The 65,593-nt window shown below is 40.0% G+C and overlaps 1 protein-coding gene across 2 annotated transcripts; it reads right to left on the bottom strand.

Annotated features, from left to right (window-relative positions):
- Window positions 1-17,613: 17,613 nt before the first annotated feature.
- LOC126198483 (myogenesis-regulating glycosidase-like) lies at window positions 17,614-64,910 on the bottom strand. Of its 2 annotated transcripts, none has more exons than XM_049934850.1 (5): window positions 64,878-64,910; window positions 30,099-30,251; window positions 22,157-23,613; window positions 19,391-19,547; window positions 17,614-18,376 (listed from the first exon to the last, which is right to left on the bottom strand). In XM_049934850.1, the coding sequence occupies exons 1-5, from the start codon at window positions 64,888-64,890 to the stop codon at window positions 18,180-18,182; spliced, it is 1,977 nt and encodes a 658-aa protein (XP_049790807.1). In that variant the 5' UTR covers window positions 64,891-64,910; the 3' UTR covers window positions 17,614-18,179. The 2 variants fall into 2 exon arrangements, with proteins under 2 accessions (XP_049790807.1, XP_049790806.1); XM_049934849.1 differs by lacking the exon at window positions 64,878-64,910 and adding an exon at window positions 37,082-37,276.
- Between the last annotated feature and the right edge of the window lie 683 nt (window positions 64,911-65,593).

The raw sequence follows: 65,593 nt of genomic DNA, 5'->3' as shown, positions 1-65,593 counted from the left end.
AGAAATGAGGGCACCACGATCTAGATAGACCCTCCTGAAGTTGGGTCCTGGGCCAGCAACTCCCCCCCCCCCCCCCCAATCTTTTCAAAGAGGGCCATCTGTACCAATTCCTCCTGCTGCGAGGTGATGGCCACCAGTGGATAGCCTTCCTGGATAACTGTCATCCTAAAAGCTGAGACTGCAGTACTATAGGTCTGTTTCCCTACTTCTTGCCTCAGTTTTTTCTGGACTTATCCAGGAAGGGGGGAGTCTTTGATTCCTCCATTATCCGCTTGCTACCTGTCTTTGATGTTGTGGGGGTCTGCGTATCCCCTCCAACCCTAGACAGTTTCTCCCTGGGGGTCTTAGGTTCAAGTCCCTTTAATTCTCTCTACTTGTCTTTAGAAAGTCATTCTTTCCCTTTCTTTTACCTCTGTTCCCTGAGTTGTTTCCTCCTCTGGGCCCCAGAAAAGCCTTTGATCTTAATCTGGTCTAGCTTCTTGGTTACAGTTCCCACTTCTGACTCAGGTCTAGACCCTGATTCAGTAGTGGGAATGCCTTCCATCAGTTCTGACCCCGATGTTTGGGTATCTGAGGTCTCAATTTGCCCATCAGTTTGTTTTCTTTAGTCTTGTCCATATTGGTCCCACGAGGTTTGGGGATCTGTGGTCAACACCACGAGTACCCTGTGCGGTGTAAGGCTACTTACTCAGGGAGGTCACCCGGTATCCCTGAGGCTCAATTTGACACACATCTTCCCATGTGCCACACACTCCTCAGCACAGATTGCATCAAACCTTGAGTTGTGCACAATGGTAAGGCAACCACTCATGATAAGTGGTAAATCTGGGTTTGAATCCTAGTCTGGCACAAATTTTCATTGTTGTCATTCCATCCTACAGCTGATAGTAGTCCTTATTCACAATTGTGAATTAATTTAATGTATTTCATAACTGCTGCTGTTGTCACAATGCCTGTTCCTTTGGACATGCATGCAGGAACTGCAATATCGTATATATTCTAGGTTGGGTGGGCAAAATGTTGGACAGAATGGACCTCTTTTTAGGGCATGATTAAAGAAAAAAATCATTCAGTCTCAGCATTTCTTCTCAGTAACTATTCCTTTCTACACTCCCTTTTACTTTTCTACAGGGCGGTTCTTTCCCTCATGTACAAACTAAGAGTGACTGATGAGAGGATATAGAACAAAAACCATCTAATGAACTTATATCTGGAAATGCATGGTTTCTTTGCTAGAGATCACTTATTCAGTCATACGTTGTTACAGGGACTGCAGTCTAATACTTGCTGCATCATGCAGCCAGAGTTAAGAGTATGTGTTGAAAATGGTTTCCATGTCCCTCAACATATGCATGTACTTGCTGTAGCATGTTCTGTCTCATATGTTCACATCAGCCAGGCTGCATCCGAACAGTGTCAAAGGCGGCATGAATATGCTGCTCTAATGTCTCCGCATCTGGAATGGGCCCAGCATACATGATACTTTTGAGATAGCCCCATAAATCACACGCGTTAGGATCCAGTGAATAAGCAGGTCATGCTACTGGACCCTCTCATCCTGTCAGTTGACCAGGGTTTGGCACTTTTTCCAGCAGAGGACGCAAAGTTACCCACTAGAAACCTCTATACCTGTACGAGATGAGTGGGCAGGACCCCACAGCACACACCTCCCCACCCAATCCCAAAACACAAAATGATGAACAAAAAGGAAAAAAAACAAAATTACAACATTCTGCTAAATAATAATAATAATAATAATGATAATCTGCAGGAATCAGACACTTCCCCTTAACCTATATAGGTCAACCACTGGTGATGATACCGAAACACCAACACCTACAACTAAAACTATGAAAATTGAAATTGGACATTTCCCTGGACTTATATAGCTCAACCACAGATGACAGTACCAAAACACCAACACCTACACCTATGAAAAATAAAACCGAAGCCACAACCTCAAAAATTGACAAATCAAACACCCCTACATAAATTAAAACACATTCAGTACACCATAAATACACAAAATATCACAACTCGAGAAGAATAGATTACTTACCACCAACAAATACCGGCACTGCAAACTAGGTCAGCCAGCCACGGCCCCCCCACCCCCCTCCCACACACATGCACAAATTAAATGTCTTACCACACTACAAACAAGAAACCAATAACATGTAACCAAAATGCACCAAACACATAAACAAAAAAATTGATAATTGGAAAATCTTTCGAACCTTAAGTTTTGAATTACAAACTCTTCACACATCCAACACCAAGGCTCAAATGAACCCAATACAACACATTATACTCAGCACATACACACACACACACACACACACACACACACACACACACACACACACACACACACACACACACACACACACTACCAGAGGGTACCATGAAGCACAAGATGACATCTACAAACACAACCAACTCATAAACACCATGCCATAATGACGTCACACACCACAACACCCTTATGTCACAGGTCAAAGCAGACAGGTGGGATCAGACGCTTCCATTGGGCAGTGTATCTGATATTGAAAAACAATGGTCATTGAGTCAGCAAGCAGAATGTACATTGGTACTTGATAGCGATTCATCATTTTTGCCAATTTTCATCAAAGGGGCACTGTGCCTTCACTTGTTTTAGGTGGCATCAGTGTGAATTTCTGGGGTGTGTGTTGTTAGTCTTCTGAGGTGTACAAAAGTGCTGCCATTCATGGTATGAATCAGATTCTGCAAGCATTCTCACCTAAAGATGGTCGGCAGATGGACCATAGAAACATTGTAGCTAGATATCTGCATGATCTGGCTGTAGACCTAACAAGAACATAATTGGTCTACTAATAGTAGGTTTTTACAGCTATTCAGTGTTACTAGCAACCTCATTTTGACAGCAGTGAGAGGCATGTTAAAATGGGACTTGAGATGACGATTATAACTGCCAACAAGGCACAGATTTCAGTGGTACCAGTCAGGAATATAGGTGGCAAACCACTGGGCTACCACCTAGACATCGGACACACACCAATGTCTTCAACATTGCAGGAATGGCACCTATGACATGACAGTCACACTGCATCCACTACTGCAAAGTGTGACCACCAGGGGGAGAGGCCACAGCTGGGCAACCATGCACAGCAACTGCACAGTCACCTTCGAGGACCACCTGTGACACATCGTATACCTCCGTGATCACTGCTTGGATATCACCCTTAGTCTTCTCTCACTCATCATACTATTTACCACACCAGTTAGAACTGTAGTGTACCTAATTTGCTACATGGCTATGCCATTCACTGTATCTCTTGTGAACCATTGTCTTGTGAGATCTTTAAATATACTTGTTCTGTGTGTGTCATGTAATGTTTTTTATGTTATTTATGACATAACTGGTGATGATAGTGGGCATGTTTCATGTTCGTTATGTGACCATGGACTCTGTGCACTAGGCTTCCTTACTGGATGTGTTGATGGAAATCATGCTACATCAATCCCTGCAACAGCAGTTACAGGGACAGAAATATAAGCAAGTCTTGCTGTCCATGTTGCTCTCCCACCTGTCAGCTACAAATTCACCACCATTGCTGCCTTACGATGAGATGACAGAAGAGTGAGCAGCATATGAGAAGCACCTATGGCAGCACTTTCCCACATTCCAGATAATGGATCCAGTCATGATAAAATCTTTTTTCCTGTCTTGGGTGTCACCCAGTACATACCGGCTTTTGTGCAACTGGCCCCTCTGAATGAATCACAAACCTGACTTTTGACAAAATGTGTGCTGTATATGTTCATTATTTCACTGATACTGCCATCATGTCATTGCATCCTGGGTGAAATTTTATCAGTGTTGTAAACAGCCTAATCAGTCTTATCGCATGTGGGTGGCTGAACTGTAGAGAATCAGAAGGAAATGGCATTTTGTGACTCCAGTAACTAAGGAATTGCTGCAGAGGTAATGATTAGGGATGCAATCATCCGGGTGGCTCCATATAAGGAGGTGCATCAGAAAGCTCTACAATCTGAGGATCTTGTTTTGGAGGAGGATGTTTCAAAAATGGCTCAATCCTTCAGAGTTCCCCAGGCTGTGGGCCATTGATTAGAATTCTATAGCAAGGTGGTGCTGGCACATAAAACCTGGGAGAGGAGTACAACTTTGGCAACAAAGCAAATGCAGCAACAGTAGAGCTCAAACATGGTTACACTCCAACTCCATCTCATAAACAACGAAAGAAGTCTTGTCCCTCCGACTGGCACTCATTTCAGTCATGCCATAACTATTTTCAAACACATACCAGAGGAATCAGCCCTGACATGTGGGCACAGTGCAAGGAATGCTGCAAGCAAGGACATCTTGCATCTATCTGCTATGCTCTGGATAAAAAACAGCTGTCTCATCAGGAAGTAATGGACATTAATGTGATTTCATTGGAGTCTCACGCCACAGCAGTATCACATAAGAAACTGTTCATCATGCTCACTTAACATAATAAACAAGTTCAACTAAAGTTTGACAGCTGTGCTTTTGAATCCCTGTTAAACTTTCAAACATATCTCCAGCTGAGAACCCCGACCCTTTAATCCACAGCTCACTGCTTGGTGGCATACAACAAACAACACTTTCCACTCAAATGACAACACATAATTGTGGTGACATACAAAAATGTCATGTGACATCTCACCTGCATTATGGTTCACAGATTGAATACAGAGAATCTATTCAGTATTCCTGCTTATTCCACTTTCAGATTTGCCATCCATGACTTGGTCCAACTGGTCTCAGAACAAGTGCAGTTTGGAAACTGGAAAGACCCAGTAAGGAGTACCCAGACTTTTTCTCTTGGGGTCTAGAGAAAGTGAAGAACCTTACAGTGTACACTACATTACAAAAATCAGTGCATCCTTGCTTCTTCCATGTACAACCTGTGCCCCTTGCAGTGGAGGATGGCATCAAGAATGAGTTAAATAGACTAACAGCCTTGGACGTCATTGAATTTGTGTTTGCAAGTGAAAAGTCAATGCCTTCAGTTATTGTGAAAAAAAGGTTAAGGAAACTGCACCTGTGTGTATACTTTAAGGTTATACTCAGTTCCCAGTCAGAGATCGATATGTATCCCATTCCAAAACCAGACAAGATTTTTTCTGCGCTCAAGGGAGGCCACTATTTTTTGAAGGTCAATCTCTCTAAGCTTACTTACATCTACCCCTGGATGAGGAATTGCAGAAAGTCTTGGTAATAAACATGCGGCATGAATTATATCATTTCAAATGTTTAGTTTTCAGGATGGCCAGAATCCCAGCAATCTTTCACAGGTTCATCGAGCAACTACTGCAGGATATACCAGTCTGCATAAATGATCTAGATGACATTGTTGGGACAGGGATCACAATGGAAGGAACACTTAGCAAACTGGTGGTGGCTGTTCCACACTTTCCACTCCACAGGCCTCAATTTCAATCTTGAGAAATCTCTCTTTTTTTTCTTAACTGTTGGTGGAATACCTAGGACATATCATCTCTCACATAGGTATTAGGTCCACATAGAAGTTGGTCAAAGCTGCCACTGCAGCTCCTCATCTAGTGGAGCTCCAGTCCTTCGGAAAAATAACATATTACTGAAAATTTATCCTGGGTGTGGTGTCAATTGTGCAGCCACTCAGCTACCTGCAGAAGGAGGACAAGTCTTTTGTATGGTCGGAGGCACATGGACAAGCATTCAAGATCTTGAAGCAGGGCCTCCTATTGGCACTGCATCTCACCACATTTCAACTGAGCAAACAGCTAGTGGTGGTGGTAGATGCCTCTGAACAGGGCCAGGAGGCCATTGTGCACATAGTGGTGTGAACAGCTCTGAACACGCGACTGCATTTGCATCAAAGATGCTCAGTGCTGCACAGAAGAGATATTTGCAAATTGAAAAAGAGGCACTTGCGATTATCTTTGCAGTGGAGATACTGTGCTTCTGGACGGATGAATAGCTAGTGGACATTTTTCCTGTCATGGAGGGGGTGGGGGGGGGGGGGAGTTCATGTGGCTGTGGCCATGCCTGACAACACTATCTTCCAACAGATTCAGCTCAATGTGGCATTACTTCCGCCTCCACCACCAGCTGATCCTGATGGGCAGAGTTATCTAATAAACATGGATAAGTGCTTTCCCCAGGTCGCCCACCGGAACCTCTGCACCGGACGGTCTTACAGCTCTTGCACTAAGGTCACTGGGGCACTTCGCAGACTAAACTGCTCACCTGGCACCATGTGTACTGCCTGGGCATAGACCCACCCATTGAACATCTTGTCCACAACTGTCATCAGTGCGAGCAACAGCAACTGGATCCCCACCAAATGTTCTCATCATACCTTTCCACTCTCTTCTGTCGGACCCTCTGCTATCTCCTGTCCTGCTTCTAAGCTGTTCCTGCCCTCTGGTTATCAGCACTGTTCACCAACCATGGCCACACCCTCATTTCCCTCCGTTTATAGGCCACCTGACATCGTCTGGGTGTTGGAGGAAGATCTGGCTGCAGTACCAGCACCTCTGGCACAGCAGCACCCTTTTATGTCAGGAACCAACATGGACATGGAGTGGCCTCTGCTACCAGCATTGGAACCATCAAGACTCCGAATTCACCACCAGGCAGGACCTTTTGGTCTCATATGCCGGCTGGGAGCTGGTAAAACTAGAGGAGCCATCCAACTCTTCCACGAACATTGGCGTGGTTCAGAGTGCTGTCCAGGTGCCCACCTGAGTGGAGGTAACTCACCAAGATGCAGCTCACTGGTTCGCCTTGGAGGATGGGGTTGGTAACCCACTGAGGTACCACCTGGATGTCGGGCACCAGCCAATGTCTTTGATGTTTGCTGTAATCACATGACTGACACATACTGCATGACAGTCACTCTGCATCCATTATTGTGAAACGTGACCACCAGGCAAAGAGACCATACGCAATGGCAGCCCAGATGCATCACAGTACTACCTGCAACGTGAAATATATATATGCGATTGCTGCCCAGTGACTGCCCTCAGTCTGCTCTCTCTTATTGTGCTATTTACTATGCTAGATAGAACTGTACTGTACTTCTCTTGCCACATAGCTATGCCATCAGTTATATCCATTGTGATGTATTGTCCTGTGACATCATTAAATATATGTGTTCCGCAAGTGTCATCTCATGTTTTTATGTTGTGAGTTACAACAGTATTCACAAGATGGTTATACTATACACAGCCTACACCAGATTAGGATAGTGAAAGGTTAGTTGGTGAAACTTATAAGCGACAGTATAGTAGGTGGTTCTGTTCTTGCTCAAGGCCAAGTTTCGGTGATAACATGTAGAAGGGCTAGACCTTTCTTAGTATGAAGTCAGATAATAGTATCACTTCTTTAGCAAGGGTTCCTTTAGCTCTCAACTGGGCACGCCTATGTATAAAGTGCACCAACCACAAATAACACGGTGTTGTAACATTCCATTGTTGTTTTACAGTTGTGAGCCTGTACTTGTTCCTTCATCATTGCTTCAACCAACACAGTGAAAAGTTGCGTTGTTATTTGTCCAAGTGAGCAGGAGTTATGTAAAATAAAGCTATGTGAGAAAAAATTTAAGGTCCGTGCAAGAAAATGACCCAGACTCTGAGCTAGCAGCACAATCCCACAATGAGGCAGTTGTCTGTGAGATAATTAGTAGTCAAGTAAGTATTTGGCAGGGATATGATGCAACTATGCTGGTTAATGCTCCAAGACGGTCATTACAGTGGGGTAACACTTGTATGTGGCGACAGAGTGATACAATGAAAGTTTGTTTTACCAAACGGTGATTTATCTCATGTAATATAACTTTATTTTAACATGATTTAATTAAGCTAAGATTAAACTGTGATTTTGCTCATACATGTTTTTATATATGTTAGACAGCTATTTTTTACATATGCGCTCACTCATGTTACGGAAATTGCCATGCACACTTGAGGGTTGATGCTGAAAGTTGCTTCAATAAGTTGGAAAAGCATGTCAGAAGTCATAGTACACTTAAAACTAAACTCTGCCTGAACAGGCCATGAAGGCCCCATGGTACCGACCGGCTGCCGTGTCATCCTCAGCCCGAAGGTGTCATTGGATGCGGATATGGAGGGGCATGTGGTCACCACACCACTCTCCCAGCCATATGCCAGTTTACAAGACAGGAGCCACTACTTCTCAATCAAGTAGCTCTTCAGTTTGCCTCACAAGAGCTGAGCGCACCTGCTTGCCAACAGTGCTCGGCAGACCAGATGGTCACCCATCCAAGTGGTAGCCCAGCCTGAAAGCACTTAACTTCAGTGATCTGATGGGAACCAGTGTTACCACTGCGGCAAGGCCGTTGGCCATAGTACACTTATTAAAATATTAGGAGAATTAAAATAGCTGAATTGCTAAGGAGCTTGACACTGTCATTAGTTGTATCTCACAGGAACATCTACGTAGTGAAGAAATACTAATGCTTCCTTTGAAGAGGTACAGTTATTTCATTTCTATTCAAGAAGTTCTTAGCAGAAGGGAGGATTTATGACAAGAATGATGTTACATTATAAAGAGTTGAGATACCAAAACTTTCTAAAGATCAAATGTTTTGAGGTTGTGCAGGAATTTGGATTACCAAGAAAAAACTTTTCATTATAGGCCTCTACAGTTCAGACTACCGGCTGTTCCTCTCCAGACTTGTGCGTTAAGCTCACTTCTTAAGAAAGACATGAAGCTGATTTTGTTTGGGGATTTTAAAACAAACTTTCTAATTAATTCTCCAAAGAAAAGAATGTTAATGGATTTACTTATATCTTTCAATTTGGTACAGACACAATACTTTCCAACTATAGTTCAGGGAAGCAGCGGCATGATCATAGACAATATCTACATAGATTGTTCTCCATTTGAAAGACATAGTGTGGGAAGAAATAATAATGGACTGATCATGATGGACAGATAGTAATATTGAAGGTAATTAGGTAGCGTTATATCGGAAAGTAGTGAACAAAAGATTTAGAGATACAACAACACTTGCAATTCACAAGTTTAAAATCAACCTCAAAAGGGAAACAGTCTCTACTGACCTTACTGCCAATGAGACATTAAACTCTAATCTCCTTTCTTTTCAAGGGGAAACTTGGCATGAAGGTCTACAATACAGAACAATATACAGGGCAGTCCACTGATAGTGACTGGGCCAAATATCTCACAAAATAAGCGTCAAACGAAAAAACTACAAAGAGCGAAACTTGTCTAGCTTGAAGGGGGAAACCAGATGGCACTATGGTTCGTCCGCTAGATGGCGCTGCCATAGGTCAAACGCATATCAACTGCATTTTTAAAAAAAAATAGAAATCCCCATTTTTATTACATATTCGTGTAGTATGTAAAGAAATATGAATGTTTTAGTTGGACCACTTTTCATTTTGTGATAGATGGCGCTGTAATAGTCACAAACATATAGCTCACAATTTTTTGGCAAACAGTTGGTAACAGGTAGGGTTTTTAAATTAAAATACAGAACGTAGATACATTTGAACATTTTATTTCGGTTGTTCCAATGTGATACATGTACCTTTGTGAACTTACCAATTCTGAGAATGCATGCTGTTACAGCATGGTTATCTGTAAATACAACATTAATGCAATAAATGCTCAAAATGATGTCCGTCAACCTCAATGCATTTGGCAATACGTGTCACGACATTCCTCTCAACAGCGAGTAGTTCACATGCATTGACAATGTGCTGACGCATGTTGTCAGGTGTTGTCGGTGGATCACGATAGCAAATATCCTTCAACTTTCGCCACAGAAAGAAATCTGGGGACGTCAGATCCGGTGAACGTGCCGCCCATGGTATGGTGCTTTGACCACCAATCCACCTGTCATGAAATATGCTATTCAATACTGCTTCAACCGCATGCGAGCTATGTGCCGGGCATCCATCATGTTGGAAGTACATCGCCATTCTATCATGCAGTGAAACATCTTGTAGTAACATCAGCAGAACATTACGTAGGAAATCAGCACAAATTGCACCATTTAGATTGCCATCGATAAAATGGGGGCCAATTACTCTTCCTCCCATAATGCCGCACCATACATTAACCCACCAAGGTCACTGATGTTCCACTTGTCGCAGCCATTGTGGATTTTCCGTTGCCCAGTAGTGCATATTGTGTCGGTTTACGTTACCGCTGTTGGTGAATGACGCTTCGTCGATATATAGAACGTGTGCACAAAATCTGTCATCGTCCCGTAATTTCTCTTGTGCCCAGTGGCAGAATTGTACACGACGTTCAAAGTCGTTGCCATGCAATTCCTGGTGCATAGAAATATGGTACGGGTGCAGTCGATGTTGATGTAGCATTCTCAACACCGACATTTTTGAGATTCCCGATTCTCATGCAATTTGTCTGCTACTGATGTGCGGATTAGCCGCTACAGCAACTAAAACACCCACTTGGGCATCATCATTTGTTGCAGGTCGTGGTTGACGTTTCACATGTTGCTGAACACTTTCTGTTTCCTTAAATAACGTAACTATCCGGCGAACGGTCCGAACACTTGAGTGATGTCGTCCAGGATATCGAGCAGCGTACATAGCACACGCCCAATGGGCATTTTGATCACAATAGCCATACATCAACACGATATCGACCTTTTCCGCAATTGGTAAACACTCCATTTTAACACGGGTAATGCATCATGAAGTAAATACCGTCCTCACTGGCAGATGTTACGTGATACCACATACTTATACATTTGTGACTATTACAGCGCCATCTATCACAAAGCGAAAAAAGTGGTCCAACTAAAACATTCATATTTTTTTACGTACTACAGGCATATGTAATAAAAAATGGGGGTTCCTATTTAAAAAAAAAAACACGGTTGATATCCGTTGGACCTATGGCAGCGCCATCTAGCGGGCCAACCATAGCGCCATCTGGTTTCCCCCTTCAAGCTATACAATTTCTGTTCTTTGTAGTTTTTTCATTTGATGCTTATTTCGTGAGATATTTGGACCGGTCACTATCAATGGACCACCCTGTATATATATAAAATAACAATAAATATATGATAAATCTTTATCAAATTCTTTTATACCACTTTCCCATTAAAAAAAATGCAGGCAGACTTGCAGTTCTAATAAGCAACTGATGTGGATAACTTGGAGTGTGTAGGTGTCTGGTTGTATGTGTGTACATCAACTTTTTTTAAAAAAAAAAAAAAAAGAAAAAAAATAGTAGTGAATAGTGTTCTCTGTTATGTGTGTCTATACTCTTCACATCAGTCTGCTACCAGTGAGCAAGTGCCTTTGTCTTACTTTACGTATTGTTCCATCCAGGAATTTTCATTACTGTTATAATAGCATTAGAATATCATGAAGGTGGGAATGGGAGCTATATCATTATCTGAAGGACAGTCAGAGAGCCTGGTAACGGATTTTCAATTACTGCAAAGTGCTGAGAAATGTCATCAAACAGGTTAATACAATGCATTGGACCAAGAGAATTAATAGCTTTCAGAACAGAATTAAAACTATGCAGTGAATTAAGAAAGAGGTATCAAAGCATAATGAGGGTGCTCAACATATTACATTTCTTGTATGAGAATGAAACTGTTAGTGATCTACCAGAGCTGTACAAAAATTTAATAATCTCTTCTTGTTAATAATCAACAAGTTAAATCAAAATTTTGTTGTTACAGATAAATAAGAACTACTTTTGAAAGCTGTTGTTCCTGGACAGCTGTATCACATGGAGCTACAGGAAACAACCGCAGAAGAAACTAAATCAATTACTACATCACTAAAGAGTACAGACTCCCACTGGTATAATAAAATTTCAGATGGAATTATGATCAGTGTACAATACAGTAGTTCTGTATTCAGTTACCTGTGTTATTTATTTGTATATTCTCTTGCAAATTTTCAGGCTTTAGCAATTATTTTGTTTGTAAATTTTAAATAGATTCTGAAAATTCTGTATTGATCCATTTCTTGGCCAAGTAGCTGTGGCTCACATGGTTCTACAGAAACTGATGGATAAATAAATAAACAAACAGCTGCAGTCCAGCTATGCTGTTTTGTAGCTGCCCTCATTGCAGGTTTAGTCTGCTGTTCCAGCCAAAGTGGTGAAAGGAGGACATCACCACACTGTTCCAAGTCAGCACTCCAGTGTCTGCATGATGTTTGGATCACACCAGGACTGATCCATCGTCTCTTGTTGTGACTGTCACTTTGTGATGGTTTGCAACACTCCTGGGACAATCACAGGCACACTAAAATCAGATGTGACAACTAGACCATGCACTACCAAGTCGTTTCATTCCATCCTTAAGACCACCAGTCTCCAAAGCCATAAGACAACCAGCATCTGCCCTTTCATCACAGCCACTTCTGATTCACTCTCCCTATGTTCCAATCACAGACAACATCACTGGAAGTGGATGTACCAACATGTTCACTGTCTTCCCCTTCAAGGGGTGCCCTGAAGCAAAGGACAGTCAAACAACCATTACTGGCACACTACTTACACCAAATAGAAACATCAGCACTACACGATCACATGTCAGGCATCCTGTCCCTCATTTGGCTATGCCATTTTGGGCCCTTTGGGATGGTACAAGAGGAGAGGTATTTCGCAGCCCACAACCAAACTGGAAAACACATAACTGGTGTGTAACAGCTACAGCATCTCTTGGAGACTCTGTTAGCCACCTGGTGTATGGTCCCTTGCAGTATGCCTCATTACTAGCCGCCAATACAATAAAAGCTGCTTCAGCACTTTGCTATCACAGCATTCCACAGAGATCTCTGTGAACTTTGCTATTCCTTGTATCGTATTTGGTTTGCTATTTGGACTTCAATATTTTTGTCTGTGGCAGGTTTTCTTATCATCTCTTGTCTGTCTTACACTACTGGCCATTAAAATTGCTGCACCATGAAGATGACGAGCTACAGACGCAAAATTTAACCGACAGTAAGAAGATGCTGTGATACGCAAATGATTAGCTTTTCAGAGCATTCACACAAGGTTGGCGCCGGTGGCGACACCTAAAACGTGTTAACATGTGGAAAGTTTCCATCCGATTTCTCATACACAAACAGCAGTTGACTGGCATTGCCTGGTGAAATGTTGTTGTGATGCCTCGTGTAAGGAGGAGAAATGTGTACCATCATGTTTCCGACTTTGATAAAGGTCCGATTGTACCCTATCGCGATTGCGGTTTATCATATCGCGACATTGCTGCTCACATTGGTCAAGAGCCAATGACTGTTAGCAGAATATGGAATTGGTGGGTTCAGGAGGGTAATACGGAATGCCGTGCTGGATCCCGACAGCCTCGTATCACTAGCAGTCGAGATGACAGGCATCTTATCCGCATTGCTGTAATGGATCGTGCAGCCACGTCTCGATCCCTGAGTCAACAGATCAGGACGTTTGCAAGACAACAACCATCTGCACGAACAGTTCGACAATGTTTGCAGCAGCAGGGACTATCAGCTCAGAGACCATGGCTGCGGTTACCCTTGACGCTGCCTCACAGACAGGAGCGCCTGCGATGGTGTTCTCAATGACACACCTGGGTGCACAAATGGCAAAACGTCATTTTTTCGCATGAATCCAGGTTCTGTTCACAGCATCATGATGGTCGCATCCGTGTTTGGCGACATTGCGGTGAACGCACATTGGAAGTGTGTATTCGTCATCACCAAACTGGTGTATCACCTGGCGTGATGGTATGGGGTGCCATTGGTTACATGTCTCGGTCACCTCTTGTTCGCATTGACGGCACTTTGAACAGTGGACATTACATTTCAGATGTGTTACGACCTGTGGCTCTACCCTTCATTCGATCCCTGGGAAACCCTACATTTCAGCGGGATAATGCACGACCGCATGTTGCAGGTCCTGTGCGGACCTTTCTTGATACATAAAATGTTCGACTGCTGCCCTGGCCAGCACTTTCTCCTGATCCCTCACCAATTGAAAACGTCTGATCAATGGTGGCTGAGCAACTGGCTTGTCACAGTACGCCAGTCACTACCCTTGATGAAGTGTGGTTTCGTGTTGAAGCTGCATGGGCAGCTGTACCTGTACATGCCATCCAAGCTCTGTTTGACTCAATGGCCACGCGTATCAAGGCCGTTATTACGGCCAGAGGTGGTTGTTCTGGGTACTGATTTCTCAGGATCTATGCACCCAAATTGCGTGAAAATGTAATCACATGTCAGTTCTAGTATAATATATTTGTCCAATAAATACCTGTTTATCATCTGGATTTCTTCTTGGTGTAGCAATTTTAATGGCCAGTAGTGTAGTTTATTATGCACATACCAATTTTCTGGTTTATAAAGCCACAATTGTTAGATGTTTTGTGCTGAAGTTATTATCAAAATAAATGTAGAGTGTTTTCTACAAAATTTGGCACCTATGCTGTTTCACTGCCTGTGCATTTCACTTTGTTCCTTTTTCTGAGAAAATCATCTTAAGTTGTAATATCACTATGTAGGCCCTATGTAATTCACATTACTTCATACACATTTGTTAAGTGTATGCATAAAATCTGACACTATTTTTCCCTACTTTACTTAGCAGTTGGGTTCATTGAAATGACGAATGTGAACATTCTCTATCTGCTGCAGCAACACAAATCTAATATGATGATGTACTATGCAACTTTTATCACAATATCTACAATACACAGCCATTTTTCTGATTAGATGTTTACAGAATTTCTTGTTTGCATTTATAGTTATATTTACTATTCAACAAACAAGTCACAGCTCTTATCACAAGCCAAAAGGAGACTTTGATACACAACAGAAAGGGGAAATCGAAAATAATATATTACACAGTATTTAAGTAACATTTATTTCTTCGTTTGAATAACTTATATGTAAAAATATATGTATTCTTTATTTATATTCAAGAGAATATTTCTCCTTAAACATATTGTAAATAGCTTACTCAAATCCAGTACATGCAAACACTGCCAATGCATGGCAGAAATGATCTTAAAAATGGATTTACAAGTTACACAGCTGACAGTTCCCACACATTTTTACTCTTCTGGAATGACATACCAATGTAATTATAAAGAGAAAGGAGTGGCAGGAAAGCAATCAATCATCAGTTGCTGCAATGCAATACAATTACATAAAAAAGTACACATTTAACGGCAACATTTTATGACAATTCTCTTTATTAGTTGTTAATATTTAGCGTTAGTGGTTTTGATGATGGCCAGTGAAAGACTGGGTTTAGTGCAAAAATAACAATATCGAGTTATGTTTCATACACCACAATCCATGGGAATGTAAAATAAAATACAACACGTCTGCAGATATATGGTCACTGTAAGCACTTTCCACTCATTCTTGTCAGGTTAATAGTTACTGTTAATCTACACTGTTTGGCAACTATCTGTTTGTATTAATTACAGTCATTTTCTATCGTCATATCCTCTGGAAATCATCACAGAATTGATTCTTTGTTTTTAATCTGTATCACATTTTCTCTCATCATCTACGCCAGTAACAAATTGTGTTTATGTCACAATGTTATAGAACAATAGTGAAAGTATCTGTTACCTTTCTACTAACCAATATTCATAAATATACCTTCCATTTTATACTAACAAAATTGTTTCAGAGTTGATACTAATTGATATTTGGACTCCTGTTTACAATATATATTTATGAACTGTATAAATCATATATCAATCAGACAGAAATGAACTTCAGAAACAATACTAGATTGCAAAATACAAGTGTATTTCCAAAAGAAACTGCAGAATACTGTAATGTTAACGTACCAGAAGCTCTTTGTTTTTGTGTAGTCCTAAGGATCGGTCTTAGACGTTAAATGTTACACTCATACTATGATGAAAAAAAATGAACTTGTCAGAAAGCACCTGTCTAGTCCATTTATTCCTACCACAGTTGAGACAATAAAACACCATAGGCATTTCCAGACCCCATCTCTAATTACCTTCATATCATCACCACATAAGGTCTATTAAAATCTGGCATTTGCAAGGAATATAAAGAACAAAAACATGGATCAATCAAACAGCCAAAGAAATAAATGTACACAATTATAAATACAAATGACACAGTTGATTAAAACAATGGATCTTTGATGTATCACGATTCACATTCCAGCCTGGTAATACTAATTTATGTTTCTGATTGTTTGAAACAATTTCATTTAAATGTAAGGATTCTCTCTTCAATACCCACATGATCAAATCCTTCATTTGCGCTCACCTAACTGAGAAAATAAGCTGTCTCTAATGACCTTCCTATTCACAAGACACAGTCCTCCTTTCACTATGATCCCTATTTTAAACAAACTTGATTTAACAAGCACGCCTTTCAAACCAAATTATTTCTTCAATGTCTTTAACCCCATTTCTACTGCTTATACATGGCTTCACATATTTGCTCCCCATAATTTAAAGCTGCTGACTGTTCTTTGTATAGTATTTAGATCTTAATGATTGCTATTTTCTGATCACTGCACATGTCAACACCATCCTTTTGCATTAAATGGTCCCAACAAAGTCATTAATAGGCTGTGGAATCTGAAATCCACATATTTACTCAAGAAAGAGAAACAATTCTGACTGTAAAGGAGCATCTAGAAATGACAACGTATTTTCATGGAAAACTATAATCATTCTTACTATTTAGCACTCAATTTTTCTCAATCTATGGCAAATTCACAGACTATTGCTGAACTTGTGTGTCATTCAGTAAAATATAATCAAGACAAATGTGTTTTATTGGAAATAAATTATAAATCATATGGTTAAATGATTTGAACATGCTCCTACAGTAATTGTATTATGCTGCAGGGCATATGTACTTACATTACACATTATTTGTATAAATAAATCAAAACAGAAAAATTGGCATTCCAATGTACAGTGATATTTGACTGATATATAACACAGTACGATCTATTTGATGGGTGCATTGTAGAACTTGATGCTCTACAAACAAACTATCTATATGTACACTTTTTAGTGCCAATGAATATATTGATCCATTTACTTATATACTGTCAATGAAAGTATGGAGGTGTCGGGTTTAATGTCTCACTGATAATGAGCGCATTAGAGATGGACCACAAGCTTCGATTTTGGTATGACGGGGAAGGAAATTGGCCACTTCCTTTTTGCAGAAAACATCCTCCCCATTTGATTTATTCGTTTTAGGGAAATCGTGAGTTTGGTTGCCCAAATGGGGGGTTTGAAGTACCGTCGTCCTTGATGCGAGTCCAGCACTTAACAACTGTGAACCTCATTTGGAATATACTGTATGTGTAAATAAATTATAATTATGCAAACTAGAAAACTTTAAGGAAATTATAATTTGTAACAAGTTCTACATTGTGAAAACAACAAGCAGAACAATGTTTTTCTTCTATCCTTTCCAAGAGTTGATAAAAATTTCATTTATCTAATTACAGCAACTCCACTGCTGTAATTTGATCTGCTAATGACATAACAACAATACAAAATTTGTAAAAAATATGACTGTGCAATAAAAATAAAAACTACAATTCAAGATAGCAACAAGCAAACTTGAAACGCAGGTTTAATAATTCAGACATTAATATCAGTATACAAACTTAGTAACACAATAACTATGTATACAGTATAACACCAAGTTTCACAGCCTTTGCATTCCACAGTGTATAAATATGCACACAAGTTTCAACTCACAAAATAAAAGCATATAAGAGAGCACTGAAAGTGTAACACCATGAAATATTTAACACAATGCATGACAAACACTTCAACTTTTGATGAGAATCAGCAATTTATAAAATTATACTCCGAAAATTAAAAATATGAAACTAAAAAGTTACGTTAAAGAGAGACAACGTGACCAAAATTCTGGGCTACAGACAGGCTAAACGACATCATAGGTTCATATAACTGAACCAGAGAATTCACTTTACAGAAAAGATCTTCATCTCTTCTTACTTATCTTCAGAACATACAACTTCATGAATGCCTGACAATAAGTGTTACACATTTCATGTGGCTGTTTGCGCTACTATGGCTCATAACTCTCCAAATACATGAACGATTAATACATTGCATACGAATTTAAATATTTTTACAACTGTATGAACTTATTCATGACACGCGTACAAAATACGCTAACTCATCAAGTTCAACTCTATAACCTTTGATCCATGCAGGGCCAGTAATAACAGTTGTTGCATCACTTCTCACTTTCTGTTCCCACGTTCCAACAGGTAAATATATGTCTCTGCTTGTTGCTCCTTCTTCTAGTATTGGTGCCACAAGCAAATTCTCACCCAATAGATATTCTGAAATGGGTAACACACTTTTCAAATATCTGTTAACATATACAAGGCATATTGCAATACCTTCAAATGCAAATGTATGTTCCATTTATTCCTCATGTACTGTTCAAAACATTAACATTATAAAATGTTATGAGAAAGGCAGAAAAAGAGAGAAAATCAAAATAAATTATGGAAAATGTCACAGGTAGTGGTTGAAAAACTACATAAAGATATAAAAAATATTTACCTAGCAACAGATCAATAAACATGTCTATAAGAAGGTTTCACATAAATCAGAACCAATGAATTTTCATCACATAAATTTTAAAAGAGTGTTATTAATTATGATGATGACAATGATGACTAATTAAGAGGAGGAGGAGGAGGAGGACAAGGAAATAGTGACAGGGGAGAGGAGAAAGGAAGGCTGATGGGAAGCGGTGAGTAAGAAGCAGAGCATAAAATGTTGGAGGAAATGACACTTTTTCAACATTATACAGCGAAGTTCAACATGGACATGGGAGATACTACAGGACAAGATGAAAATCAAACATTAAATCCATTTTTGTTCTTTGCCCCATATTTCCACTGAACCAAAGCCATACATAACTATCTTGTCCTTCCCCCTCCAATTTCACTGATTAAAGAAATCTCCACAAGAAAAATTTATCTGTCTCTCTACATTCAATTGGCTCTTTCAATCTGCTACTGTCCCCCAGTAGGTAGATTTCTTTCCCACTTTGTTTGGTTTCATTTCATTTAAGAGTACTCACTGCTATTAGTTTCATTGTAAATTTACACTCAAAAGAACAATGTAAATATCAAAAAATGAAAGAAGAGGCAGCTATAGGATAATCAGTTATTTCATGAAAGTATTGACTATTCAACAGTGATGGGCATCAATGTCACAACTTAACATGCATTTTTTCAAAATTCCTCAAGTACTCATGTGCTCTACATGAATTACACACAATTTAACAGGTTACTCAATAACTTATGGTTACCAATTAACTTAAGATAAAACATTTTTCTGACCTGAGTCTATTCCAAGTGCAGTTGTGTCAGCAGGATTAAGCCACCAGATTGGCAAATTAATAGGTGTTCCATTCGTAACCTTCTGTTCTGCTAAATCAATGATCATATTTCCATACTCTGCATGAAGGCTAGTAAACTTCTTGGCAATTTCTACTGTCTGTTAAAGAGATAAATACATAACATACAGCACAGCAAATCAAACAATGCAATACATTTAAGAAACATTCAGTTATTCTCCTCTGATTTTTAACAGACTGAACAGTAAAGAAGTTATAACTGAAAGATATTGTATCCAGAATTATAGACAGAAGTTCTGTGATCAATGTGAATAACTGCCCCAATATGTTTTTATGTTGATCAATTTGTTGGCACTTGTTATGACCACTAAATTGTACTGAAATCTACCAGAATATCTGAAACAAAACAAACCTGTAGCCCTTATTACAATTAGGTTTAAACAAACAAAGCACTATTTGAATTATATCTATGACTGTGTGTCATAAGTTAAGTTAGTTTTATTCATTTCACTCTTGAAGCTCTTCATTGCTCCAGTGACCTAGCACACATTACAACTATGGTTGGTTATTTAATTTGGGGGTGGGAACCAAACAGCAAGGTCGTTGGTCCTGTCAGGTTAGGGAAGGAAGTTGGCCATGCCGTTTGAAAGGACACATCCTGGCATTTGCCTGAAGTGATTTAGGGAAATCACGGAAAACCTAAATCAGGATGGGCGGATCTGGGTTTGAGCCATCATCCTCCTGAATGCGAGTCCAGTGTGCTAACCACTGTGCATGGTAATTACAACTATGAGGAAAGTAAGTTCCTTCACATAATCTACAGATACTTTATTAGGTCCATATCTATTTCCTTTGCTGAGTGATAATAGGCATTTTTTTTTCTATTCCAAAAGCACTTACCTCAATATCTGTCATTTCCACATTTTTGTAATAACTAAAAGAAAGGATGATATTAAAAAATTATGCAGGGAAAGAACTTCACAAGACTAAATTTGTCGTTGAAGTCTTTTTCTGTATTATTTCCAATTTTGGTGTCAGTATGACAACTGAGTGACTGTATAGATAATTTTGATCAATTTACTTGCTACAGAAGTTCAAACTTTTTTTTTTTTATGACTGGCATATTCTAAACTAAATGAATGCTGTTTGCATTTCTCACCTGTTTGTTTTGGTCTCGGGCAGCTTCAGTTTCTCAGCAAGGATTTGATTTCATTTAAATCTGTGATGAAGTTTTCTTTGCATGGGTGATCTTTCATAGCCCTGACAACCTTGATTGGGACATATCTTGGTTAGACTTATAGCAAAATACTCTTGAATTTTATTCTTACATACCCCACCAACCATCTCTCCAGATATGAATGTTTAATGTTGACCGCTTGGATCAATTGTCAGTGTGTTGATCCTTTTCTGCATGTTACAGCTGTGTCATCAGTAAAGGCAATCTTAGTTCACTATGCTCTATTAACCTTAACACCATGTGAGTTCTTATCAGTATGAGACATTATTTTCAATGTTAAGAACCCATCTTTTGTATTGTCAGATGAACACATTGAACGATTTTAAGTGCAGTCATTAATCAAATAGTACATACTGATCAATCAACCATAGCAAAGACATTGTTTTCTTTTTTAACTCGCTGATTGGATACCCACTTTAGTATCATACATATATCAGCAAAGGGAACATAAAACACAGTTCTACCATTAGCCTCAGAAGCAGTGTTGAATGGATGATGGACTAGGGCTGGTCGATGTATTTGGTTTTTTGGAGTTTCTGAGTAGTTTGAACCTTGTGGTACTATTTGGCACTACAGAAGGCAGCAATAAGGAAATCAGAAACTGACTGAAGGAGGAAGGGGGCGGGGAAAGGGATCACATCTGGCCACCTGTGTTGCTGATTATCACAAGACACATTTAAATGCTGAATAAATCACAGTTATCAGTTTGAGCACTTCAGCCAATTATTTAAAGCATCAGAGGATTTGATGAGGGACACAAATGAGGCATTCAGAATGGAGAAATTCCAATCTTTGTCACATTTGGGCAATGAAAGACTTGATTGGTGACAAATGAAAATTTGTATGAAGTTGAACCCGGGTCTCCTGCTTACTAGACAAGTGGGTTAACCATGTATGCCACCTTGGCACAGGTGTTAGACACAACTTCATGGACTTCCCAAGCATGCTTCCCCCTTCAATCCAAGTTCCCTTTTGCCATGCACAACCTCACCATTCCTTTTCCTTCCTTCCTTCCTTCCTCTTCAACCCTTCTGCCAGAAGAAGGAGCCCCTGGCTTTGAAAACTAGCGGATTTCAATACCTTCATAGATGTTTTCTCCTGGTGCCACTTGGTGAACACATTTCTTTATCTATCCAATAACATTACATTTTCAAAAATTGATTATTTTTGTTGTTATATTAGCTAGTGGGGATAAGACACTCCTAGCACACTGCTAGGGAATCAAGAAAGAGATGAAGTGTAAAAGTAATTGGAAACAACCACTATTAGTACCCAATTCATAGTTTTATGTAACTTTAGATTACAATTTATTTATAAAACATTTTACTTTACAAATAGTACACCGTATTTACTGTACACTATTAAAAACATTTTTAAAAAACTAAGTTTGTTGTTACCCTACACAAAGACTTCATTCCTTTTCCTATCTAATATAAAAATGGGGTAAACAAGGAATTGGGCTTTGGAAGACAATCATCAGCTAGTTATGCCACAAAAATGAGTTTTACTTACTTCGTCATCGTAATCCCAAGGAGTGTACGAAAACTGAAGAGAAGGCATGAAGGTAGACGCCTGCAACCAGCGTATGAAAAGTTCTTTGCTTGGTTTAGTACTATATCCATTTCCTCCAATCATATCAGGCAGAACAAATGAATACCCAACAATATTGAGTGATAATAAGGTTGGTATTAAAGACTTCAAGCCATTTTCATAACCCCAGGTAGATTCTTTATCTGACATTCGCAAGAACACTGGCAGGCCTTGATTCATGTACATTACTCTGAATTCAGTCATCAATTCATTTCTACTAAGTGACGCTGCATTTTCCACATACTGTGAAGTGAAAATATTTGGCTGCAGTCTTATAGGAGACTGAAGGTGTCCAACTTCTGGAGATCCAGGCATGTAAGAAGTTTCACCAGCATCAAATTTGAAACCATCAATTCCATAGTTGTCTCTTAAAGCTGTTAGTTTCCCATTCCACCAAGATGTTGCATTACGATTTGTGAAATCTACAAGACCAGCAATTCCATTCCACCATACAGTTCTGTCCCAACTTTGATCCAGATTTTTCACAAGATAGTTCCTTGACTTTGCTTCAGAATATGCTGAACATACAGTACTGACAAATGGATGAGCCCATAAGGTAACTCTAAAACCTTTATTGTTGAGGTCTTGAATAAACTGTCCAGGATCTGGGAATCCTTCATTAAATTTAAAATCACCATAGCAACTTTCCCACCGATCATCAACTTCTAAATGGCTCCTGTTGAACCCATACTCTGCTATCTGAGCAGCAAAGTCTGTTACAACTGTGGCATTTATTTCTCTCTTGTATCTGGCCCAAGTAGACCACACTGGGTTTTGTATCATTTCTTTGTCTGGAATGCCTGATGGAAGCCCCAAGAAACGTTTAACTGTTGCCCTGTGCAGCTTCTGTGCATCATTGCTCTGGCAGTAATAAAGTTTCATATTAACAGTGGTTTCAGTATCTCGGAGGTAGGGTGATGCAAGTTTGCTTCGAAAACAAAGTTGGCGACTGTCTTGGGAGATAAACAATGGAACATCACGAGGAACATAAAAAACTTTTCCTCCAGATGTTATCCAGAATGATTCTGCAACTCCATTAATTGTGCCCTGTCCAGTGGCACGTGGCACATTCTGCATTTCATTTTTCTCACTGGGCCAGTACTGAGATTGTTTCAAAACTGGACCACCATACAGATGCTCTCCTGTTATGGACACACAAGATGTTATATCTGCATTCCAAGCAGCAGACACATTTAATTTATGGCATTCAACACCCTCACTTATCTGGAACTGCCTTAAAGTTAATTTTGCATTTGGAAGCTTGCTGCCTTCTTTTTCCCATTTCAGACACAGATCAAAAGAACTGTTGTCACATGAAACTGGGTTTCCAACATCTTCAGAGAAAGTCACTTGATTCTGCAGGAGCAGTGTTACATTTGCTGAAAATGAAATATATGTAGATGAGTGAAAAAATATAATTCAGGACTGTAAGAGAAAGAGAGAGGGGGGGGGGGGAGGAGGAGGGATGGAGGGAGGAAGTTTAAACTCTCAGTACATTTGACAGCACAAAAAACTGGAGGTTGCCCACCATGTTACATAGCAGCCAATCATGTTACAGACTACACATTACTGTTCATAAAAATAGAGGAGACTGTAGAGGAGAGTGTAAATGAGGAAGTTATGCTTTATTGACATTCAGCACGAAGCCTCTAAAAATGCATAATCAAATCTGCTCCATCTCATTCCTAGGATTTCAGATGTGGAAAAGGCATTTGAAGTTGTGAGGTGGAATGACCGGTGAAACAACAGTAAGGAATGCTGGAATATCACAGTACTTACAAGGGAACCTCCCCATCGCACCCCCCTCAGATTTATTTATAAGTTGGCACAGCGGATAGGCCTTGAAAAACTGACCATAGATCAATCGAGAAAACAGTAAGAAGTTGTGTGGAACTATGAAAAAAATAAGCAAAATATACAAACTGAGTAGTCCATGCGCAACATAAGCAACATCAAGGACAATGTGAGCTTAGGAGCGCTGTGGTCCCGTGGTTAGCGTGAGCAGCTGTGGAACGACAGGTCCTTGGTTCAATTCTTCTCTCAACTGAAAAGTTTACTTTTTTTTTATTTTCGCAAAGTTATGATCTGTCCGTTCGTTCATTGACGTCTCTGTTCACTGTAATAAGTTTAGTGTCTATGTTTTGCGACTGCACTGCAAAACCGTGTGATTAGTAGACGAAATGACGTGCCTCTCCAATGGGAACCGAAAGCATTTGATCGCAAGGTCATAGGTCAACCGATTCCTCCACAGGAAACCACGTCTGATGTATTCAATACGACACTGGTGACGGCATGTGAGTCACATGACAGGACTATATTGTTGACCCACCTAACTTGTGCACTTGGCGAATGGGTAAAAAGATTCTTCTACTTTGCCCGATTTAGGTTTTCTTGTGGATGTGATAATTACTCCCAAAAAAGTGATGAAAACATAAAAGTTTGTGACGTAAACTGCAACAAATGAATGCAACAATTTCACAGTCGCACAGTTTTCTCTGTGCTCTGTCAAAATATGTTTTTAACGTTTTAAAATTTTTCCTTGTGTAGACCGTCAAATCCTGCGTATGTCCAAGCAAATCTGAACATGTCCTGGAATTTTGGAGAACGAAGTTGATTATGTGTGAGTGCCTGAACTTTGATGATTGTCTGAAAAAAAAATTAAAATTTTCACTCAAGGGAAGACTTGAACCAAGGACCTCTCATTCCGGAGTTGCTCACGCTAACCACGGGACCACAGCGTTCCGAAGCTCAATCTATCCTTCTTGTTGCATATCTTGCACATGGACTACTCAGTTTGTATATTTTAGTTATTTTTTTTTCTTAGTTCCACAAAACTTCTTCCTGTTTTCTCGATTGATCTGTGATCAGTTTTTCAAGGCCTATCCACTGTGCCAACTTATAACTAAATCTGAAGGGGATGTGATGGGGGGGTTCCCTTGTTAGTTTATGAAGTATGATAAAAAAAGTAAAGGGAATTTTTTAATTTCAAGGGATATATACATCCAATTTTCAATTTTTTTAAATCTTGTTACAAATGTTCCTGATGTATGTATGTACTTTAAGCTGTTTTGAGTATTTAGTATAATGTTGACAGTTAAAAACTTTATAAGTGTTTTCTAGTGCACGACTAATTTTTACTTTTGAAAAAGATGGATCAAAGAATCTGCATTAAATTTTGCTTGAAAAATGGAATAAAGTGCAAAATCACATTCAAAATGCTGACTACGGCTTTTGGTGTATCTGCTGTGAATGAAACAAGACTTTACGAGTGGTATAAACATTTCAAAGAGGATTGAGAAGACATTAATGACGACGACTGCCCTAGACATCAATTACCAACGACAATGTGGAAGATGTAAAGAAATTTGTTCTGGAAAATTACCAAATCACTATCAGAGAGGTTGCTGATGATGTCAGCTTATCCTTTACCTAATGGCAAGCAATGCTTTTTTAAATTTTATTTTTATTAAAAGCATGAAACTTGTAACAGCAAAATTTGTTTCAAAATTAATTAATTTTGACTACAAACAATGTCACATAGTCACATCACTCAGGAATTGCTGAAAGAAGTCAACAGTGATCTAGAACTTCTAAAGAATGTTGTAACAGGTACTGGATATAACGGTATGACATTCAAATCAAGGCCGAATTGTCCCAATAGAAAATGCCTGAACAGCTAAGACCGAAAAAAATTTGATAAGTTTGATCACTTGTGAAGGTTCATCTCACTGTTTTCTTTGATTACAATCGGATGGTGTATCATGAGTTCCTGCTTTATGGTCATATGGCAAATATGCAATACTATCTGGAAGTTATGCGCCATCTGCGTGAAGCAATCTGAAGAAAAGAACCAGAATTTTGGCAAAACCACTCACTTAAATTTTATCACAATAATGCTCCCGCTCACACTTCACTGCTCATTCATGATTTTTTTGGCAACAAAGAAAACCGTTATGTTTCCTCTGCCACCGTATTCATTGAACATGGCCCCCTATGACTTCTTTCCGTGGCTGAAGAGAACAATGAAAGGACATTGTTTTCCAGCATCGATGAGCTAAAAACAGAATTGTTGAAGGAGCTAAACACCATAACAAAAAGTGAGTTCCAGAAGCACTTCTAAGATTGGGAAAAACGTTGGCACAAGTGTGTTATATTTCAGGGATATTATTTTGAAGTTTATGTTGATGAATAAATAAAGATTCTTTAAGAAAAACAAAACTTTTCTGTTACTTTCTGACCATACCTCATAGTGATTTTGTAATTTGGTGACTGACATGCAACTGCACAATGGTGGGATTCAGATCACAGCACATGGTTTCTTTACCATTTCATATCCTGTCCAAAGGCCTTTGATGTCAATGAGCATCTGACATCCTGAGATTGAGCGAGCCTCATGCAAGTAATAAATCTCTTATTTGCTGTCACCTTGTCCAAAGCACCGAGGACAACATTCTAAAGATCATTGTCACTTCTTAGCACTGAGTCAGGCCAAATTTCTGGCATAGCCCATATCATCTCCACACACGTTTTCAATGGGACTGCAGAAGGATATCAGTCAAAATGAGAAATCTCATCCTGTTCTGCAAACCATTCCTGCACTGCAGCTGACATGCATATTGCTGATTTATCCTGCCAGAAACAGATTTAGTATATAGTTGTCACCCTAATAGGATTTTAACATTATCCATAATATGAGCATACTGGATAGCATCAAGTAGGCTATATATCCTTTGAAGAATCCCAAATATTCGGGAACACATCCTGCCCCAAACTGTTAGACATACGAGTATAACCATTGAGAGATGACTACTGGATATATTTTGGGTCAGAACAGAGATCAGGCAGCCTATGTATCCATACTGGACTATCATTCACTGTGAAAAGTACCGATTCGTTGAAAAATATTACATTCTTCCGTTCAGAATAAATATTTTGCTGAATAAATGTTAGATGATAGAGTCAGTAATTATTACAGAGATCCTCCCTGGCAGTCACACATTTTCTTTACAATCCAGCCTTATGCAGTCAGCATCAAAACCCATCACTCGAACCGGGAAACGCAGTAGTATGTTTCAAGTGCACCGTGTTTAACAAAAGGTGCAGTGACAGACATAATGCACCATGTCAGACTGCCAATAAATGCTGAAGACTGCTACTGGCACATACGTCTAACATGATGAACTACTCCAAAATAATGGTTCACTTCAAATAAGGTGATCCTATAATGAAGTAAATCATATCAAAAAGAAAATTCACCTTTAAAAACAAGTTAGAAAATTATGGGGCAGAATTTCTGGCCAGAATTTACCTTCAGGATACAAAATTCCAGTACAGCCAATAGACACATATTAACACACATATTAACATACACGGCACTATCCTAGCTTTCACAAATAATACTTCTTGACTCAAGGAGAGGAGAGGGATAAGATCAAGAGGGTTAAAAGAAGAAGGGCAGATCACTTAGACTCACCTATTCTAAGGATGAGGGGAGACAGGATGTCAGAGAGAAAGGACACAGATAGTATCTTGGCAAACACTCTGCCAGCTGGAATCAAGGGATGATGTGGTCAGAGTGAGAAGTAAAAAATGGATTACACTAAAGAGAAAGAAATAATAGAAAAAAACACCTAGAGAAAGAGAAAGAGAGAGGGTGGGAGGGGAGGGGGAGAGAGAATGAAAAAGTGATAATGGGGAAAAAAAAAGAGAGCAATAAATGTGTTAACAGAGGTTAAGTCCAGGATGATGTCAGAGTGCAAGGATATGTTGGAGGACAAGTTCCATTTCCAGAGTTCTGGGAAGCTAGTATTAGGACACCCTGTCCCAGATACAGACAGTTCTGTGGCCCATTCATGTGCTCAGCCAGGGTAACTGGTGGCCATCCCTATATAGAAAGCCTTTTAGTGGACACAATATATTTCATGAACAGTATGTGTCATTTTGTAAGTTGCTCTGCCTTTAATATTGTAGGATTTACCAATGGTAAGCTACAATAGGTGGTAATGGGTGGGTGCATGGGACAGGTCTTACAGTGGGAACACTTGCGGGAGTACAAACTTTGGGATACGTATAATGGTTTCAGACTGTCATACAGACTGATTATTGAATGTTTGTGAAGTTAGAAGGGTGACAGGAGGTGACAATGGATGGTGTGGGGAGGATATCAGTGAGAGGGGGTCTCATTTCGGGGTTTGGCTTGATAAAGTTATAGCAAATACCATGTGGCCCTTGAATGCCTCACAATATTACTCCACCAAACTTATGACTTTAACACATCAAGTCCTAAAATGTGATATCCCTTCGTGGGATACCAACATTGGAAGACTGGTGGTCAGGAGTTCAACACCTTTAAAAGCAAAGGATATAGCATATAGTTGGTGTGGTGTCACCGCCAGACACCACACTTGCTAGGTGGTAGCTTTTAAATCGGCCGCGGTCCGGTAGTATACGTCGGACCCGCGTGTCGCCACTGTCAGTGATAGCAGACTGAGCGCCACCACACGGCAGGTCTAGAGAGACATCCTGGCACTCGCCCAGTTGTACAGCCGACTTTGCCTGAGATGGATTACTGACAAATACGCTCTCATTTGCCGAGACGATAGTTAGCATAGCCTTCAGCTACATTTGCTACGACCTAGCAAGGCGCCATATTCAATTGATATTGAGATTCTATTAACGTATCATCAAGAGCGATGTTCTACAAATGTGGATTAAAGTTAAGTATTCCAGAAGCTACGTACTTTTCTTTACAGCATTCATTACGTATCCTGTTTCAGACCTCACGCCAGCCTGCGTGAGTTTAAGCGCGTGCCTTTCGGCTTCCTCTCATTGTGTCTAGGCTGTCTTGTCTCGACACAACAGTTGGAAAGAGTACACTGACAGATATCTTCTCAATATAGTTCATGTACCCTATGACAGGGGGGAAAAGATCTGTTGCAGCTTATAATGGAATCAAATCTCTGTGTCTTTGCACAGAAGGCCTACATTAACCATTCAGCTAAAGCAACGGCCTACAAATACTTCCCTATTAAGGGTAGTGTATTTATAGCTAATGACAGTGTCTTTTATTTGAAAAAGAGCTTTTGTGTGTTCTTGGAATAGATATAGAATACAGACAGGATCATTTTTGTGTAATATTTTAAGTAATAACTCATCTTTTGTGTGATTTCGCTGCTATCTGGGACAAGGCATGTTGCATTTCATTGGCACCAGTCTGAAATGGACTTCCATTCTGGTGCAGTTCTCCACAGAAACTTTTTGTGCTGTCAAGTGTACAGTAACATAAGAAATAGGACAGTCACAAAATAATAGATGTGTTTCTACATTCACCAAATAAATACAAGAATCAGTATCTAACCTTAAAGTTCAGAATAACCACACCAGTAAATGTTATTCTGGTGCTCTCTATATCAAAAACAAATGTGATAAATTCATATATTCTGCCAAAAGAAAGAATTAGATTCAGCACTTCTCATTGACTTTGGTATACTATCATCTGACGGGCTATGACTAGTGTCAATGAATTGCCAACATCGGCACGCAATGCAAGAACTGCCAAAACAAGTGCAGCATCAAATATGCTCTCAAAATTTAGTGGCTCCTGAAAACATCATTATATTGAATGTCACTATGTCCCACCTAAAACTGCATATAATGCTCCTTTTTATACTGTTGTTCTGAATTATTTATCTTTCACATAACCCACATCACCACATAGAGCCAATTTACTAATATGCACAAATAATGGTACAGACACCACTTTATTCATTATAGGCAGTAACTCTGATCAGACACAAAGCCTGAAGATAGGAAAAAAAGATGAAAGTTGGAGAAAGAAAATGAGTGAAACAAAACAATTTTTTACCACCAGAGACATCCCACATATAGATTTTTGCAGAATTTCTTGTAGACAAAAGATGGAAGACATTCTGTTGTAGTAAATTAGCTGAATGCTTGGTTTCTGCAACAATCCGATAAAATGCGCATCCAAAGACTGTCAGCACAATAAAGAGAATGCCTGCAAAGAAAAAAAAACATACAATTAAAAAACAGAGATAATATATGACAGAGACAATCTATAAACCTGATCATTTTACATATATGGCAGTACAGTTTCACATTTCTATTAAGTAACACGGAAAACTAATAATTATAACATTTACCAATTTGCACAGAAAAATATGGCTCACTGAACAATGGATGATGACTTAATTTCATATTTAGCTTCAAAGAAATAGCTCAACAATGTAGTAAATACAAAATAAATGTTTACATGTAGACCTATGTGTGTACTTTACAAGCCAAAGTGCAGTGCATGAAGGGTGGCAATTTGTTTGAATATCAGCCAGTTACATTCATATTCATTTTCACATCAAGTGAAGGGTAAATAGTTTTATGCTTTAGTATGCACTCTAATCTCCCATATCTTATGCCTAATGTAACTATACGAAATACATAATGTGAGCACAGGAAATAATAGATAATCTTTGGAAAAGAGGAGTTACTGGCATAGGCCATCCATCTACTTTGATTGCTGAAATCATTAACGAAGCAACTTTCTGTGAAACATGCATAGCTCATTTGTTAAGCATTAATTGTCACTTTATCATTACCTAAACTGTACAAGACTGTAGGAATGCTGCTTTTGATCATATTTATTGGCTTTACCAATCCAGAACATAACTATTACCATCCAAGCTAATCTAGACAGTGGGCTCTGTTACAGATTAGATCAGTCTGTTGCCACACCCTTCCTTCCGAATACTGCATGGATGCTAGTGACAGTAGCTGAAAGTTTAAATATGGTATGGAAAGTTCTTGCACAATGTAAATAAATTAGGAGTAATAGTAACGACTCACCAAATAATATAGGCGTTAGTCATCGTCAACAGGCACACAAAGGAGCCTAAAAAATTCACTATCCTGCAGATAAATCCCAGATCTATCACATATACTAAGCCATATCACAGCCAAATATTTGTTGAGCCGATCACACATTTGTGAAGGAACATCATATGTTTCTTTGTTGACTATTAGTTGACAATTTGATGAAGTGGTGAGTATCTTTTGGAAATGTAGGAAAACATACCTTAATTGCCACCTGTGCCAATTATTTTCACGATATCATGTGTGGAAAAGACAAAGCAGTGTTTCAGACAAGTGGTCGTTCTCCAACTCATTAACGTACCCTACCAATATGTCTCTTCTATTATTCTAAAATACTGTATCTCGCATTGAAACTTCCTGAGAGATGAAACTGAGCATCAAGTGGCAAATTAAATACGAACATTTGCAAATGTCTGAGTTTGACTTACTTGGTTAGGAAGTTTGTCATAACCACTGGTCACAATCTGAAAATGTTAGCATTCAAAAGTTGAACACTAGAAATAAAAAAAGTGACCTTGATCATACATGAATAAATGTAACTACAGCTCACAAAATAAGAAATTACACTCTCATAAAAATATCTGATAATCTCAGCACCAAATGAAAAGTATTACAGATAGCACAAACAACTTTAAAAACAAGCTGAAACAATTTCTCTGTGATAGCTCTTTCTTGCCTCCATGACTATATTTACAATTGGATAGTTACTACGTGGTGGGAGAGAAATGTATTCAGTATGTAATGGCATTGTAAAAAAAAAGAAGCTGCACTGTAGTGATGTTTTATCAACAAGAATATCTAATAAGACAGCTACATATATGGATGTAGCAGAATAGAGATGTTAGCATGATCAAAGCACATAATACTAAACGGTTTGAGACCTACAGGTTCAGTCTTGTGGAGAGGACAAAAATAAAAACAAGACATGAGACTGCTTTGATAAAGGGATGAATGGTTTGATAAGGCGATGGAAAAGAAGCTTCTTAACTTCTGGAATTTGAGAGATTTCTTAACCCATACTCTTACTGTTGTACATCCACTTCTCTGTTTCTGCACAAAATTTTCCTTATTCTTTTAGAGCTCTATGATCTAAGTGCTCATCTGTGAGCATCCCTACTATTCATATCTAATCATACTATTCCCTTTAAAGTAGTGAACCATCTGTCACTGTCTGTAGGTTGAACCCTAAATAAGCTGAATTTGAAATCTTTGATTGCAGAACATCTATTTTTTTCTTGGAGTTAAGACTGTTTTTCAAATTTATTATAATCATTTTTTTTACCTTCATTCATTCTAGAATTCCTGCTGCCACTCAATCTATCCTCTTTTAATTTCCTTCTCTTGTCACAGTTTTAGAATCCCTTATCAACAATGTGTTGTACATAGAAAGTAAGCTTTTGACATTACACACATTGCATATTCTCAACAGCAGTCAGATAACACCAACAATTGGAAACTAACAAATATATACCTCTTTGTATGTGTAAGAATCTAGACACTACCACACATGACTGTGGATACATTACATTACATCTAAACTTCAAGAATCTTGCAAGAAAGTGATTCAGTACCTATAAACATCACCAATATCTGAATAATAATTTCATTACTTCATCAACATGGGATTAGTAAATAATGTGATACTGCACTGATGGACCAATAACATCATTAACATGGTGGAAATTAAAACCTCAAGAAATGACCAATGGGTGATATCACTAATAAGACAAAATGTTAGCAGAACATAAACAGACACACTAATGGCATATCCACTAGAATAGGGTTTTGATTGGGGTTGTTCTTGTTTTCAAGCCTTCAGACACATTAAAAACTTGAAAATATCAGACTAAGTTGGAAATTAGGGATTCTCGTCTGGGATGTAAGGTAACAATGGACAGTACATGCGGAAAAAAAAGAATCATTGAAGGACAACAGTATCACACTCTTCCATACATTCGCCATCTTCACTAGACCTATATACCCTGCCTCACAAAAAAGTGAGGCACTCGAAACACATGGTCAGAGGTTGATGTAAACCTGTACACGCACACACCACTGGCAGGTGTGAAAATTATTATAGTTGCAATTCTCTGTGACAGGTAGAATTGCCACCAGGAAGCTTGTGCTGTTCATGTTTAACTTTGTTGCCAGGTAGGATATATAAGAGGTGAGAGGTGCAAACAGTGCCAGATGTTGAGTGATCACAGTGAAGTATGTGGAGATGCTGCATACTAATGTGAGACAGTGTTATCAGCACCTGAAAAAGAGTTCAAAAGGAGCATCACTGTGGAACTTCATTTGCCTGTCCGGTTGAAATATGCAGTATCCAGATCTGTGGGGCATTCAAATGCGATAGTGGCCTGACAAACTGCATGGGAACTTGAGAGGAGGCATACGTGTCGTCAAGGTTTCAATTGACTACATCTGACCACCAGTGGGAGTACTGACATACTGTGTAGGAAGCAGAAGCACTCCTTCACATCTGTACTTAACATCTGAGAACAGGTAATACACTCACTGCAACAGTTCATGTCTTCCCACACCACTGGTGGGTGACTAGCAGCAGCAAGACTACAAAACTTTCGCAAAATGCATAGACGGTCGTTAATACCACAACACAAATGGCTATGTCTGGAAAAGTGCCATGACCGGAAAGCATGCACTGCTGATGGAGGGTGTTGCATTGTCTTTATGAATCACATTTCTGCATTACCTTGGATGATCACTGTCGGCAAATATAGAGGAGACATGGGGAGAGGTCTGATTATTACAGTGTTGTGGAGAGACAAAGTGGTGTTACTCAAATAGTCGCACAATGAGTACGTAACATAAATCCAGCATCCTCATGTACTACCTCTCATGAATCAGTACCGTAGTGACATTTTTCAACAGGACAATGCTCACCCATACGTCATGTCTCCGTGAACTGTCTGCATGATGCTGAAGTACTACAATGGCCAGCAAGATACCCACACCTCTCCCTGGCAGAACATATGTGGGACCAGTTTGGACATAAACTCCTTCCCAGTGGCATTATTTAGCACCAGTTACAATAGTTGTTCTCCAGTTTGCCTCAGGAAAGGATAGAATGGCTTTATGCCACCCTTTCCAACTGAACCAGGGCACGCATTGAGACCAGAGGAAGCTGCAATGTTATACTAATACGTGGGCTGATACAGCCAAAGTTTTTGTAAATCTGCCTCGATTTTTTAATCACTGAAATAACATCACATACCCTCTCAGACCATGAAGTTTCATTTCCTCTTCCCTTTTTGGGTGTTTCATTTTTTTGTAAGGTAGTGTATGTCTAGTAAATAATAAGAACCAAGCCACCCACAAGAACTAAATGGCAAATTCTTAACAAAACACATGAAAGACTGAGACAAAACATTGCAGACACATTCTGCATAACATATGATGAAACATTTCAAGAATGTACCATTGGCTTACACTGTGTTAACTAGAATGTTATTGTATCAAACCACATTATGTCCCCTTCAATTCCAATGCAGTACTGGCAAGCAGAAACATAAAGGATGATACAGTAAATATTCAGTGATTTGACTTCCGAAAGTAGAGTGTATGGACCTGTACCAGCAGCTGTTAAACACTACACACTGGGAAGTATGGAAGAAAAGTGCAAGAATAATATTTGAAATAGTATGTGCACTTCTCCATAAGTTTCTCACATGCAGCTGTTACTATGAGGCCCCCTAGAACAATGCGCATTGTTTAAAAACTATGATACTGTATTATAGCCATACATCACTCCTTTATTGAAATGTCCAACAACAGACCATCACCAGACACTAAGAATGACACTAATTAAATGCCATACATAATCATTTGTATTACAATCATCATTAGCTATTTAATGTATTGAAATTGTCTCTACCAGTTCACTTTCCACACTATAGCCCTGACCCATTTCGATACCGTTTCTTGTCCCCTTCAGTGTCATAGCATAACCCTCCTTACCAAAATCACTGCATGTTGCCTCATGCTTAACTTTGTTGCTTTCCCATATTTCATAATTTTGATACAGCTAATGGGTAACAGTGATTTTGATACAAATGACTGTGTCCAGATGCATGACCTGTAATTTATGTCACTCCTAATGCCCAAAAATGGTCTAAACTGGAAGTGTTTTAATAAAGAAGTGACATACTGTGTCTGAGAAGTATTTAAAAGTTTTAAGACATTGCTTTCACCAAAGAATGAACACTGTGCTACTAGAAGTAGCCCTTCCTCCACTATCTCAAACAAAATCTTTGCTTTGGCAAAGAATAAGCACATGATGTTTAGATGCAAAAAGCAACTCTTTCTCAGAAGATAATTGTGATGCATGTGCATGTTGACTGGTGTTATTACTGACAGTCTACCAACGAAAGTTGAGAAATAGCCCATCTTAATGAATAAAATGTACAAAAGCAAATTATAAGGAAGTGATTGAGACTGGTGATACTTTAACTGTCTGCTACAACATACCTAAAATCTTTTACAGTGATGACTTTTTGCATTCATGAAACTGCTTAGATCTTTCCCTAATCAGTTCCTGCTGACATTTAAATTATCAAACACACAGCATAAGCTCAACTCGACAAGTTCTTGCAGAAGGAAAGATTCAGCTATTCACTGGTTGTGAGGTAGGTAGGAATGTCTGGTCACTTACTGAGCAATAGTTTTTAAGAGAAATATAGAGTGAAGAAATCATCTATAGATTTGTGAAAATAACAAGGGTGGGATTTACCTGAAACACTTTATGGAAACAAAGGACATTGCTCAGGTGAACATGGTTCTAATGTTGCTTCTTTCTAATACTGGTACTGTACCTGAACAGTATGTCATACACAATACTATACCTCTCATTAAAAATTTTGGGTAATTACCACAGTACATAAGAATGAACTTACATGAAACTGACAATTTACTAGCATCTCACCGTAAGTAGCACATTTCACTGAACAGTTCCTGCCTAAACTAATAAATGTTACTTTTTACAGCATCACTGCAGATTATTCAAACCTAAATCCAAAATTTTAAGAGCAACTTGTTATTTACATTTCTTTACTGGCACAGAGTGTTGGTAGTCAGTGAACACCTGAAAAATGTACTTTGTATTTTTTACAAAACTAGGCTGTTTCCACTTCATTTACAATATCCTGTAGAATGTGTGCAAAGGTACATTTGTCATCCGCTGAATTTTAGTTTGTCACAAATAATATATTGGCTATTATTACTTCCCCTTTATCTGTCAATAAAAACGCTAGGAACTTTCTCTATTAATCTCAACTGTAAATACTTTCAGTAAAAACTGTACCACTGGGCTTACTTCATGGATCGTTGGCCCCCTTCCAGACATAGCAATTTCCATTGAACCAGTTACATGGATTCGTTATTGGCAGAATACACAAAACGGGTTCCCGATTCCATATGAACAATTTGGACTGGCATGGATCACGGTGCATTCAAGTACCTGATATGGTCAGAACTGATTATCAACAAAAGTAAGGATGTAAAGAAGCCGAACAACGGAAATTCTCTGATAACACGTAAAACATATCAGCAGCAACTATGTACAGCGTTAAACTGAGATACATAAAATGAGTTCGGCAGACTTTCCTAAGAGCTGGGAATTCTACTGTATCAAATGTGTGGTGTGAGCAGTCTTCCTATACCGTCGGCATCCCTCGACGATAAGTGTGAAAAAAAAACGGTATGGTTAATAAAATAATAAATGAAAAGATACAATTTCAGAGACTTTACTAGTCTCTTACAGATAAGATTTTACGCACGCAGACAAGTGGTGAGTTAAATTTTGTACCAAGGCCGGGAATCGAAGGCAGGTCTCCTGCTTACTAAGCAGGTGCGTTAGCCATTAAGCTTCACATTTTACGTTTAAGACGACAGGGCTAAATAACGCTAACAATCAGTGTAAAAAGTAAATTCCTCTTGACCCACCAATCCATTTCAACAATTTCTGCTTTCTAACGGCCCCAGCGTTTTTATGCCTAAATAGGCTTCCATTGTCGTGGAAAACAGCTGCAGAGGGCACTGTTGGCAGTGCTTCATATTTGCTGTCCATTGAGTACTTTCGCTTTATGAAATTTCTAATATTCAAGTTATGACAGATAACGAAAAAAACGTAACACAACAAACATAGGTCCTTTACGTAAAGATATCTCACTTGTCAACGCTGCTCGACTATCGATACAAATATAATATTTTCAGTGGATTTTGTTTTCAATTTGATTGAATGAAGAGTTCCCAGACAAATATATTAGACTGCTAGATTTTGGCTTCAATAAGTAAACGATTCTTTTATTAAGTAATACGCATTAAGCCAACAAAGTCTCTCATACGGTCAACCTACACCACGTAACTTCAACAGGTGGGTATTGGATTTCGTTTTTTTTTGTTATTTTCCAAATGCCGTTGTGGCTATATGGGACAATCACCCCGTTTTGGGGCCCTCAAAGTTGATTTCGTAAGCCGAATTTGCAATATATAAACCACAGTCCAACATGTTAGACTGTGATATAAACTCTGTAAAAATTGTGTATATGCATTTGAGTAGTTAGTCTTTTGTTTATCTGTTTATCTTTCCCATTGTGACTGTCAATAAAAATATTATTTCAATTTTACTGCGGTAATTTTAATACGTTTGGTATAGCATACTCATTATAGAACGACACCGGTATGGAAATATCGCAGATGGCATTGAAAATGCCACTTTCCTGACGAAAGATATAAAGATATGGTTGTTGCAAATGGAGTCAATTTATTGCCTGAATATTAGCAACGCGATCACAGAGTTTGAGATCACTTGCTAGCGAAACTGCTGCGCTAATTTCAGGTTTTATATCGCAACCATTATCAGCTTCCCCAAATCCTACACGTCTTATTACAGAATTTGAAATATCAGAGTTAAATAAAATCAAAAAATTGCTAACCGAAGTAGAACCAGGAGATAAGAAATCATCTACTTTGCTCTGAGATATGCATGCTCTTGTCGAAACGCGAGTAACCGATGACTTTTTAAGAACTATATTTCTTCAATCGACTACCAATCAATGCACGTTCTTTACTAGCAGCTAGTCAAGACGTAAATCTCGAAGCAATGGTTTCTGTGGCCGACAAAATCTTGGGTGTTACAACGCCCAGTCAGTTCGTATATAGTACGGAAAATGTTTCGTCTATGTCTCAAGATGATAGACTTTCCCATCTGGAAAGACAGCCTTCGGAATTAACGATCCAGATTCAGAAATTACGAACTGGGTCACGACCGAGAAGCAGTTCGTTATCACCGCGCCGTGCACAGAAACATTCCGTGCGCTGATATCATTACACACTGAAACAGTATACGAAGAAAAAACAACCGTCATGTCTATTTATTTCTCAACAGTCCGCTAAAGCTCAGACGGAAAACTAGTACGCTACTCACTTGGTGCATCACAGAGTGAGGAAACTGGATCATATCGCCGGCAGTTCATAATGTATCGCAACAAACATCTGTTTTTGGTCGACCCCGGAACACGCGTTTCGGTATTGCCAGCAACAGTATTAGATAACAAAAACGTTCTGAAACCACAACTCTATTACGAAAACAGAATAGTAAAAGACTACTGATCCTCTAAACAGGCCCTCGCCAAAGATTTTCATAGCCATTTCTTCTTGCAGGTGTTTGCCAGCCAGCGACTGGTGCCGATTTCTTGACTCATTATGGTCTGTTGCTTGATTTTAAGAAGATGAAGAACATGTAATACATCTGCAAGAGCTTCTTCAACAGCTGGATAAATATTATCTTAACATTAACGTGGGAACATGTATTTTGGGGAGGGAGACATATCATTCTTGGGTTATCATGTGCCACATCAAAGAATTTCATCATCAGAAGAAAAAGTGAAATAATCAAGGACTTCTCTCGTCCTGAAACAGTAGCAGAACTAGTAGTTTTTTAGGACTGATGAATTGCTACAGGTGTATACTAGAATATACTGCAGAAAGCCAACAACCTTTGCTTAACTTGTGCAAAAACGCTATGAGGAATGACAATTGCCATGTTACCTGTACTAGAGAAGCAGACAGATCGTTCAAGAAGTTAAAAGAACAACTAACTAATGCATCTCAGCTTGCTCATCCTGCAACAGATATTCCCTTAATTTTGATGGATGTTACTTCTATCTGTGCTATAGGTGCTTCTTTACACCAGGTGAGAAAAGGAACATGTAAACCACTTGTATTTTTCTCCAGATCTATCACCAAAACACAACGTAACTATAATACTTATGACCATGAATTGTTCGCTATGTATTCAGCAGTCAAACATTTTCGTTATATTTGGAAACCAGGAAATTCACAATATTCACAGACCTCAAGCCATTAACATTTAGGTGACAGCATAGGTGGGGGTGGTGGGATCACTCATGGGAAAATTCCTGCAGTAGTGGGTGTTAGAGCTGCACCTTTTTTAGACTGAAGTCAGCTGATAGGTATTCCTGCTTAAGGGAAGTCTCTCTAACAAAGGAACCACTTTCGACAAAGCTTACGTATCTGAGTAATGGCGGAATTAGTATATTTCATCAAAATATACAAGGTATTAGAGATAAAGTTAGCGAACTGCTTATAGATGTTGACTCTGAAATTATTGGTATATCTGATCACTTCTTAAATAAGGAGATAATTCAGAGGCTTCCTTTACCAGGATACAGGTTGGCTGGCAGCTTTTCGAGGAGCTCTTTGCGGTGTGGGGGAGTAGCCATGTATGTGAGAAGCGGCATCCCATTTGGGTCAATTGATGTTTCAAAGTACTGCACTGAAAAGGTGTTCGAATGTTGTGCAGGTGTGGTTAAATTTAATGGGGCTAAACTTCTAACTGTTGTTATTTATAGATCCCCAGACTCCGATTTCACAACATTTTTGCTAAAGTTAGAGGAGGTACTTGGTTCACTTTATAGGAAATACAAAAACTTAGTTATATGTGGTGACTTCAATATTAATTGTATAAGTGATTATGCAAGGAAAAGGATGCTGGTAGACCTCCTTAATTCATATAATCTTATGCAAATCGTATTCTTTCTAACGAGAGTGCAAGGGAACAGTAGAACAACCATAGACAACATTTTTGTTCATTCCTCATTACTAGAAGGGCAGTCTGTTAGCAAAAAGGTGAATGGCCTTTCAGATCATGATGCACAAATTTTAACTCTAAAAGATTTTTGTGCTGCAACACGTGTTAAATATAGTCATCAACTGTTTAGGAAAGCTGATCCAGTTGCTATAGAGATCTTTGTAAACCTTATCAAGGAACAAGAGTGGCAAGATGTTTATAGCGCTGATACACTAGACGATAAATATAATGCTTTTCTCAAGACTTTTCTGGTGCTCTTTGAAAGTTCCTTTCCGTTAGAACGTTCAAAACAGGGTAGTAGCACAAACAGGCAGTCTGGGTGGTTGATTAGAGGGATAAGAATATCTTGTAGAACAAAGTGGAAATTATATCAAAATGTTAGTCAAAATCTAAATGGATAAGAATATCTTGTAGAACAAAGTGGCAATTATATCAAAATGTTAGTCAAAATCTAAATGCAGCAGCCCATTACAAACAGTATTGTAAGGTGCTTAAAAATGTTATTAGGAAGGCAAAAAGTATGTGGTATGCAGATAGAATAGCTAAGTCTCAGGATAAAATGAAAACCATATGGTCAGTCATAAAGGAAGTGGCTGGTCTGCAGAGACAGGTCGAGGATATAGAATCAGTGCGTAGTGGGAATGTCCATGTTACTGATAAGTTGCATATATGTACAGTATTTAATAATCACTTTTTGAATATAGCAGGTGAACTAAATAGAAACCTAGTCCCAACAGGGAATCATATAGCGCTCTTAGAAAAAAGTGTTCCGAGACTGTTAACTGAAATGCTCCTCCATGATACTGACAAGAGCGAGATTGAGTTAATAATAAAATCACTAAAGACCAAGAACTCTCATGGATATGACGGGGTATCTAGCAGAATACTGAAGTATTGTTCTACGTATGTTAGCCCAGTACTTAGCCATATCTGTAACTTTTCCTTTGGGAGTGGTCAGTTTCCTGACCGATTAAAGTACTTGGTAGTGAAGCCACTTTATAAAAAGGGAGACAAGGATAATGTTGACAATTTTAGACCTGTTTCTATGCCATCGGTGTTTGCTAAAGTTATCGAGAAGGTTGTATATACAAGGTTACTGGAGCATTTAAATTCACATAATTTGCTGCCAAATGTTCAGTTTGGTTTTAGAAATGGTTTAACAACTGAAAATGCTATATTCTCTTTTCTCTGTGAGGTTTTGGACGGATTAAATAAAAGGTTGCAAACGCTAGGTGTTTTCTTTGATTTAACGAAGGCTTTTGACTGTGTTGACCACAAAATATTACTGCAGAAGTTGGACCATTATGGAGTAAGGGGAGTAGCTTACAATTACTTCGCCTCTTACTTTAAGAACAGAAAGCAGAAGGTAATTCTCCGCAATATTGAGAGTGGTAGTGATGTTCAGTCCCAACGGGGCACTGTTAAGTGGGGCGTTCCCCAAGGGTCAGTGCTAGGGCCACTGCTGTTTCTTATTTATATAAATGATATGCCTTCTAGTATTACAGGTGATTCAAAACTATTTCTGTTTGCTGATGACACCAGTTAGGTAGTGAAGGATCTTGTGTGTAATATTGAAACAGTATCAAATAATGTAGTTCATGAAATAAGTTCGTGGCTTGTGGAAAATAATTTGATGCTAAATCACAGTATGTTTTTACAGCTTCTAACTCACAATTCAACATGAACCGATATTTTGATCAGACAGAATGGGCATATTATAAGCGAGACGGAACAGTTCAAGTTCCTAGGTGTTCAGATAGATAGTAAACTGTTGTGGAAAGCTCATGTCCAGGATCTTGTTCAGAAACTAAACGCTGCTTTATTTACCATTAATGTTTGTAACAATATTGTTATCTGATGAATCAAAGCTACTTTGTGATAATTCTGCAGGTAACGTCAGGCCATACATTCCTCCATCCTATCGACAACATGTCTTTCTCCCACTACATGATTTTTTCACAGTGACATCAAAGACACAGTAATCTCGATTTGGTAACATTTCATCTGGTCTTCAATGAAAAGTGGTATAAAACTCTCTGACCGACAAGCCTTGAAAGGTCTGATGGTTCTGTCTGAACGCCATGTCATCTTCAGCCAATAGGCGTCACTGGATGTGGATGTCGAGGGCATGTGGTCAGCATACTGCTCTTCGTGCCACTGTCAATTTTCGTGACTGGCGCTGCCACTTCTCAGTCAAGTAGCTTTTCAACTGGCTTCAGAAGGGCTGAGTGCACCCAATTTACCAACAGTGCTTGGCAGACCTGAATGGTCACCCATCCAAGTGCTAGTCAAGCCCAACAGTGCTTAACTTCAGTGATCTGATGGGAACCAATGTTACCACTATGCAAGCCTATTGGCGAATCAACATACAAAACTGCAGGTGAAAACATGTGTTCGCTATCAATGAACAAAAATTTATAAACAAACAACCAGTGTTTGTGGAGCTTTCAGTGAAGCTGACGGCCACTTCTCACATACACATCTTGATCTAGTTCTATTTCGGCCACTACCTTGCCTCAATGCTTCACCTGTCTCTTAAGAATAATCGAAAGGATGAAATGTTCACTCTGCAGTGGAGTGTACAGTGATATGAAACTTCCTGGCAGATTAAAATTTTATGCCAAACGGAGACTCGAACTCGCTACCTTTGCCTTCTGCAACAACTGCTCTACCAGCTAAGCTACCCAAGCACGACACACGTCCGCTCCTCAAAGCTTTATTTCCAGCATTAACTCGTCTTCTACCTTCCAAACCTCACGGAAGCTCTTCCACGAAACTTGCAGAACTAGCACTCCTGGAAGAAAGGGGAGCATGTGCCCATTCGAGTTTCGGTCTGCACACAGTTTTAATATGCCAGGAAGTTTCAATAATTGGCGGCTTTACATGCTGTGTAAAGGTAGTTCCACTGAAAAACGTCTTTGGAGAAAATGTTGCACAGCTTGGAGTCCCAAACATCGCAACTGACAGAGAATGGCAGTTTGAGTATCAATTGGTCACTCATCTCACATAGATCCTAGCTATAAACCACATCAGAACCACTGCTTACCATCCAGTATCAAACGGCAAAGTTGAAAGGTGGCATAACAACATCAAGACAACATTAACCTTTAACTACAAAGGTGGGGTCTCAGCAGACCCCACGCTACATTTTTGGTTTATAATTTCCATTGTTGGTGCACTACAGACTCGTCATTGTAGGTATTTTCAGTGTGCCGCTGACTCTTGCAATAGGTGGACGTGCGCGGCGCTCTCGCAACAGTAAGTGCCTGTTTTTCATTGTTGGGGTACCTGTAGACCCCACACATGCTTTTACGTAGTATTTATTTACAATATGCTAATACAGTAATTTCCTCTTATTTCCGTACAGTTACAACAATGACTCGCTTTCTTCGTGATGAGGATATTGCACGACTGTTGGAAGAAGGCACTGACTCAGAAGGTGAAGACACAGAACTAAATGACCCAGACGAAGATGTTGATCACATCAGTGATCATGATTCGATACACAGTGAACACCTTTCTGGTTCAGAGATGGAGCTAATTGAAAGCTCTTCTTCTAGTGAAGAAGACGAAGAAAGCTCAGGGAACTATTTTTACGGTAAGAACAGATTCAAATGGAGTAAATCTGCCCCACATTCATCTCGTGTACGACAGCACAATATTGTACGAGAACGTGCGGGACTGAAAGGACCTGCTGCTCGTAGAGAGTTGGGAACTATTATTTACCAATGATGTGATTGACACTATCGTGCACTGTTCCAACAAAAAACTTGAGGACAAGTATTCACCTCCATTATTAAGACTGTATTATGCGAACAACATTGATTGCTGTGAGTTACGAGCTTACCTTGGATTACTTCTGTTTACGTCGATATTCAAGTCAAATCATGAAAATGTTAGATCGCTATGGGCGACTAATTTTACTGGAAGAGACATTTGATGAAATGTTGGCAAAATTTTGAGGAAGGTGCTCATTCAGAATGTTTATCAAAAGTAAACGCGGAAAATATGACCCGAAAATGAAGTGTATTTGCGATGCGAAAACTCATTACTTATGTAATGCGTTTATATACTCTGGAAAACCGCTTACCCAAAGAAATATCTCTTTCGCAGTGCCAACACAAGATGTGCTAAAACTTGGAGAGCCATTTTATGGAACTCATAGGAATATCACTGGAGACAGTTGGTTTACATCTGTTGAGTTAGTAGACGGATTACTGAAATGAGCACTAACATACGTGGGTACTGTACGAAAAAACAAACGAGAAATTCCTCGTCAGTTTTTGCCTGATAAAAGAAGACCCACTGAATCATCATTATGTGGACTTGTTCGGGACAAGACCTTGGTATCATTCGTTCCAAAGAAGTATAAAAGTGTAGTTTTACTGTCTCCTATGCATCACAAAGTGTCTGTAAATCAACAATTGAAGAAACCTTCAATTATAGACTTTTACAATGCGACTAAGGGAGGAGTTGATGCCTTGGATTTGAAATGCTCAAATTACTCTTGCTCACGTAGAACAAGAAGATGGCCGAATGCAATCTTTGCTGCAATGCTGAATATTTCTCTTGCTAACAGATATGTTCTTTGGGTTGGTTCTAATCCAAATAAAAAAGTCAGCAGAGGAGAATACATAAAGTCCACTGCAATGAGACTTGTAAAGCCATACATTTGCAGGAGATTAGCCCGCATCTCGTGGTCGTGCGGTAGCATTCTCGCTTCCCACGCCCGGGTTCCCGGGTTCGATTCCCGGCGGGGTCAGGGATTTTCTCTGCCTCGTGATGGCTGGGTGTTGTGTGCTGTCCTTAGGTTAGTTAGGTTTAAGTAGTTCTAAGTTCTAGGGACTTATGACCACAGCAGTTGAGTCCCATAGTGCTCAGAGCCATTTGAACCATTTTTTTGCAGGAGATTAGAAAATAACCCAAAGCTGGCCAAATATATACAGGAAATTATATGCAAATCGGTTGGCAGAGAACAAATGTTTTCAAAGCCTAATGCAGATGAGCCTGGTCCTAGTGCTTCTAAAAAGCAAAAGTGTTATATTTGCCCAAGGTCGAAAGATAAAAAGAGCTCTCTAACATGTAACACTTGCAAACAATGTGTTTGTAAGCCTCATTCAAAGGCAACCAATTTTTGTTTGTTCTGTGAAGCCAAAGGAAACAAATGATTTTGTAGGCACGTAATGTGGTGTCATTTTTTTGTCTTGTTAGTTTTTTCTGTTTTGTAATTTCCATTTGATTTTATGCTCCAATTCTGTACAAAATAAAAAAAAGTTTAGTTAGAAGTTAGTATTTGTTGATTTTTATGTAATTTTAACTGAGCTATACGAACAGAAAACCAAAATGACATATTTTTGTAAATGGCTTAAAGTTTCTGATAAGACTGATTAACATAAGCACAATAAACGACTTAAATAATAAATACGTTGTCTTTTATTATGTAAATATAAAAATTTCCAAGTTATTTCCAGTATTACTTGTAAGCACACCTAAACACTATTGGGGTACTTCTAGACCCCACACGTGACTGTACGTTACCAGAAACAGCGCGTATACTCGAAGGTTAAGAGCCTGACTTTCCAATGTCTTTCCACAAATTTAAATGGATTTCTGCACTGAAGTGATTCTTGAGTAGAACACCACTCCAGAAATGACTTATGGCGTAACAAACAGACTTCGAGTCAACTTTTTTGATCTGAAACCAGTGGAGTGTGACATTAGAACTTTCATTTTCAACTTTAAACAGCAGATAGCGTCGCTTAAACCAATTAAAGTTCGACATCGTGCTACAATGTCTGTCTGCATCCAACCTGATCACATGACCTCTTCACATAAGACATGATGCACAGAGAAAACCTTTACAGATTACGTAAGATGGATCATACCTGCTACATTCACACTCTAAAAAACGTTTTGCTATTGAAACACCTGGTGGTGTCTCCATTGGCAGACTCATGCTAACTTTCCTGCTGAAGAGTATGGATTCCAGATCACTCGTGTATACTCCACATAAACAACCAGTTCCAGTCAACAAAACTCCTCTGTCATTAACCAACCCAATGAGCTACACATTCTGAATGTACATTGTATTTCACAGAGAAATATCTTATCGGTACCACTGAGGAGGGACTAATATGTGATTGTTCAGGACTCAGTGAAATACAGACTCTGTACAACTATAGGTATGTTTTTAAGAAATCTTTTGTTTATTTGTTTATAATTCTCACTGAAACCGTTATTAGAATGATACCTATATTATGCATGCATGCATGCATTAATTTTACTAGAACCCACACTGTCATATAATCATTTTTCCAGCAGTTTCGTATCATGGATTATAATAAGTTGTTACAGATTCTTCAACTGCAGGAAAAGCGGAGTAGTCGATAGTAAGTGAGGCATGTCAATGGAATGGAACAGCAGGCTACAGCACCACCAGTTGGTGGTGTTTCGCACTAAACGAAACGTCAATACATTGTCACTTTGCTTAATGCAGTACTAAATGGTGCAAGTGAGGTTATTGGATACCATCTGTGATACAAATATCGGCATATAGGATCGGATTTCAGGAAATGACAATGATGAAGTTTATTACTGGCCAGAACAAGTTTCATAATGGATGTTTTTGATAAAATTTGTGAAGTAATATGCTAAGAGGTGAAATAATACGAAATGTGTGGTCCAAACGTCTTAATCATCTACATTCATTTGCTAGCGACAATACATATACACAAACATATAAAACCACAATGAGACCTTCACTCTGCAGCTGTGTGTGCGCCATGAAACTTCCTGGCAGATAAAACTGTGAGCCGGACCGAGACTCGAACTTGGGATCTTTGCCTTTCGCTGGAAAGTGCTCATCCATCTGAGCTAGCCAAGCACGACTCACGACCCATCCACATAGCTTCAATTCTGCCAGTACCTCATCTCCTACCTTCCAAACTTCAGAGAAGCTCTTCTGCGAACCTTGCAGAACTAGCGCTACTGGAAAAAAGGATATTGCGAAGGCATGGCTTAGCCACAGCCTTGGGGATGTTTCCAGAATGAGATTTTCACTCTGCAGCGGTGTGTGCGCTGATATGAAATTTCCTGCTTGTCCGAGACTCGAACTCGAAACCTTTTCCTTTCGCAGGCAAGTGCTCTACTATCTGAGCTACCCAAGCACAACTCATGACCCACCCTCACAGCTTCAATTTTGCCAGTACCTCACCTCCTACCTTCCAGACTTCACAGAAGCTCTTCTGTGAACCTTGAAGAACTTGCACTCCTGGAAGAAAGGATATTGTGGAGACATGGCTTAGGAGTGCTAGTTAGTTCTGCAAATTTCACACAAGAGCTTCTGTGAAGTTTGTAAGGTAGGAAACGAGGTACTGGCAGACCTGAAGCTGTGAGGACACGTCGTGAGTCGTTCTTGGGTAGCTCAGATGGCAGAGCACTTGCCGTGAAAGGCAGAGGTCCCAAGTTCAGCACACACTTTTAATCTGCCAGTTAAACAGAGAACCGACTCGTGGCGATGACATATTACCTTCTGGTGACAAACAGACCAGAACTGTTTGAAACAGTTAACGCAGAACAGGGAATCAGAGATCATAAAGCGGTTACAGCATCGGTGATTTTAGCTGTAAATAGAAATATTAAAAAAGGTGGGAAGATTTTTCCGTTTAGCAAAGTGACAAAAAGCAGATTTCAGTGTACTTGACGACTCAACTCAAAAGTTTTACCTCAAGTACATATAGTGTTGATGATCAGTGGACAAAGTTCAAAACCATATGCATTAAATGAGTATGTGCCAAGCAAGATCGTAAGAGATGGAAAAGAGCCACCATGGTACAACAACCGAGTTAGAAAACTGCTACGAAAGCAAAGGGAACTTCACAACAAACATAAACATAGCCAAAGCCCTGCAGACAAACAAAAATTACACGAAGCGAAAACTAGTGCGAGGAGAGCTATGCGAGAGGCGTTCAACGAATTCGAAAGTAAAGTTCTATTTACTGTCTTGGCAGAAAATCCTAAGAAATTTTGGTCTTATGTCAAAGTGGTAGGTGGATCAAAACAAAATATCGAGACACTCTGTGACCAAAATGGTACTGAAACAGAGGATGACAGACTAAAAGCCGAAATACTAAATGTATTTTTCCAAAGCTGTTTCACTGAGGAAGACTGCACTGCAACTCTTTCTCTAGATTGTCGCACAGATGACAAAATGGTAGATATCGAAATAGATAGAATAGAAAAACAAATAAAAGCACTCAAAAGAGGAAAGGCCGCTGGACCTGATGGGATACCAGTTCGATTTTACACAGAGTACCTGAAGGAACTTGCCCCCCCCCCCCCCCCCCCCCCCCCCTTCTTGCAGTGGTGTACCGTAGATCTCTAGAAGAGCGCTGCGTTCCAAAGGATTAGAAATGGGCACAGGTCATCCCCGTTTTCAAGAAGGGACGTCAAACAGATGTGCAGAATTATAGACCTATATCTCTAACGTCGATCAGTTGTAGAATTTTTGAACACGTATTATGTTCGAGTATAGTGACTTTTCTGGAGGCTACAAATCTACTCTGTAGGATTCAGCATGGGTTTCGAAAAAGACGATCGTGTGAAACCCAGCTCGCGCTATACATCCACGAGACTCAGAGGGCCATAGACACGGGTTCTCAGGTAGATGCTGTGTGTCTTGACTTCCTCAAAGACGTTTGATACGGTTCCCCACAGTCGTTTAATGAACAAAGTACGAGCATATGTAGTATCAGACCAATTGTGTGATTGGATTGGAGAGTTAACAGAACGTAACATGTCATTCTCAATGGAGAGAAGTCTTCCGAATTTAGAGTGATTTCAGGTGTGCCGCAGGGGAGTGTCGTAGGTCTGTTGCTATTCACAATATGTATAAATGACCTTGTGGAAAACATTGGAAGTTCTCTGAGGCTTTTTGCGGATGATGCTGTAGTATGTCGAAAGGTTGTAACAATGGAAAATTGTACTGAAATGCAGGAGGATCTGCAACGATTTGACGCCTGGTGCAGGGAATGGCAATTCAATCTCGATGTAGACAAGTGTAATGTGCTACGAATATGTAGAAAGAAAGATCCTTTATCATTTAGCTACAATATATCAGGCCAAAAACTGGAAACAGTTAATTCCATAAATTATCTGGGTGTAGGCATTAGGAGTGATTTAAGATGGAATGACCATATAAAATTAATCGTCAGTAAAGCAGATGCCAGACTGAGATTTATTGGAAGAATCCTGAGGAAATAAAGTCCGAAAACAAAGGAAGTAGGTTATAGTACACTTGTTCGCCCACTGCTTGAATACTGCTCACCAGTGTGGGATCTGTACCAGATAGAGTTAATAGAAGAGATAGAGAAGATCCAATGGAGAGCAGCGCGCTTCATTACAGGATCATTTAGTAATTGCGAAAGCGTTACAGAGACGATAGGTAAACTCCAATGGAAGACTGTGCAAGGGAGACGCTCAGTAGCTCGGTATGGGCTTTTGTTGAAGTTTCAAGAACATACCTCCACCGACGAGTCAAACAGTATATTGCTCCCTCTTATGTATATCTCGCGAAGACACCATGAGGATAAAATAAGAGAGATTAGAGCCCACACAGAAGCATACTGACTATCTTTATTTCCACAAACAATACGAGACTGGAATAGAGGGGAGAACCGATTGAGGTACTGAAGGTACCCTCCGCCACATATAGATGTAGATGTAGAAGTTTTATATCAGCGCACACTCCTATGCAAAGTGAAAATCTTATTCTGCAAACATTCCCCAGGCTGTGGCTAAGCGATGTCTCTGCAATATCCTTTCTTCCAGGAGTGCTAGTTCTGCAAGGTTTGCAGAAGAGATTCTCTGAAGTTTGGAAGGTAGGAAACGAGGTACTGGCGGAATTGCAGCTGGGATGAGGGGTCGTGAGGCGTAGAGCACTTGCCTGTGAAAGGCAAAGGTCTCGAGTTCGAGTCTCAGTCCGGCACACGGTTTTAATTTGCCAGGAAGTTTCACATCAAACTATGTTTATAATACAGTACCATTACCTTATCCATTGTGGTAGTTTCGAAAACATTTTTTGCCCTTAACAGATGTGATTCTTTCACTGTCAAGAAATTTTATTGAATTCAGGTTGTTTCATCAATTCATGTTCTTGTTTCTACACAGTATGGGCATGTCCTCTGTCAAGGTATTGTAAAACCAATGAATGTTTTGGCTTTGGGTTTCTAACCTCTCTTGTGGAAGAACACTCATGGAAAAAAACCCAAGCCATTATGGAACACTGCAATGTGTCACAAAAGTGAAATGATAAAATAAAGATTAACAAGACGCAAAAACACGAAAGCCGCTGTCATGATATGAGTGACCACAGGTAAAGGTGGTTAACTTCCAAAGTCAGTAGAGGGCAATTCACACTGGCCGTCATTCCACACTGCATTTCAAATTGCAGCTTCCACACAGGCTGTCAATGGAGCATCACATCACATCACGCCATGTCAAAATTTCTCAGGAAGAAATTTTTCTCGTCGTTGTCGCCTGCTATCATCAGAAGTTAACTTATTTTCGCCGTGCTCCATCATAGCAGTGGATTTCGTGCTTTTGTTTGTTCTTAATCTTTATTCTGTTGTGCTTTGTTCTTGTGGTAAATTGCCAACTTCTTTGACGACTTAAATGTGTTTTCATTGAGTGTTCTTCCACAAGCGAAGTCAGACATCTGAAGGTGGAAAATAATAGAACAGAGCTGATGAAGCAATTTTCATTAAATAACATTTCAAGTGAAATAGTAGTTTCTAATGAAGGAGAAAAATACAATTATTTATGATATTCTTAGTAATTTAAGACAAGAAAACAATGTATAAGGTAAAGAGGTTCTGTTTATCTCCATGTAAATATTGTTTTATGTTTTTTATGTATATATGTTCACTAGCAAATAAATGTCGATGTTTTGAAATGTTGTTTCCTTCTCAGCAATTTATCACGTTATATTGATCAAGAATATACATTATAAAGTTTGCTTTGGCCATTAATAAATCTTATCTTGTTAGTTACTCAATTCCAATACTACTTGTATACTCAAACTTTATGTATGACTCATCATCTCACTTTCCCCATTCAGTAGTGGGCTGAGTGAACTGACATGACATGTGATGGACAGTGTGAATATACCCTGATGTGACAGTGCCATGACTTGATGTGATGTGATGGCCATCTGAACACTTTGTAAAACTGGAAGTGTGCCATCAAGACCAAATGGCCAGGAATGCTGACAGATGGCAGCATTCTGTTGCAGGATAATGCTCGACCACCTGTTGCCAAATTTGTTTCGACTGTGCAGCAGAAGTTTCGCTAGGAAGACTTTAGACATCCTCAATACAGCACCAATCTCTCCTTGTGCAATTTCTGTATTTTTGATGCCTTGATGAGGATATTAATGCCTATCAATTTGCTTCAGATGATGAGTTGTACACCTGGGTACAGTAATGGTTGCATAGGCAAACACAAAAATTTTCCATGAAGGCACTAGCCATCTAGGCATCTGGTCTCTCAGTGGGATAGACATATTAACAGCTAGGTAATTACCTTTCAGATAAAAAATAGTTTACTTACTTTTCTCCATCAATCTTGAACAAACTCTAATGGTCTCCATGAGAAAAATCCAGTGTGCAATCCCTTGGGATCCAGCAGCCAATGCTGTGAGGTGTCCCAGTAAATAGACAACGTGGGAGTAAAGCAGGAGTTCCCACCCATGCTACAAGCCGTCACTGAGGGGTTCACGATTCACAATGGCGGAAATTTTGTCACCTCATGTGACGACTAGGAGGCTTGGTTGCGCTGTGTTGACATTTCATTGGGTGAGACTGCAAACTGAGCCCACCAGTGACAAGGATGACATGAAAGGAAATTCAGTACCCTCGAGGGTAGAGTGGCAGAAAAAGGAACAAAACTGCTAAACATGTGCAACCACTGGATGGATGGTAAGAAAGAGAAGATGAAACTGTGTGAGAGTGAGGGTAATGAATGATCGATTAGTGCAACAAGGAGCAGGAGATGCCTGAGAACAAGTAATTTTACATGTCACTTCACATAAAGCGTTCCAACTTGGTCTTCAGGGGCACGTTGGACTACTCTACACACAGTTTTCTTCATTCTGATGTCTTTCTTTAGTCTGTGATATATTGATTTTCCATTCAATGTTGGATGGACTTTCAGGCAGTCTGATACCTCAGTATTTAAGCATATGACAGTGTACTCCTTGTCTAACTGCAAAATGCTAATATTACACTGATGCTTCATCTATGAGATAATCATTGCAGACAACAGACGCCATATGCAATGGCAATGACGCCATGTTGGCTGCCAGGCAGACCTTTAGCTGAAAAGGTATTAGGCTGGGAACACGAAAGGGATGCAGAGTGGAGCTGCCTGGTTTTCTGCTTCACAGTTGGGAGACGTGGGGGATGAATGCTGCAAGTTGTCAATCCACAGCCGAACATACAAACAGAGGTGATCAACTCGCCATGCTGACATGGCATTGGTTGCACACATCTACATATATTTTCTACAAACAACTGTGAAATGTGTGGCAGAGGGCACATTCCATTGTGCCAGTTATTAGGGTTTCTTCACATTCCATTCCCATATTTAGCAAGGGAAGAATGATGTTTTAAATGTCTCTATGTGTGCTGTAATCAATCTAATCATGTCCTCATAATCCCCATGTGAGCAATAGGTAACAGGTTGTAACGCATTCCTGGAATCATCATTTAAAGATGGTTCCTGGAACTTTGTAAATTGGCTTTCTTGGGACAGCTTATGCCAGTTTTCAAGAGTCTACCAGTTCAGTTTCTTGAGCAACCCTGTGACACTTTTCCACGGGACAAAAAAAATTGTGATCATTCATGGTACCATTCTCTGTGTGTTTAATATCACCTGTTAGTCCTATCTGGTACAGGACCCACACACTTCAGCAGTTTTCCAGAATGGGTCACATGAGTAATTTTTAAGCGATCTCCTTTGTAGATTGCTTTCATTTTCCCAGTACTCTACCAATAAGCCGAAATATACCATCTGCTTTACCCACAAATGAGCCTATGTGCTCATTCCATTTCATATCCCAAAAAGTGTTACACCTAGGTATTTTTAGGAGTTAGCTGATTCCAACCATGACTCTTTGATGTTATAATCATAGAATACTACATATTTTCGTTCTGTTAAGTGCACAGTTTTATATTTCTTAGAATTTAAAGCAAGTAGCCAATCTCTGCGCTACTTTGAAATCTTATCAGGATCTGGCTGAATGTTTATGGTGTTTCTTCCAGATAGTTCTTCACTATAGATAACTGTATCATATGCAAAAAGTATGAGGGTATTATTAATATTGACTGCAAGGTCGTTAATATACAACATGAGCAATTCCCTTGAGTACTCCCAAAATTACTTCTACATCTGATGATAATTCTCCATGCAAGATAACATGCTGCATCCTACAGATTTCGTTTATAGTGAGATAAAGTGGACTCTTCATCTTGAGTCATATATATGCCCAGTCAAATTGGCCCTGGCATTATAACTGTATTGTTGCTCTGCAAATGCCATTAACAATAAATGTAAATATTCCTATTTATTTATCACTTTAAATCCATCAGTCAAACCTGATTTACTTCAAATTATAAAGTTTGTGTCTTATTGAAAAAGGATAGAGAATTTTAACCAGAAGATAAATTAACAAAGACATATTTAATGATAACACGAGATGCAACACATTAAAGGTTTTAAATAATACCATATAGTGTTCTGGCATTCACAACATGGAGAACTGGAATGGCAGACTAATCATCGAGGCTACAGCTGGTAAGAAGACAGGTATGCAGATGACTGAAAGAAATAAAGCAAAAAGGAAATACCCAAGGCAAAATGTAAATTTAACACTGCAAAAGTATTTAGCATGATTTAGCATGTCATTCATCCTGTGTTCCAAACATGAACAGAATGGAAAGAAACCTAATATGTGATGTAATATGAAGTACCTTCTGCCATGTATGTCACAGTGGTTACTGATGAAGATGTAGATGTACTTGTCTTGGTTTGCTAGCAAAGTAGTATAATATTTTCTGAAAAAAGCTGATTTGCATGTCTATAACTGCTATAATTGCACTGTACAATACGAAAAATCTTCTTTAGATGAAAATAGATGTTTCTTTTATATATCTGACGGAAAATAACGAATCTGTAATTATTTTTTGTCTATCACACACCATTGTCCCAAAAACCCACACTTTTGTATTTTACGCCCTTTTTGGCAAATTTGTATGGTTTTAAAATTTTATTTAATTTGTTAATAACATGCTTATTCTACTCAACCTTTCCACTGCAGATATAGATGTACACACATTTGGCAATGGAAATCTATATGAAACATTCACTGAAGCTTTGTTGTTCAACTAAGCTATTGAAGGCTGTGTCCGAGCTTGGGAAATGGCGGCTGCCACCAACATTTCATCTGAAAAAATGCGAAAGCTACAGGCCTCCATGCAAAAGGAATTCTATATACAGGGTGAATCACCTAGAACTTGCACCGCAAATACTGCAGAAATGGAAATTGTATTGATGTGCAGTTTTCACAGAACGGGGTTGGTAGGCAGGGGCCTGAATTGTTATCCAATAAAGTGAGTGTAATAATAATTAGAAAGTGTATTTTTGCCAAAAATACACATTTTTAAATAGAACAGTGCCTATTGACATTAAAAAAAACCTGATGTAGGCTATATTACTGGTAGAATGCCAGTGGTGTTTCTTTCAGGGTTCTAGAGCAAGTCGTTTATGAGATATCGTATTTTGGAAAAGTCCCAAACCAACACTTTTACATACACTAGTTATGCGGATTCTGACAAGTAATGAGACAACTGAGCATCACAGGTTGTATTCAAAATGACCCCCGGCTGTGGCAATACACCCTTCCGGTCTGGTATGGAATGACTGCTGCATATGTGGTGGCATATCAGCAGAGAGGTCCGAGCAGGCTGCGGTAATACGTCGTTGCTGATCATAGGGTGTAGTTGGTATGTCCTTGTAGACAGCGTTTTTCAACTTTTCCCTCAGCAAAAAGTCTACAGGTGTCAAACCTGGAGAATGTGCTGGCCATGGTACATGTCCTCTGTGTCCAATACAACGATTTGGAAACAATTCGTGAAGACATGTTGTATTACTTTGTGCACTATGGCACGGACAGCAATCGTGTTGGTACCGCATGTTCCTCCTATTCTGCAGAGAAACGGCTTCTAATATTCGTGGAAGGTGATCTGTTAGGATCCTGTGATAGTTACGTGCCATTCTGTGTTCCATCTACGGAAAACGGGATTGTGAGCTGATGGTACACATCCCACACCACGTGTTTACACCCCATGGTCGCCGACGTTCCACCTGACGACTGTTTACCTGGCCATGATTTGTAAATGTGGCTTCATGACTAAACAAGATATATGATACATCTGGAGCAGGCTATCGTGTCTTAATGCCTATGTGCAGAAGTTAATTCGATTCTCACAAATTCCCATGATCGCTTCCATGCAGCTCTTGATGAGAGAGATGTGAGAGGGATGGATGTCGATGAAGAACGCGTAGGACATTTGCCTGACTCATGTCACTTCCTCGTGCAATTGCATGGGATCTAACGAGCGAATCAGCTGCAACAACAGCAAGAACATTAATTTCTCCCTCTTCTGCGGCCACTTGTTTCCTTCTGTTACGTTGTCCAGATGTTGTGCTATCTCTTTTACATAACTGGTTGAGGAAGATGATAAATAACTGTCGAGATGATTGATGTGTATTTGGACATATTTCCACATACAAGTTCAAGTACTAACTGTATTCTTCCTACACTCTCTATACACTACGAGTATGTCAGCTTTTGCTGCCTTGATAAAAACCATTGTCCACTCCCGACCTACTGCTAGGACTGTCACACACTAACTGACTAGCAAATCGCAATGCACTCAAGAAACACACAAGTGCGCTATAAGCAAAGATAACAACATTGTACATAGCAACTACACAGTTTGAATGGCACAAACAAGTGTTGGTGTGGAAACTCTTCAGAACACTATATATCGAAAACGACTCACACCAGAACCCTACAACAGACACCATTGGCGTTGTAATTTACCCTAATTTTGATTTGTTGATGTCAGTAGGCATTATTCCATTTAAAAAGTGTAAATTTGCAAAAAAAATACACTTTCTAAGTATATCAAAGTCTGTTTGCTGGCTAACAATAGAAGCCCCTGACTACCAATCCATTCTGTGAAAATCACGCGTCAACTCCATTTTCCATTTTTGCAATATTTGCTGTGCAAGTTTAGGTTATTCATACTGTGTATACAGGTTAGAACAAAAAAGTACTGCACAAATTGCAACACTTCCTCACACGTAGACGGATAAATTATGTTATATGAACACGAGAATGGAAACGCTTTGTTTCCATGTTATAACTCATTTTCCACAACTCATTATCACGGGAAACACACACGAACAGAACGCACCAGTATACCAAATGCAACTCCTTCTCACAGGAGATGTTCAGTATGGCCTCCGTCGGCATTGATACATGCCTCAGTTACCCTCATAGTGAATCTTGGATGCACTTATGTATCCCTAGAGTACTGTGTATGGTTTCCCACCTTTCCATAATATGGGTTACGGGGGGTGTGGACATATCGTACTGGGGTTACACACACAGATTTCAAATGCCCTCAAAAATAAAAGTCCATTGGGTTTAGATATGTAGTGTGGAGAGCAGGCAATTGGTTCATCTCTACCTATCTATCTGTCACCGAATCTATTATTTAGAAGATGACGGACATTAACACCAAAATGAGGAAGTGCGTCATAGTGCATGGAGCACATGCTTCGTGGCACAGCTAAAGGCACATCTGCTAACAAATCAGGTGAAAATTCTCTACGAAATTATGATATCTTTGTTCGTTGAGCTTGGGTGGAAGAAACTGAGGCCCTACCAAACAGTTATCAACAATGTCAGCCCAAACATGGACAGAGTATCTTTGTTGACGATTTCCTTAAACAGTTGCGCGAGGATTGACGTCTGTCCGTACATGGCGATTGTGAACATTGACAGTCCGATCTCGTTGAAACGATGCCTCATCTGTGAAGAGTACAGTCGCACTAAAATTAGGTTTGACACTTTGTTGAATAAACAATTTGCAGGAGAGTGACTGTGCAGGAAAATCAGTGTCTGGATACGCTGTAAAGGGTATGGGTACAGCTGTGTAATGCTCGCCAGCCAGCCATGTGGCCAACATTCAGTGTTGCAACTACACGTCTTGTACAGACACTAGGGTCGTCGCCAACTGCATGAGGAATTGTCGCCTCCCGTCGCATCCTTCTAGGCCTCCCCAGGTCGTGAGTATCAGGCTTAAATGCCCCACGTTCCCTAAGACGACAATCAATGGCTTCAAACGCATTTCTGTCGAGGTATCTTCGTCCTGGAAGTATCTCACGGTACTAACGTCGAACGCGAGTGCCATTGGCGTCAGCTAATCCATACATCGAATGGGCATCCGCCATCTCTGCATTTCTGTACACTGTCATTGAACGCGTCAAGCCTGTGATTAATTCTACGTGCGAGGAATGTATCCTGCAATTTGCGCCGTACATTTTCATTACACCCTATATGCATAACAGTACAAGGAGGCACAGTGCAGTTTTTGCTCTGCTGTATGCTTCGATTCTGCAGTTTTGACTCTGTGCTAGTTGGATACTCTTGAAGTCATATGTTTCGTTACTAAAACACAAAGTTTATTAACAAAGTTATATTAATCCTCGTTCGATATCCACCCTTCACTATGAAAAAGAGTCGAAAATACCACAGGAATATGATATGTGGAACTATGAGAGGAGACGAAAATATTAGCAACCAACGACACGATCAACAGACAAATTATGGCAACTATATCACAAGGCAATGTAATGAAAGTACCCAATAAAGTAACGAACTTTTGGTTTCGAAACTATTTCGTCACCCTAACTAAATTTCCATTATTTCCGCCAGCAGTAACAATCTAGCGTCTAGCTGCACTTGGTCCAAGACTTTATGTTCCTGTAACAGCTTCGTCTGACGAGCCTGCAAAAACCGATACGCCGCTTGCCAGAATCTGCATCAGGGAGCCACAGCGTACCCGGAGATCGGAGCCTGCCTACCCATAGTGGTTCCCGCTCAACGCCAGAGATACCTGTTGCGTTGCGCAGGTAACATCGTGTACCAACCTTGAAGCAACAATGACGAGGTTTCACCTTCACTGTTGCTTTTACGAATGGTGTGCAGCCAGTACATTCTTGTAGTTGTCACCTACAACGCACAGTTACACCCAAAGTGAAAGAGCGGATAGTAACTGGCTGTCACTGGAGCTTCGAACAGTGACACAAAGGAAAGCAGAATGCATCTGTTGGCAGTTGTGCATTTGCTTCTGGATGTCGATTAATAAAGAGAGGATAAATCAACAGTAACGCTAATTTTTACCCTTACGAGGGAACACAGCAGGTTCCCAGAAACTTCGCTCAGTGGAAGAGGAGTCAAATTAAGCGGACGCGTGTCTCGGATTATCGGTAGACATCTGACCGTTTGTGAAAAACGAGTTTTTGAGGCAGCTTTGAGATACTTAATGTGCCTTTTACCGAGCGATATTTTCAGACGGAAAAGTGTCTCAGTGGTTTGCGTTGGGAGTCCGTAATTTTGCGCACCGTGTTCGAAACATGATTATTGTTTTTATTTTATTTATATTTTTCATTTACGTATCCATGACCGTAGAAGGTTACTACAAGAATGTTTCTTATCAAATTAGGGATACAAGTGCGTTATTCTAGTTGTAAAAGTACAACTGAATTTTACTATAAGTATTATACATTTATTACATGCCTATAATATATGTGTGTATGGTATGCTGAGGGGTTAAAATCTTTTCATATTCTCAAATTTCATTTTCAAATCAATTCTTGTATTTCTTTCACATCTTCATTCTTTAGGAAGATTTGGTGCATTCCCTTGGATACTACCTATCACAGAAACACTCGAAACACAGATGTTACGAATATCACGACCATTACGCGAAGGCAGGTTTGCCACAGTGACATTTCTTCATATGAATCTCACTTGGGAAAGAAACTTCGTTAACATCTACATCTACATCTACATCTATACTCCGCGAGCCACCTTACGGTGTGTGGCGGAGGGTACTTATTGTACCACTATCTGATCCCCCCTTCCCTGTTCCATTCACGAATTGTGCGTGGGAAGAACGACTGCTTGTAAGTCTCCGTATTTGCTCTAATTTCTCGGATCTTTTCGTTGTGATCATTACGCGAGATATATGTGGGCGGTAGTAATATGTTGCCCATCTCTTCCCGGAATGTGCTCTCTCGTAATTTCGATAATAAACCTCTCCGTATTGCGTAACGCCTTTCTTGAAGTGTCCGCCACTGGAGCTTGTTCAGCATCTCCGTAACGCTCTCGCGCTGACTAAATGTCCCCATGACGAATCGCGCTGCTTTTCGCTGGATCATGTCTATCTCTTCTATTAATCCAACCTGGTAAGGGTCCCATACTGATGAGCAATACTCAAGAATCGGACGAACAAGCGTTTTGTAAGCTACTTCTTTCGTCGACGAGTCACATTTTCTTAGAATTCTTCCTATGAATCTCAACCTGGCGCCTGCTTTTCCCACTATTTGTTTTATGTGATCATTCCACTTCAGATCGCTCCGGATAGTAACTCCTAAGTATTTTACGGTCGTTACCGCTTCCAATGATTTACCACCTATGGCATAATCGTACTGGAATGGATTTCTGCCCCTATGTATGCGCATTATATTACATTTATCTACGTTTAGGGAAAGCTGCCAGCTGTCGCACCATTCATTAATCCTCTGCAGGTCTTCCTGGAGTACGTACGAGTCTTCTGATGTTGCTACTTTCTTGTAGACAACCGTGTCATCTGCAAATAGCCTCACGGAGCTACCGATGTTGTCAACTAAGTCATTTATGTATATTGTAAACAATAAAGGTCCTATCACGCTTCCTTGCGGTACTCCCGAAATTACCTCTACATCTGCAGATTTTGAACCGTTAAGAATGACATGTTGTGTTCTTTCTTCTAGGAAATCCTGAATCCAATCACAAACCTGGTCCGATATTCCGTAAGCTCGTATTTTTTTCACTAAACGTAAGTGCGGAACCGTATCAAATGCCTTCCTGAAGTCCAGGAATACGGCATCAATCTGCTCGCCAGTGTCTACGGCACTGTGAATTTCTTGGACAAATAGGGCGAGCTGAGTTTCACATGATCTCTGTTTGCGGAATCCATGTTGGTTATGATGAAGGAGATTTGTATTATCTAAGAACGTCATAATACGAGAACATAAAACATGTTCCATTATTCTACAACAGATTGACGTAAGCGAAATAGGCCTATAATTATTCGCATCTGATTTATGACCCTTCTTGAAAATGGGAACGACCTGCGCTTTCTTCCAGTCGCTAGGTACTTTACGTTCTTCCAGAGATCTACGATAAATTGCTGATAGAAAGGGGGCAAGTTCTTTAGCATAATCACTGTAGAATCTTACGGGTATCTCGTCTGGTCCGGATGCTTTTCCGCTACTAAGTGATAGCAGTTGTTTTTCAATTCCGATATCGTTTATTTCAATATTTTCCATTTTGGCGTCCGTGCGACGGCTGAAGTCAGGGACCGTGTTACGATTTTCCGCAGTGAAACAGTTTCGGAACACTGAATTCAGTATTTCTGCCTTTCTTCGGTCGTCCTCTGTTTCGGTGCCATCGTGGTCAACGAGTGACTGAATAGGGGATTTAGATCCGCTTACCGATTTTACATATGACCAAAACTTTTTAGGGTTCTTGTTTAGATTGTTTGCCAATGTTTTATGTTCGAATTCGTTGAATGCTTCTCTCATTGCTCTCTTTACGCTCTTTTTCGCTTCGTTCAGCTTTTCCTTATCAGCTATGATTCGACTACTCTTAAACCTATGATGAAGCTTTCTTTGTTTCCGTAGTACCTTTCGTACATGATTGTTATACCACGGTGGATCTTTCCCCTCGCTTTGGATCTTAGTCGGTACGAACTTATCTAAGGCGTACTGGACGATGTTTCTGAATTTTTTCCATTTTTGTTCCACATCCTCTTCCTCAGAAATGAACGTTTGATGGTGGTCACTCAGATATTCTGCGATTTGTGTCCTATCACTCTTGTTAAGCAAATATATTTTCCTTCCTTTCTTGGCATTTCTTACTATACTTGTAGTCATTGATGCAACCACTGACTTATGATCACTGATACCCTCTTCTACATTCACGGAGTCGAAAAGTTCCGGTCTATTTGTTGCTATGAGGTCTAAAACGTTAGCTTCACGAGTTGGTTCTCTAACTATCTGCTCGAAGTAATTCTCGGACAAGGCAGTCAGGATAATGTCACAAGAGTCTCTGTCCCTGGCTCCAGTTCTGATTGTGTGACTATCCCATTCTATACCTGGTAGATTGAAGTCTCCCCCTATTACAATAGTATGATCACGAAACTTCTTCACGACGTTCTGCAGGTTCTCTCTGAGGCGCTCAACTACTACGGTTGCTGATGCAGGTGGTCTATAGAAGCATCCGACTATCATATCTGACCCACCTTTGATACTTAACTTAACCCAGATTATTTCACATTCGCATTCGCTAATAACTTCACTGGATATTATTGAATTCTTTACTGCTATAAATACTCCTCCACCATTGGCGTTTATCCTATCCTTGCGGTATATATTCCATTCTGTGTCTAGGATTTCGTTACTGTTCACTTCCGGTTTTAACCAACTTTCCGTTCCTAATACTATATGCGCACTATTTCCTTCAATAAGCGATACTAATTCAGGAACCTTGACCTGGATACTCCTGCAGTTTACCAATATTACGTTAACTTTTCCTGTTTTTGGTCTCTGAGGACGGACGTTCTTTATCAACGATGCTGATGTTCTCTCTGGTAAGCCGTCAGGTATTTTATCGTTTCGCCCAAGGGGGGGTCCCTCTAACCTAAAAAACCCCCGTGTGCACGCCACACGTACTCTGCTACCCTAGTAGCTGCTTCCGGTGTGTAGTGCACGCCTGACCTGTCTAGGGGGGCCCTACAGTTCTCCACCCAATAACGGAGGTCGATGAATTTGCAACCATTATAGTCGCAGAGTCGTCTGAGCCTCTGGTTTAGACCCTCCACACGGCTCCAAACCAGAGGACCGCGATCGACTCTGGGCACTATGCTGCAGATATTAAGCTCAGCTTGCACTCCGCGTGCGATGCTGGTTGTCTTCACCAAATCAGCCAGCTGCCGGAAGGAACCAAGGATGGCCTCAGAACCCAAGCGGCAGGCGTCATTCGTTCCGACATGTGCTACTATCTGCAGCTGGTCACACCCAGTGCGTTCAATAGCTGCCGGAAGGGCCTCCTCCACATTACGGACGAGACCCCCCGGCAAGCACACCGAGTGCACACTGGCATTCTTCCCCGACCTACCCGCTATTTTCCTGAGGGGCTCCATAACCCGCCTAACGTTGGAGCTCCCTATAACTAATAGGCCCGCCCTCTGTGACTGTCGGGACCTTGCCGGAGAATCGGCCACTGGCCCAACAGGCGAGGCATCCTGTGGTGGCTCGGAAACGATGTCATCACCACTAGGATGCACCCCGTACCTGTTGGAAAGGGGTAAGGCAGCTGCCACGCGGCCAGATCCCACCTTCGCCTTTCGGCCAGGCACGCGCGAGCCCACCACTGTCCGCCATTCACCCTGGAGTGATGGCTGACCGGTAAGATGCTCACTGCCGGAAGACGCAGCGACATCAGGGGTTCCATGTGATTCCAAGGCCACCGAAGTAGGCATAGGTCTCACCACAGTTGCCCCAACGCCACTACGAGCCGACGCCTGCGCCTCGAGCTCGATGAGCCTAACAGACAAAGCCTCCACCTGCCCCCGAAGAGTGGCCAATTCTCCTTGCGTCCGCTCACAACAACCACAGTCCCTACACATGACTATGTTTACCCTACTCTATACGGTGACAAATTCCCAAGATAATCTTCTGATGAGCTACTCTGATAATCAAGAAACACTCACTGAAATACGAGACGCGAAAACTACGCTAGGTTTTCCCAGAAAAACTATTTAAAAGCTAAGCGCAGCAAATAAGTACAAAATAAATTTCTCTCCTAACGATCAAGAACTGTTAGTTTCTATGCAGAGCAGATAAACACAAATAGAATCCCTTCCTTAGTGGAAGGTCGTAAACAAAATGCAAAATAAACGCTTTATACAATCAGTACTCGCTGCTGCTGGTGCTCTCGCTCTGGCTGTCACAAGACAACTGCTGATTCAAGTGACTAGTGGCTAACGGCCGCGAAACAAACAAAAGACGGTTTTAGGGCGCTTTCTGTTCTAAACGATCAAGAAAACACTAAGAAATCTAACACGAAAACTACGTAAAGTTTTATCAAGAACTGTTAGTTACTATGCAGAGCAGATAAACACTGCTGAATATCTCGTGTGTTGGCAATAATTTTGCGACAAACCATGCATAACGGACGTCTTTTCATAAAACTGGCGCTTGCAAGTGATTATGAATCATTATGTGCCCGGGGAATTTCACCAAAAATAATTTCAAATAATTTTCCCGTGCTTTTTTTTTAATTTTTTAATTCATTCGTTTGGCATACAAGTTTTAGACTTTCTTCTGGGTATTATGCCGCGTCATCGCTAAAAACTAACAACAGTAATAAACTAAAACCGACGTTTCGGCCGAATTGCAACGGCCTTCCTCAGGGAACGACTGATTTTGCATGGGGATAGGTGCTTCTATTTATTACAAACTATCGATTTCTGACGTCACGGTTGTAAAACTTTTAATTGGCAACCATGACGTCGGACATCGATAGTCTGTAATAAATAGAAGCACCTATCCCCATGCAAAACACGTCGTGCCCTGAGGAAGGCCGGGGAAATTCGGCCGAAACGTCGGTTTTAGTTTATTATAGTTGTTAGTTTTTAGCAATGACGCGGCATAATACCCAGAAGAATTTTAATCACTATGACACCGGCCACGGAAGCCTACGTTCTTATATAAGTTGTAGACTGTTAAGGACAACGTTATATCAATATCCACTGGAAAATATTCGTGTAGTAATCGTCTACAAACGTTGGTATACAAATGAAAAACAAAAAAAGTAATAATCATGTTTCGAACATGGGGTGCAAAATTAAAAAAAAAAAAAAAGGCCGCGACGCTAACTACTGTGCCATCATTTCATCTCACGAAATCATGCCGTAAAAGGCACGTTAAGTGCCTCCAAAATACCTCGAAAACTTTAGCCATCTTTTTTTTTTCAGAAACTTATCTACCGATGAGCCGAGAAACGGTTTCGCTTGTTTTGACCCCTCTCCCAATGAGTGAAGTTTCTGGGAGATCAGGTTATGGCGCTTGCCGTGTTCTCCCGTTTAGTGCAAACGCGTACACCCTGGCGGCCTATTGTGGAGTAATGCAAGCGAGGAACCATGCGCGGCAGGCCGCCCGTCTACTCACCCACGCGCGCCATGTCGACGCCTGCAGCAGCTAGCTGTCTTCGTCGCCGAGCGCGGCAGCCTTTTTATATCGGACTGCCTGTGACGTTGGCGGCGCGTCCGCATATCAGCGCCTCTGTATTTCTGTTCTCCTAGGCTGCGTTCACAGCGGCACCGACATCGGGCGATAGGGTGGTCATAGTGCGTCCGATCTGCTTGGCAGGTTTTGCAGGGTCGTAGAGATTGGGTTAGAATCTATTCTATGCATGAAGTAGGTTAGATTTTAACCTCTTAGCGTGGTGTAGATTCCACGACGCCTCTGTGCTTGGATGCGAGTGCTGCATAGTGGCTTCTGCTATTAAAGAGTCGCCGACTGCATGCGAATGAGCTTTCCTCTCGTAAAGAACATGGTGAATACTATAGACATTGTTATAGGAATTACCAGACAGGTTTTACGAATATATGAGATGACGGGAGACACTCAGCCGCCCGCCGTGGCCGAGCGGTTCTAGGCTCATCAGTCCGGAACCGCGCTGCTGCTACGGTCGCAGGTTCGAATCCTGCCTCGGGCATGGATGTGTGTGATGTACTTAGGTTAGTTAGGATTGGATTGGATTGTTTGGGGGAAGAGACCAAACGGTGAGGTCATCGGTCTCATCGGATTAGGGAAGGAGGGGGAAGGAAGTCGGCCGTGCCCTTTCAAAGGAACCATCCCGGCATTTGCCTGGAATGATTTAG

Source organism: Schistocerca nitens, chromosome 8 (genome assembly GCF_023898315.1).
Source record: "Schistocerca nitens isolate TAMUIC-IGC-003100 chromosome 8, iqSchNite1.1, whole genome shotgun sequence".
Classification (NCBI taxonomy): Eukaryota; Metazoa; Arthropoda; class Insecta; order Orthoptera; family Acrididae; genus Schistocerca; species Schistocerca nitens.
Note: the sequence above shows the minus strand (reverse complement) of the source record. Positions and strands in the feature narration are given on the sequence as shown.

Bases quoted from the DNA above. Each gene is read 5' to 3' on its own strand.
- LOC126198483 (XM_049934849.1), bottom strand. From the start codon at position 37,205: ATGGACAGCAAATATGAAGCACTGCCAACAGTGCCCTCTGCAGCTGTT. The intron at 30,252-37,081 runs GTGGGTCAAGAG...TTTTCTTTGCAG, and splicing joins GAAATTGTTGAAATGGATTG to GCATTCTCTTTATTGTGCTG. The intron at 18,377-19,390 runs GTCAGAAAAATG...TACCCATTTCAG, and splicing joins TGCACTTGGAATAGACTCAG to AATATCTATTGGGTGAGAAT.